General features: G+C 38.3%; 5 protein-coding genes and 1 pseudogene across 5 annotated transcripts in view; 2 read left to right on the forward strand and 4 right to left on the reverse strand.

Annotated features, from left to right (window-relative positions):
* Positions 1–149, forward strand: part of LOC121759078 — a 3,180-nt gene extending 3,031 nt beyond the window's left edge. The window contains exon 1 of the mRNA XM_042154579.1: positions 1–149. This exon is cut by the window's left edge and continues 3,031 nt beyond it. Within this exon, the coding sequence (XP_042010513.1) occupies positions 1–149 (149 nt within the window).
* A 16,408-nt stretch (positions 150–16,557) lies between these two features.
* On the reverse strand, positions 16,558–17,598 carry LOC121757399 ((-)-isopiperitenol/(-)-carveol dehydrogenase, mitochondrial-like). The gene has a single exon (XM_042152953.1). It carries the CDS (start codon positions 17,571–17,573, stop codon positions 16,770–16,772), a length of 804 nt encoding a protein of 267 aa, XP_042008887.1. The 5' UTR covers positions 17,574–17,598; the 3' UTR covers positions 16,558–16,769.
* A 20,794-nt stretch (positions 17,599–38,392) lies between these two features.
* LOC121757945 ((-)-isopiperitenol/(-)-carveol dehydrogenase, mitochondrial-like) lies at positions 38,393–39,433 on the reverse strand. Its single transcript, XM_042153389.1, has one exon. It carries the CDS (start codon positions 39,406–39,408, stop codon positions 38,605–38,607), a length of 804 nt encoding a protein of 267 aa, XP_042009323.1. The 5' UTR covers positions 39,409–39,433; the 3' UTR covers positions 38,393–38,604.
* Positions 39,434–49,527: 10,094 nt separating this feature from the next.
* LOC121758239 lies at positions 49,528–50,401 on the reverse strand (annotated as a pseudogene).
* A 593-nt stretch (positions 50,402–50,994) lies between these two features.
* LOC121758409 (bicyclogermacrene synthase-like) lies at positions 50,995–54,735 on the forward strand. Its single transcript, XM_042153817.1, has 7 exons — positions 50,995–51,152; positions 51,236–51,512; positions 51,896–52,271; positions 52,805–53,020; positions 53,111–53,249; positions 53,900–54,151; positions 54,244–54,735. The coding sequence occupies exons 1-7, from the start codon at positions 51,024–51,026 to the stop codon at positions 54,517–54,519; spliced, it is 1,665 nt and encodes a 554-aa protein (XP_042009751.1). The 5' UTR covers positions 50,995–51,023; the 3' UTR covers positions 54,520–54,735.
* Positions 54,736–55,406: 671 nt separating this feature from the next.
* LOC121756890 (premnaspirodiene oxygenase-like) lies at positions 55,407–58,065 on the reverse strand. The gene is made up of 2 exons (XM_042152314.1): positions 57,103–58,065; positions 55,407–56,110 (listed from the first exon to the last, which is right to left on the reverse strand). Exons 1-2 carry the CDS (start codon positions 58,009–58,011, stop codon positions 55,493–55,495), a joined length of 1,527 nt encoding a protein of 508 aa, XP_042008248.1. The 5' UTR covers positions 58,012–58,065; the 3' UTR covers positions 55,407–55,492.
* Between the last annotated feature and the right edge of the window lie 2,883 nt (positions 58,066–60,948).

Raw genomic sequence — 60,948 nt, forward strand, 5'->3', positions numbered from 1 at the left:
AACTTGGTCCTCGACGTCGGGTGACATCGACCTACCACAAAGAATTATATGCCATCGTGGAGGCGGTGCAGAAATGGAGACAGTATTTGTTGGGGCGCGAATTCGTGATTAGGAGTGACCAAAAGCGTCTGAAAGACTTGTTGCACTAGATAATTCAGACACCGGATCAGCAACTATACGTACGGAACTTGATGGGGTACAAGTTCCGCATTGAATACAAGACGGGCGCCTCGAACAAGGCGGCAGATGCGTTGTCTCGGCGAGATATGGAAACCGAGCAAGCGGCGGGGGACGCAGCGGTGCTGGCGCTGGTATGTCACCCAAGTCCTCATATCATGGAATTATTGCGGGAAGATAATCGGACCAAGGCGGATTTGTTGAATCTCCACGCCGACGTTGCGAGCGGGGTGGCGAAACCGGGCTTCTCGGTTGCTGATGGGCTGATCTACTTTGGCCGAAGGATTGTAGTGACGGAGGACTCTACGGCAAAGGGAGCATTGTTATATGAGCACCATAGCACACCTTTGGCAGGTCACCCCGGGGTGGATAGGACTTTCCGACGCCTAGCGGCACAATTTTTCTGGACTACGATGCGCAGGGACGTCAAGCGCTTCGTGAACTCGTGTTTTGTGTGCCAAACAACCAAGTATTCGACACAAAAGCCTGCGGGTCTTCTGCAGCCTTTGCCTGTCCCGTCGCAGGTCTGGGAGGATGTTTCCATGGACTTCATCACGAGTTTACCGCAGTCGAGGGGTTATACAACTATTTTGGTTGCAGTCGACAGATTATCTAAGTATGCCCATTTTGCCCCACTTCCGTCGAAATTTGATGCGTGGAGAGTGGCAAACCTTTTCATTGACACGGTGGTCAAACATCATGGATTTCCTAAGACACTCGTTTCAGATCGAGATCCTTTGTTTCTCAATGAGGTTTGGGAGCATATGTTGAAGTTGAGTGGGACCAAGCAGCATTTCACGACCGCTTATCATCCCCAATCTGATGGGCAGACTGAGGTTCGGAATCGCGGCCTAGAACAATACTTGAGGGCATTTGTGGCTGATCGTCCTGCGAAGTGGGCAAACTTTCTGCCTTGGGCGGAACTAGCACTAAATTGTTTCTATCACGAGGGGTTGGGGACCTCCCCTTATCACGCATTGTACGGCCGAGAACCTCCGGCTTTGATAGCTTCACCGCCTTCCGCAGCTACTCCGCCGGACGTGGCAAAGGACATTATTCAGAGGGGGGAGTTGATTATGGAGTTACGCCGAAACTTGGAAAAGGCACAGAACAGGATGCGCGCGGCAGCGAACCGCCATCGAAGGCACCTGGAATTTGAGGTGGGCGAGCTAGTACTCCTCAAGTTACAGCCGTACCGACAACACTCGGTTGCGCGGCCGGTGTCGGCAAAGTTGGCTCGCTGATTCTATGGCCCGTTTGAGGTCCTTGAACGTATTGGACAGGTAGCATATCGCCTGAAGTTGCCAGATGGTAGTCGGATCCATAATGTCTTTCATGTGAGCCTGTTGAAACCGTTTGTGGAAGGCTCATCGCAGGTGACGTCGGACTTTCCGATGGTGTTCGCAAGGGGACAATCTATTGCCCAACCGGTGAAGTTGCTGGAGCGTCGTGTGGTGGGGAGGAACAGAGAGGCGCAGGAAGAATGTCGGGTGCAATGGAATGATGATGCGGGAGCTGCGCCGACGTGGGAGCCCCTCACGGTCGTGGTGAAGCATTTTCCGTGCCTCCTTAGGGACAAGGAGTCTCTTATGGAGGGGGGAGTTGATACGGGAACACACCCGACAACAGTCACAGAAGCGCAAAGGGACGAAGTGAGACGGGAGGAAGGCTGCGAGGTACCGAGAGCAGAGGAGAATCAGTTGGTGTTTGAAACTGCAGGGGAAGAAAGGGCGCCAGCGGCAGTGCCGAGCAGGAGCGACCGGCCACGACGGGAGTCGAGACCTCCAGTGAAGTATGGAGACTTCGTGGTCGCACGGAAGAAGCGTTGAAGATTCAGACGTGAAGAGTTATTTTGCTTTCTTTAATATTAGTATTTATTTTGGATGTTGCTATTTCATTATTTGGACCGATTTAATTAAAGTTTAGAGTCGAGCCCAATAAGCTCCCTTCCGGGTTTTCTTGGTGATTCTTTCCCGGATCGCAAAAGAGAGTCGAATCATCTAGGGTCCTTAGATTATAAAAGGGGATTGTGTTATGAATTGTTCATCAAGAAATAATATATTTTCCTACTTCTCGTTGTTTTACTTTCCGTCAACCCAAATATTGGAGCTGATCGCGGGGCAAGCCCGTGACGTCCACGTTATCCATTCCGTCGTCGACTGCTCGTCGCCGACGAATCCGCGTTGAGGGAGTCTTCTCTTAACAGCTTTGCCCAAAGCGGACAATATCATACTAATGTGGAGTTCGGGTGTGCACCACCGGGGACCCAACAGTGGTATCAGAGCCACGGGGGGACTATTCCGGCACACCGAGTCGCTAAAAGGAGGTGGGCAAGTGGAACCCTCCCTCGAGTGGGGGTTTGCTCTGGTAAATTGGCTGAATCTTTCTGGATATTTCTGTTTTCTGTTTAGTGCCAACTATAGGATTGGGATTTTGTTTCTGGTAGACAGTCTTGGCAAGACTTAGGTTTCCTGGTGTGTTTTCTCTGTGGTTCTAGCTTCCGTGGAGTGTTTTTCCTTTCTCTCTTGCGGTCTCTGCTTGAAAATCTCCTATTGCTTGACCACCAAGCATATTGTGCTGCCTAAGTGACCCCCTGCGCCCTCCAGAAGTGAGTGATTGCGAACTGGGATAGCCTTAGCCGGCCTTGCTCGTGACAGTCAAGGATTTGAGGTTCTTTGTGTGAAATCTGGTGAAATCTGTGAATCTGTGTTTGTCTGTTGCATGGGTGTTCTGCCTTTGTGATTGGCTGCCTGCTTGTTGTGTGTTTGTGTTAGTTTTCTTGCTCTTTGTGTTGCTTGAAAATTTTCTTGGTTTTTAAAAATGGCTCAGCCTGTCAGCATGGTCCCTTTCAATGGTAAAAATGATTTTGTGATCTGGAAACAGAAACTAAAGTGTGTTCTTATTCAACAAAAAATCTTCAAATGTGTTGATGGCACTTTGCCCACTGATACCCCTCAAGAAAAACTGGATGAAATGAATGAATTGGCCAAGGCCACCATTATTCTCAATTTGTCTGACTCTGTGATTAGGAAGGTTAATTATATTGAATCTGCTTCTGAAATGTGGAAACACCTTGATACTTTGTACACTGAAACTTCTATGTCTTCAAGGATGTATTTGCTTGAAAAACTCTTTAAATTCAAGCTTGATTTTTCAAAAGATATTGGTGACAATGTGGATAGGTTTCAAAAGCTGGTTCAAGATATTAAAAGGTCAGGGGATAAAACTATTGATGAATATACCAGTATTGCCTTGATGAATGCCATCCCTGACTCTTACAGTGATGTTAAAGCTGCTATTAAATATGGCAGAGATGCTGCTCCTCTTGAATTGATTATTAGCTCTCTTAAGTCTAAGGAAATTGAATTAAGGGAAAGAGCTTCTGATAAGTCTGCTACTAACAAGGTGTTTTATGTTAGAGGTAGACCTAATTCTAGAGGGGGTTCTGAGTCAAATGGAAATTCTGGTTCCAGGTCTAATTCTAAAAAGAAATACAGATCTAGGTCCAACAGTAGAGACTCTAGGTTTGTGAGGAAATGCTATAATTGTGGGGAACCTGGGCATTTTAAGAAAGATTGTAATAAGCCTAAAAAGAACAAGTCTCCTAACAATAGTGGAAACTTTCACATTGAAAATGTAGCCAATCTTGCAAAACTTGATGCTGAAAATGATTCTGTCTTTATGTTGCATGATATGGTGTATATGAATACTTCCCCTGTATGTCAGTTTACCTCTAATGATTGGTTGTGTGACTCTGGCTGCACTTATCATGTTAGTCCCTTCAAGGAATTGTTTTCTGATATTAAGCCTGTGGTTAATACATATGTGTCTATGGCTGATGACAAGAAGTGTGCTATTCTTGGTATAGGCAATGTGTGTTTGCAATTTAAAAATGGCTATGTGTTGAACTTGAAGGGTGTAAGATATGTGCCTGAGTTATGCTACAATTTGTTGTCCTGTACTGCCCTTGAAAGTGATGGCATGAGTGGTAAATGGGGGGAAGGGAGCATGAAAATCTGTAAGGGTTCTATGTGTTTGTTTAAAGCTAACAGAAAATGTGGTCTCTATGTCTGTACTGCTGTGCCTCTGACTTATGAGAAAGCTTATGCAAATGTTGTCAAATCTGATAAATTGATGCTGTGGCATAATAGACTAGGTCACATGAGTGAAAAGGGTTTGCATATTCTGAAAAAGCATGACATCTTATCTGAATCAGATGTTCAAGGTGATTTGCCTTTTTGTGACACATGTGTGCTAGGTAAACAGCACAGGGTCACCTTTCCTACTCCAGTGCCTGCAAATATTAGCTCTAATATCTTGGAATACTTGCATATGGATGTTTGGGCCCTGCCTCTGTGTCTTCCCACTCTGGGTCTGTGTATTTCTTATCTATCATTGATGATTTTTCAAGAAAAGTTTGGTGTTTTCTGATGAGACATAAATCTGATGTGTTTGGAAAATTTACTACTTGGAAAACCTTGATAGAGAATCAGACTGGTAAGAGGATTAAGGCTATCAGAACAGATAATGGTTTAGAATTTTGCAACCATCAGTTTGATGATTTATGTGCTGGGCATGGCATTAAAAGACATAAAACTGTTCCTTATACTCCTCAGCAAAAAGGAGTAGCTGAAAGAATTAATAGGACTTTGCTTGATAAAGTAAGATGCATGTTAGCAAAATCTGGTTTGTCCAAAAAATTTTGGGGTGAAGCTTTAATGACTGCTACTTAACTTGTGAATAGATCTCCTTCTGTGCCTTTGCAAGGACAATGTCCTGAGTTTGTGTTCTCTGGAAAATCCCTTAACCTTTCTAATCTAAGAGTGTTTGGATGCTCTGCTTTTGTTCATACTAGAAATGATAAACTTGAGCCTAGATCCAGAAAAGGTGTGTTTTTGGGATACCCTGAGGGTGTGAAAGGATATAGAGTGTGGCTAAGAGATGAGCCAGGGTTTAAAGTCATTATTAGTAGGGATGTAGTGTTTAATGAAACTGACTTCCCTTGCTTGAATGTGACTCAAACCCCTGCTTCTCAGAATTTGGACAAGGACCCTCTAACTGAGGTGGAGTCCACAGATAACCCCACTGATGTGGAGCATCCTATGGATGTTCCAAGTGAGGTGGAGCAGCCATTCTGGAACATCACACCTGTCTATATTCCTAATGAAACACCTAATGAGGGGGGTCTACAAGATAATGTTGAAATTGTACCCATATGTGACAATGTGAACAATGATGCTAACTTGCCTGATGGTCCTATGTGTGATCCTCCTGTTATGCCTGTCCAGAATGTCTTGAATTCCCCACCTGGTGTCCAAAATGCTATTGATGCTCCTAACCTCAGTGATTATGTGTTAGCTAGAGATAGACTTAGAAGAAAAAATGTTTCTAAACCTGTTAGATATGATGGTAATGTGGGGGTAATTGCTTTGATAAACTTGGCCCTTAATGTCCATGAGTCTGATGGAGATGAGCCTCAATCATTCAAGCATGCTACTAAGTCAAAATCCTGGAATGAATGGCATAAAGCCATGTTAGAGGAAATGAACTCTCTGAAAATTAATCATACTTGGATACTTGTACCACTCCCTCTTGGTGCTTCTGTTGTAGACTGCAGATGGCTTTATAAGCTTAAAAGTGAGGTGGAGGGGCTGAGATACAAGGCCAGATTAATGGCCAAAGGTTTTACTCAACAAGAGGGGGTAGATTATACTGAAATATTTGCTCATGTGGTTAAATTTACAACTGTAAGGCTGATGCTTACTCTATGTGCTCATTTTGATTGGGAACTGAAGCAAATGGATGTTAAAACTGCTTTCTTGCATGGTGATTTGGATAAACCCATTTACATGAAACAGCCTGAAGGCTTTATTGATCCTAAGTTTCCTAATCATGTTTGTTTGCTCAAAAAAGCTTTGTATGGTTTGAAACAATCTCCTAGGCAGTGGAATATAAAGTTTAACACCTGCATGCAGAAATTAGGCTTTGTTAGGAGTACTTTTGATGCTTGCTTGTATGTTAAGAACCTTGACTCTGCTGCTCCTGTTTTCTTGCTGTTATATGTGGATGACATGCTGATTATGGGTCCTTGTTTGAAATCCATAACTGCTGTGCAAACCTCTTTGAGTGAGAATTTTGATATGAAAGACTTAGGGGATGCCAAGAAGATATTAGGAATTAATATTTTCAGAAATAGGAAAGAGTGTGTGCTTGTTTTGCATCAGGAACCCTATGTGCTCAAAATTCTGAAAAAATTTAACATGCTTAATACTAAGCCATCCTCTGTGCCATTAGCTGCACACTTTATGTTGAGTAAAGACTTGTGTCCTAAATCTGAACATGATATCAATGCCATGAAGAAGGTTCCCTATGCTAATGCTATAGGATCTGTTATGTACCTAATGGTTAGTACTAGGCCTGATATTGCCTATGCTGTGTCTTGCTTGAGTAGATACATGTCTAATCCAGGTCCAGTTCATTGGGAAGCCTTAAAGTGGTTGATGAGATATTTGAAAAATACCTCCAAGTATGGTTTATGCTATTCTAGATGTGAAGATGGTGTGAAACTGACTGGTTATGTTGATTCCAATTATGCTAATGACAGAGATAAGAGGAAGTCCACCACTTCCTATGTCTTTACTCTATGCAGATCTTGCATAAGTTGGAAGTCTCAGCTACAACACATTGTTGCTTTGTCTACTACAGAATCTGAGTACATTGCTATCACTGAAGCAATGAAGGAAGCTGTATGGTTAAAGGGAGTACTTCCTGAACTCAAATTTGTGAATTCTCATCCTGTTGTGTTTTCAGATTCTCAGTAAGCAATTCAATTGTGTTAAAATCCTGTCTTCCATGATAGAACTAAGCATATAGTTGTAAGGTTTCATTACATCAGGGATATTGTAGAAAAGAATGAAGTTTCTTTGCTTAAAGTGCACACTGATAAGAACCCAGCTGACATGGGGACTAAATGCTTACCACTTGAAAAACTTCTTTTCTGCATTAAGCATTTGCATTTTGACCTAGGATAGCTGCATGTCCCGGGGTTAAAGACCTCAGCCTCTTAGCTACTATGGTAAGGGTAGCTAGTGGCTGATGGCACTAAGTCCTAAAGGCTAATGGGTGTCAGCCCCTCTGGAGCCTTGTAGGCAAACCTGGTTGTTTCCCTATGCTAGTGAACTTGGTTCTTTGGTGCTGTGGGGACTGCCTTGCAGGCTATGATGAGTTAAATACCTTAGCTAATAGTGCAATTGGTTTCCCAAAAATTAATGTCCAAGGTGGAGTATGTTGACTATTGGGCTGGTTAATTGGTGGACTATTATTTTTTTGCTGGGCCTGGAATTTTGTATAGCCCATCAGGTAACTTGGGGCTGCATTTGCCCTAGCCCATTACTGGTTTGATATACTCCCTCCCTCTACTCACCGCCTCACTTCACTCTCTACTCTCTGGTTTCTCTCACTTCTCTCTCGAGTTCTTGAGTTTCCCTTGGGTTATCCTTCTCTGATGTTTCTCTGGTTGTTCCACTGTGGTTTATCACTGATATTTGTGTGAATAAACGGTGTGTGGGTTTGAGATTAGCAACTACTTCGGTTGCTAGGGTTCCAGAGAAGTTAGGGTTTCTTGTGGAGAGGTTTCTGTGGTTGTGAGCTTTGAGAGCGTCTAGATCCGGTGTAGTGGAGTGGTTTGGGGTTGCAACCGGAGGTTGGTGAAGAGTTTCACCGTTGAACTCAACGTGGCTCCCTTGGATGTGATTTTGGTGAATAGATCTGTACTATTGGCGGGTTTCTGAGCCATAGCTATTTGATCTATGCGATTCCTTTGTTATTTCATTGATTACTGCATGTTTTGTCATGATCCAAGAGGATCTTTCATATTATTCTAACTAGCTTCCTAGTGTGCAGGATCATTGGAGATTACTTGGAGTTTCTTGGAGCTTCTGACCAAGAAGACTCTAATTGAGTCAACAGCTCTTACGGTTTTGATAACTTGTAATAGCTAGCTTAAATTCAGTTGCGTGGTTGATGGTTTGACTGAGCCATCTTCTAAACAAGACCAAAGAGGTCTCGGTTAATAGTGAATCCGGATAGTCTGATATCACTACAGTATACAAACTATGACCAAATACCTCTAAAATTTTGAATTTTCTCTTGTTAAATTTTTTACGCTCGTTTTCTTTTCCTTCTCTACAAAGACATTGACCTAGTTATAAGAATTACAATCGGTTTAGCGAACTTACTCATTTGACAATTATTCTACTAGCAAATTTGACTAATTTAAATTGATGTGTGGAAATTTGGACTTAAGTCATAGTTTAGCTAAATTAGTTCTTTTTGGTCTTTGGCACGTAATGGATGTGTCATAGACATCAAGAACGGTCACCTGATTCATTTTTTTGTCGTATTAGTTTTATTAATTTAAGACAAGAATTTTCAACATACATTATTTTAGCACACCGGTTGGTGTATGTTGAAATTTAATAAAACTAATAGAGCATGTTTATTGAATATACTTTGTGTTAAACATGAATCAAGTGACCATTTATTAATTCTAAACTATGAAGTCCAACTTCCACGCATGAATTCGAAATAAAGTCTGAATTCTAATTTAATTCTAGCAGAATAAAATAAAAATAAGTAAAGCTAAATCGACTATAATTCTTACAAGTAGGTGAATGTCTAAATACGTGCAGTGTCAATTCTACATTCAAAATGCATGCATGTGCTTAATTTCAATATTCTAACACCTAATTAAATGCATTTCTTGAAAATGTTTGGGGGGAATGATTATTAATTTAGCACAACGAATAATCAAACAATCCCAATTTATAAGAATATGTTAGGTGCACAAATATCAGCACCTACTGTGGATGAAAACTAGCGTTGAAAGAATGTATTTTGTTGTTTAATAAGAGAGCATTTAGTGAATAACTTAGAATTATATTATACTCCCCCGTCTCTATGAAGTAGAGGCGTTTCATTTTGAGCACTCGTTTTAAAAAAATAGTACTCCCTCTGTCCCATTAGAAATTAAACGTTTTCTTTTTTTGTTTGTCCCATTAAAAATGAAACGTTTCTAAAAAAGGAAATAACACTCTCTCTACTTTTTCTTCTCTCTTACTTTACTCTCTCTTCTTTAACTCACAAAACAACACTACATAAAATCTTGTGCCGAAAAACAAATGTTGCATATTTAATGGGACGGAGGGAGTAATAAATAGTTAAAGTAGAGAGTGAATAAAGTAAAAAAAAGAATATATATATATATATACATAGGGGTGTGATAAACTACAAACCCTCTAAAATACAAACTATACAAACTTTAATCCTACTCACTTAATACAATTAATCAACGGTTAACATAAGAGATTTTTCTAATGTCAACATTTTGACATCGAAAAATCAGAATTTGGACACCCCCATCGACAGAATTTGTACACTCCGTACATCCCCCGGTGACAGAATTTGTACATTCCGTTGACATTGACCCCCGGTGACATATTGACATCGACCCCTGTTGACATAATTTGTACACTCCGGTGACAGAATTTGTACACTCCGTTGACATAGTTTGTATAGTTTGTATTTTAGAGAGTTTGTATTTGATCACACCTCTATATACATAGGGGAAATATATATAAGAGTTTTCTCTATATACATTATTTATACGGAATTTAGATCATTATATACATTATTTTAGCACACTTGTTGGTGTATGTTGAAATTTAATAAAACTAAGAGAGTGAATCCGACATAAAGAATGAACACCTAATAATAGAAGCAATCCCCAGCTCAGTTGGTCGAGGCTGTGAAAGGCTTGTAACCGTGAGGTTATGAGTTCGAGCCCTGCAAAGGGCAGTCTTTAAGCCTCCTGAGCTGTGAGCTTGTCAGCTATGGGCAACCTAGGCTGGTTTAACCGTTCTGTGTGGTTTGCAGGCTATTGCAAAGGACCGGGGGTTTACCCAGTGCGCCCCCTAAGGGTAGTGGCTGCGGGTTCCCACGTTATCAAAAAAAAGAAAAAAAGAAGCAACATATATTAATAAAGAGTTAAATTAGTCAAATCAAATTGTATGCCGTTGGTGATTTTAGGAGTAGCCGAAAAATAAGAAAATTTAAGGTAAGAATTTTAAATTTAAATAGATTCAATATATTGACAAATTTTTGTATAGTAGAAAAATAGATAAAGAATATATGGAACATTTTAAAATAAGAATATTCCTCAACTACAAAAAATCATGTAAATTATTTAGGAGTAAATACTAAAAAGACTGAATGATTTTAGATTAATACTCTTCCATCCGACATTTATAGTCTTATTTTGACTCAGTATAGGTTTTAAGAAATTGCATGACTATGTGAATAAAAATGGAAAAATGCGTTAATGAAATGTGAACTCCACTTTTATATATGAGTTTTATATTAATATATGTGAGTTTAATAAGGGATCAACTTACCTAAAATGTAAAAAAAAAAAGTATTAAATCACAGAAATTTTGAAATGACAAAATGAGAGAGAAAAAGAATTGAATATTATAATTAAAGAGATGAATTGATTGGGTGTATTACCCGGACATAAAAAGTTATTTTATTATTTTTAGAAAAAAATGTCAAATTATATGGGACAAAGTAAAATGGAAAACGGGTGTTATCTTAGATGCTACGGAGGAAATATATACATTTATAATTAAATTATACACACACTTTTACTGTATTATATATATTGAATTTAGGTTATGCTACACTTGAATCATTATATTACTACATCACTTCGTTATATACAAATTGTTGTAATATGACCATATATTTAAATTTGAACAACATCTTATCTTGAAAAAGGAAAATGTATGCGAACCATTTAGCAAATAATTCCATATTTTGAATTTTCACTTCTACCTTTATTCTCGGCCGCAAAAATTTTCTACGCACGTTTTCTTATCCTTCTCTACAAAGACATTCGCCTACTTATAAGAATTACAAACGGTTTAGCCAACTTACTCATTTGACTACTCATTATTCTACTAGAAAATTGAGTAATTTAATTTGATGTGTGGAAATTTGGAACTTCATAATTTAGCAAAATTAGTTCTTTTTGGCACGTAATGGATGTCATAGACAACAAGAATGGTCACTTGATTCATTTTTTTTGTCGTATTAGTTTTATTAATGTAACACAAGAATATTCAACATACATTATTTTAGCACACCAGCCGAGAGTTGCATTTTAGCTCCTAATTTCTTTACTACTTTACTCAAATATTATTGCAACATTTTAAGTAAAAACAAAAGGATCGATGTAATTATTTTGTTCGGAGAACTTTACCAATATACATTTAAATTTTATTTAAACTAACAAATATATGAACGCCATTTGTAATAAATACTCCATCCATCCACGAATAGGAGTCTCATTTCTTTGTGGCATGGATTTTATGAAACCTTTAGAAAAAGTTGATAGAAGAAAGTTAGTGGAATATACTTCTCACTTGTATATATTTAGTTTTAAATGAATGTGAGGACTGAGTTAGTGGAATGTGGAGTCTATAGACCATTTATAGTCATTATGAACCGGGACTCATATTCACGAACAGACCAAAATGAAAAACGGAACTCCTATTCACGGACGGAGCAAGTGGCTTATGCAAATGGGAACGGGGGTACAACTGTACCCCCAAAACTTTGTGGTTTAATACTATATGTAGTACTACTATAACAAAATCTATTTCTGTCACAGTGGAAAATGTGCTGGTCTTCCATACTAGAGATCCGAGACGACCCTTCTCAACCGCATTCCCTGTTGCTTTTGTTTTATTTTCTCAAAATTAACTTTGTTTTAATCCATATAACCTTTTTATCAATTTAATTTTGTTTTTAATCCATATCCCCTTCACAATTCATGTTTAAGTTTCATTATTTGTTTCGTTTTTAACAAACATTTATTAGTTTAACCACTAACTTGTTCTTTTTTTAATTTTATTTTATATTCTTTCATATTTAATTTTCATTAACTATTTTTAATAGATACTTATATGACTAATATAGAGTAAAATATTTTACAAACAACCCAGGTTTAATTACTAATTTGAAATAAGTATCATAAAGTAATATTTATAAAATTAACCTCCTCATTATATTATATATACTAATATAATTAATATTGCTAAGTAACAAAACATGGATACTTGTATTTCATATGCATAATGGCTCTCTACGTAACACTATAAAATACTCTTTTAATGATTTAAAATGAAGTTTTTGGTAAAAAAATAAAGACATATTTCATTTTAAATATTAGAAAAATTAAGAAAACATAACAAAGAGAACAAAATTGATTAGTCACATTGTGAAATTTTAAGTCGTAATTTTTTCGCACCCCCATATCGAAAATCCTGGATACGCCACGGAGGCAGTACACACATATTTACCGTTTTTACATGTTCATTCTTTACTAAATTATATAAATACTATTAGTCATGTTAGGTTGACAACTATTTTAAATTGACTACTGACAACTATGTGCACAACCTATCTTATAGATGTCAACACGAAGATATTTGTACGTCAACTGAATATAAATGACATACGTATGTCTAATGTTGACATATATGTATTACCGGCTGATCTCGGGTTCTCGGGTGTCGAACGATCCCACACTATCCTTCTCTAACTCCTTCGGCTCCTCTAACTCTGCCGGTATCGTGGATCGCGTATCAGATTGCCATCCCATTCGACCTATCTAACTAATAATGCTTGTCTACAATTCCAATAAAAATGTACGTATCTAAAATTCTAATAAAGATATATATTGTCTTTGTCGTTTCCAATTCGTAAAAAAAACGTATGTATTAATAAATTTGGTATCCTTTTTATATCCATGTGTTCTATGATTTCCACGTATATAATATCCTGTGAGACGCTAATAAGGAGCTAGACGTTTAGTTTATTTCAGAAGTCAACTGATACTCTCTTTATATAATTATTTAGCTTATTTTATAATTTATTGTTTAATTGTTATGTTGATTTGTTTTGGTTATTGTTCCGTTGTTTTGCTAGTTTATAGAAGATCATTTTATATCATAAATATTAGTAGTATAAACATGTATCTGAGTCTTTTATTATTATTAAGAAGAATGAAGAATTAAATGAATTACTCTCATTCTCTCCCATCGATTCTCCCTCCTTGAGAAACCGCCAATCTCCTCAATCCCTCTAAAAACCGTTCTTTTAGTAGATCAACACACGCGCACAACATGTCTACATACTTATTCTGTGATTAGGAGTTCTAATTGGAAAAGTAAAAATCAATATAAATATTACAATTAGTATTGTAATGTAAACTCATTATGTTTATTTACGTGTAAATAGAATATTTTTGCATATTTTATAAATGTGGATAGGATTTGTTTTTTTGTTGATCAAATCATATTTATTATAAAGTGACTTATTACTACAGTATAAAACAAGCTTGGAGCGGCCTAGGTAGTAAAGGGATTGGGCCTCTAGCAAGACTGAGCTTAGAAATGCTTCCAACTGGCCTGTATTATTAACAGGCCACACCGGGCGAGCCCGAACCAGATCAATTAGAATCCCTAGTTGTAGAATTAAAAGACAACGGAAACTAATTGTGTAGGGCCTCAATAATAAGAGAAAAGATAAATGTATATAAATTGTACATGTATATAATATTTTTAAATTTAATTGAATTTACTTAAAAATTAATTATGTTATTTATTGTATTATATGTAGCAATAAGAAAGAAATGATATAGAATTTTCATGTCAAATTGTAATATGATTTCGAGCTTGATTTGAATTAATTATTGTCACGCCTGCATTTTCTAAGGATAGAAAACACGGTTGATCGCGACTAACTAGGGGAGGGTTAAAGAAGCGGGGAAGAAAGGAGAAAACAACACAACTCGACCATACCTCGAAACAAATGAGAATAGCTCGAATAAAATCAGAGTGTATCAACGATCAACAACTCCAAATGAAAATATATCAACAATACACGAACTCAAAAGAAACAATATTTAGCGGAAGCATTTCGAGAGTAGAATACTATTATGTATGAAGACATAATATATTCAGAAAATTTTATTTACTATCTTCTTCACTTTCATGCTCAACACCCAACACGCTCGTCACCGCTCAACCTGCACATAGGGAAAACATATGCATGGCTGAGTACTTGATGCACTCAGTGGACAATTGCCAAAACAATTTTATAAAACAGTTATATCATGCCACCAATGAGTGACCTCGGGGTTTTAACTTGAAAAGGCCCGAGACACTAAAAATATCTTTCAACTCATCCTCAAATCCTTTTTCCTCGTCATTTCAAAACACAACCATTTCTCCTTGACTCATTTAAGAAACTGCCATATCTGTTCTTTAGGGTGCCGTGTAAGGGGGCCACTTTCTACGAGCACGAAAACCGGCCAACCCATTCGATGACACGGTCCTCATCGTGTACACTAGTCCGAGTAGGGACGCACCCTTGCTAGGACCCGAATTCGATTAAACTCATAGTAGGGACTCACTCCCCACTAAATAATCATCATCTGAACAATCTCAACCTCAATCTCAACATCAACAACATCATGTGAAACGAGAATGTGGCCGCAAACTCAATCACTGGACTGGCCGGTCCAAAAGACGGCTCACGATCCCCATTGGTGTACACTAGCCTGAGTAGGAACTCACTCCCTAGTCAAACGCGAATTCGATTTCAATAGGTCTAGTAGGGACAACTCCCTTGCTAAACAAACAGATAGACACTTCTCAAAACAAAACTATGGCATGATATTCCCTTTGCAAACTTTATTTTCCTCAAAACGTATTTGAAACACAAATCACTTTTCAAGGTCGAGCATCAATTCACATCACACCAACAAGGCCAAGCAATTTATAATATCACTCAATAAATCAAACACATAGCACCACATAACATGCGCAACAACACTTTCACTTTGATCACATATCTCGCCTCATCATTGGAATAAATATAATAAATCAATCGCACATAACACGATGCTCAAACCGATATATTAAAACAAAAGCTCTTGAAAACACTTTAGTTCGAAAGCCCACCTCATTCGTTTAAAGCTTTAACTTGTGTTTCATTCTGTCCTCGAAAAGCGTGCGTGAAGTCACCCATTGATTTAAAGTACTCTGGCCCAATCTTCCATTCAATTAATTTGTCTCAACCAAATCAATTCTAACTCCTTATCAAAATAGTAAGCCCAAATATTAAAATTAATTCATTAGGCCCAAATATTAAAATTAAATTCACTTTTGGCAGCCCTTTTAGCTTAGTTAAGTTCTGCACTCCACCTTCCATTTACATCTAATTTAGTTTAGCTTGCTTTAGACAACATTTTGCATATTACTATCCTAGTTTTTTAGATTTCTTTAGTAGTTATCACTTAGTTCATTTTCCTTAGCCTTTAGCTTAGTCTCTTTTGCTTTCTAATCTTAGGAATCTTCATGCATGTAGCTGCTCTGTTTTTATTTCCGAATGGTCTTATTTTCGCTAAGTGTTGTAATTTTCTAGCTACTGCTTTTATTTTTCTACTAAGTTGCCCTGTTTATCAGATTGCCCAGTCTACGTTCCAGTTTAAATGCTTTCTTCTAATTGCATTTTATTTGCACTTTTAGTTCCCACCTTAGCTTAAGTGTTGTTTATATTTCGTAGTTTAGTTCCCACCCCCAATTTAGAGCGTGGCGGCATCGCCAAAACAAATCCTAAGTGTGGAAATACATAGCGGATGCTACCGTTCCTCGTGGGTTCGACTCCCTAACTTTTCATATGCTAATTAATAGTATTTTGGAAAGTGGGAACTTATAAATCTTGTTGAATAGGAAGGAACACGTGCCTACGACACGCGTGCGAAATCCCGTCCGTTCACCAAGCTCCGCACCGTTACCAAGATTATATGTGGGACTTTAAGATTAATTACTTTTGTTTTATTTATTTATCCCTCTATCTCAATATAACTGATTTATTTATAAACCTCTCTCCCAATTTTTTATCTTGGTTCTTTTCGGCAAAAGAGAGTCGAACCAACCCTAGGGTCTATAAGTATAAATAAAAATTTGTCATTATTTTCATTCTCTTGTCTCTGCACGAGAAAGCCCTAAAAATTGCATTAGTTTGCCGACGGAAAGACCCCAGCAGACTTACACTCTATCTGATCACCTAGCCGAAGGCCGCCGATCACCCATGACATGTTAGGGAAATAACCTTAACAATGTGTTAGCTTTTGGTCCATTAATTTAACTCGTTAGACGGGTCAAAATGCGTTTGACCGTTCATTTTTTTACTAAATCATTAATTACGGACTAAAACCCTAATCCTGCCATAGAATAGTAAAGAGAACTTGGATGAAAATATAAATATGATTGTATTTCTTATTGAATTAAAGAGACTCCATATAAAGAGACTCCATATTATAGTACCTAAATGCGGTTCGACTCTTATAATACGGCCCGGGAAAGAACCGACAAAGAAAACCGAAACGGAGCTTGCAGATCGCTCAACTAATTAAATTACAAGACTCGATTCAACATAAATTAAATAAAATTAAGTAGCATGCATTAGTTTGAAAGGTCGAATGGCATGGCAATCATCCCACCATCCACAGCCAAATCAACGCCGGTGACAAACGCCGCCTCATCCGAAGCCAGAAACGCCACCGCATCCGCCACATTCTCGGCAGTGAGCGTCGCCCCTTTCAAACTCGTGTAGCGGCTGATATAATTGTCAACATCCGCCGGCGTCTCAATCCCCTGCTTTGCAGCAAGCGGCGTGAGCACCAGACCCAACGACACGCTGTTCACCCGTATCCCGTGCTTCCCGAGCTGCAAGCTAGCCGACCGCATCAGCCCCAACACCGCCCTCTTCGACATCACATAGTCCGTCGCGTTCACCGTCGCCTTCTCCGCCGTCGCGCTCGCCGTGCAGACGATAGACCCTCTCGTCCCCAATTCCACCATCTTACGCGCCGCCTGCTTCACGCACACCGCCATGCCACGCGCGTTCACGCGCATCACGCGCTCGTATTCCGAAAAATCCAAATCCAGGATGGTCTGAGGGAGGCTGCTGACGGTGCCGGCGTTGCTGAACATTACGTCGAGGCCGCCGTAGGTCGTCGCCGTCCATTCCACCATGGCCGCAACTTGTTCCTCCTCGGCCACGTCGCATTGGACGTAGCTGCAGCGCTGCAGGCCGATGGATTCGGCCACAGCGCGGCCCTTTTCGGGTTGGATATCGGCGATCACCACCGCCCGCGCCCCGTGATCGGCCAGGACTCGGGCGATGGTCTCGCCGATGCCGCTGGCGCCGCCGGTAACGATGACTACTTTGCCTTGAAGCTTTTTCTTTATCGAATTGTTTGCCATATTTAAGAGTTACTTATTTTTTATTTTTAAGTATCGATGATATGTTCATAACCTTTCTCACACTATATATAAGATGGATCAATGACTCAAATGACACATTTGCCCTTCATCGCTTGGTTTTGGGGAAAATAACGCTGTATATGTGGCGCTCTCCCAGCCATGAGATTTTCAAATCGTGCGGTCCAAATCTGTTGGTTGTATGCTGGAATATTATTTGTTAATATAATACTCCCTCCGTCCCACTAGAAATGAAACGTTTAGTACAACACCAGAACGTCATCTTATTTATTTAGTGGATACATAAAAAAAAATGAAGGCATGGAACGCCAAAAATCACCTTGGTATTAAATTAAACAACCAGAGTCTCTAGACTTTCTACACATGTTCTCAATTTAATGATAAATTAGTAAGAAAGAACGCCAAAAAAAACTACCGCTACCCAAGAAAGAAACATGATAAAAATAAGCATCTATCTAAAATGAAAATTAATATAAATAGAAGATTATACAAAAAATTATTATAAATAGAAAACGTTTTTCATATTAATTATAAGAATAATTTTGTTCTTTATTTTTGACAATTTGGTTTCCAAAACACTCCCATTTTGACTCTGTCTCTACTCTCTAGTTTTTGATCAAGTTATGTTGCACACAGATGGAAAGGAATTAAGGTTGAGTGCAAAGACGTTGTGTGTGGAGAAGTCGTAAGCCACCATCAGGCAGCATTTGTTTGTCATAGTCAAAGGCAAACCTACACTGGGACCTAGGGTCCTTGGCCCCCTCCAATCTGAGTTTTTATTTCATATTCCCGCCGTCCACGAAAAATAGTCTCATTTTTCTGTTTTTGGATGTCCACCACTCGTTACAGTCAAGAACGGCAACTGCTAGGATTCCATATAAAATTAAGCAACGTTTAGATTTTAGAATGTAGAAATTAAGCATAATCTCAAAGTTAGGCACAAGCATGCATTTAGAATTTAGAATGTTCAACTTATTGTGTAGAGTTTGGATTGGTCGTGGGCCTCGTGGCGGAGCCAGAAAGTCAATGCGGGGCCCAAGCGGCTGTTAACACGGCTGTGGAGCCGTTCGGAATAATTGGCGGTTGCGGGTTGCGAGCAAGATGGGAAATGATAGAGAGAATTAAAGGATGGGTGATATAAACTAAGAGCATCCACCGTAGGAACGGAAATCCCAATAGTCTAGCACTAGGACATCCCAAAAACACCTCTTACCGCGTCACTAGGACGTCCCACTGCACAATAATAGTCTAGCACTAGGACTAGCCGACGCCCTAACCAATAAAACAAATTGAAAAATAAGATTAATTCATTTTAATTGTTGGTGTTTATCAAATATACAACAAATAAAGTGCAATGAGTAGTTAATATTGAGTATAAATAAAATAAATAAATATAAAATAAATAAAAAAATGGGACGTCTACCTCTTGTCCGCGCAATAGCAGACACGAGCACGGACGTCAGTTAGGACGTCCGGTTTCGGGCGTTGACGAGAGATCGTCCTACTTCGGGACGTCCTACCTGTCGTCCTACCTGACGTCCGCTATTGCTGCGAACACCCCCACGGACATCCCGCCAATCCTACCTGACCTCCTACCTGACATCCGCTATTGTGGATGCTCTAAGGATATATATGGGGACTATCGGTAGAAGTAGCGTCGACATCCAAATAGCCACTTGTGTCACAAAACACCGCGCCAAATAAACTCCATAATACTATCCCAAGGTAGACATCACACTTTCTTTTTAAATTTTTCCCACAAAAGATGTCACATTTCCTTTTTTAGAAAAGATTATCTCAAACATTAATATATAAATATTTATTTCTCTATCCACTTAACACATAAAACTAAATCCCCTAAAATCTTGTTTCATCAACTAAGTGTGACATCTATCTTGATAGAGGGAGTATATTATTCCCAGAAGAAATATGCATTAACTTAGTTGAATCTTAAATTATTTGTCTCATATATAATAACGTACACTTTTTCTCCTGCGCACACACACATTTGATTAGAAAATAGAGTTAGATGCAAATATGTCCACCACTGGTTACAGTCAAGAACGGCAAGTGCTAGGATTCCAAATTAAATTAGGCACATGAATTTAGAATTTAGAATGTGGAAATTAAGAAAACGCATGCGTTTGGACTTCAGAAAGTTGAAGTTAAGCACATGCATGCATTTAGAATTTAGAATGTTCAATTTATTGTGTAGAGTTTGGATGGCCGTTGATGTAAATCAAATAAGGTTAATTTTACTCCAAGATTTCTCCTAATTTTTATATAAATCATATATCAATTAATCATTGAAGTTTAATTATTACTTACCTCCGTCCCTGAAAATTCGTCCCAGTTTACCATTTCGGGCCGTCCCTGAAAATTTTTCCCACTTCAAACTTACTAAAAATGGACATTTATTACACACCTCCACATTCTAAATATTTACAATTTGACCCATTTTCATTTTGCAAATGGGTCATTATTTTTGAGCTATTCTCTCGTCTCCCTCTACAGTCCCCACCGCCTCCTTCAATGCTCTCCAACTCCCCACCGCCTCCTTCAATGCTCTCCATCAACCCATCGCCTCCTTCAATGCATTTCAACCACCCACCTACCTTCCCCATAACACGCATCATATTCCCTCATTGTTTCCCTGATTTAAATGGTGGAAATCTGGGCACCCTCCACCCACCGCCTCCTCAAATCCACCGAAACCCTAATTTCGTCGATCCTTCGCCTCCCCCGATTTGATTTCATCCACCATCCACCTCATATTTCTTCGACCAGAAACCCTAATTTCGTCGCCCCGTCGCCCCCCCCCCCAAATTTCCCACAGAAACCCTAATTTTTTGTGAGATGGCTGGAGATCTCGACTCCTGGTCTTGTTTATCGGTCGAAGATCTGGATGAACTCGTCGTCCCAGACACGCCAGAGCATCTTTGGCATGCATACCCCCCATTGTCACCCCCTATTATGTCGGAACCTATACCGATACCGTTGTCCCTGAAACGGAACCTGAAAATCTACCCCGATCTAAGATGTTTGAGTACTTGGGTCTGAAACCCCATACTACGGCCCCCACCACCCCCAGTGATAAACTCGGATTTTAAACTGTTTTATTGGACATTAAACATGATCATTTGTGTGCTTTCATTGCATTATCTTAGAGTTTATGTCCATATTTCACTTTAAAGGTGCTTTGATGAGTTTATCTAGTGTTTGATGTCAAAATAGGTAAAAAAAAAAAGGTCAAAATGAGCCAAGCCGTGACTGGGGTCTGCTTCAAATGTTAATCTGCCTATCAAGATGGGGTCCAAATCCTATTTTTAGAGTACCATTGTCTTTATCATCGAAAGAGCTTCACGTGGGTACCTCACACGCCCCAATCGGAGTTCGGATGAGAGAGATATGGCCGATCTACGGAAACCGCGCGGACTGCCGGGAGCTACCAGGCCAGGTGAATTTTATGTGCAATAATTCCACCCGGCCGGGTGGCCAATTTTGTTCATAAGAGTCCAGAGACTTCTACCCGACCGGGTGGATTTTATGTGCAATAATTCCACCCGGTCGGGTCCGTCTGACTGACGTTTTTTTAGCCTAGACGCGATTTTTCTGAAGGAAAATAAGAGAGAGCAGCTAGGGCAACGAAAAATCATTATCCACAAGCCGCAAAAACACATTCTCTCTCTCAAGGAAGCACTCTTGGAAGAAGATTGAAGATTCAAGCTTCGATTCCTCCGCCAATTGTAATTCGTATCATGGTTTTCCTTATTTTTCTTAGTTTTCTTTTTGTTATCTACCTTGAACATGAGTAACTAACCTTTTATGTGGGATTCTTGGTGAAGATGCATTGATTAATAGTTTTAATCCAATTGATTTCAATTTTATCTTGCTCTTGTAATTGTTTGAATTATCTTGTGCCTTTTTTCTATCAATTGTTTGATCACCAATTGGGCGTGTAGGGTTTCTTAGAGTAATCGGGAGATGAAATAATTAATCTTGAAAGAAGAATAATTCACACCTTAATTCAATAAAACTCGGGAGAGTTGAGATTATGAGTGGGATCTTTAATCTAATCAAACTTTTGGGAGTTAGGTCTAAGATTTAGAAGGGGACTTCAATTATTACACCTTATCTACAGATTTCTCACCTCGGGAGGGGGTTTAATCTATAATTGTGATGATTCAATAATTCTAGAGACTTTAAATGGTAAATCGGTTTCAATTGGGTTAAGCTATGAGTTGTGCATCGGATCCTTGAATTCTGCATATTTCTCCATCATCTTACACAGCTTCATCGCTCTCTTGTTTAATTGTTTTATTTAATTTCTGCATTTACATGTTTTTAGTAGTTGTTAGTTTCAAAGCCAATTTCCTGATTGTCTGGATAGTAGTTGAAATTTGTTCGTGGTACTTAGGCTCACACATAATTGTCTCGTGGGATACGATATACTCTTGCTTTGCTATTTCCTACGATAACCCCGTACACTTGAGGGTATTATTTGGGTAAAATAAAGTTGAGGTCAAGTTTTTGGCCCAGCCACCCCCAACTATGGTCTCCCACCACCCCCAGCCACCCCCTACTACGGTCCACCACCACCATCGAATTCGCAAGCTCCCCCCATCGTGTATTCGCCTAATGAGATGGCTATGTTTGCGATCTTGCTGCCTAGGTTTCTGGATCTAATCTAAGTATGTTGTCCCTTCAATTCCACTATTTGTGTTTGGATGGTGTGGTTTTTCCGATGGTTTGGAGAATGAGGGTGTTTAATGGGTCTGGAGGCTGGGGGGTTTGTAATGGTTTAGGGTGTGGATGGGTCTGGAGGCTGGAGGTTTGTACTGATTTATGGATGTGGATGGGTCTGGAGGCTGGGGGTTTGAGTGATTTAGGGTTTGTGGTGGTTGATCTATCTGGAGGCCATGGGTGTTGATGGGTTTGGATGATGTGGGATTGTGGGTGTTGATGGTATGGATGATGTGGGATTGTGGGTGTTGTTGAGTTTCCTGTAGTATGTGGGTGTTGTTGGTTTGGATGATGTGGGATTGAATGCATTGGTTGTTGTTTTATGTTCTTTGTGTTGGATGTGATGAATGCTTATGAAGTTTGAATGGCTCCATACTGAGGCATTTGTATTGTTCGTTGTGTCTGATGAGTTCCCTGTGATGATTTTGCATGGCTTGCTGATGATGGTGTGTGCATAGTGGTTTTGTATGGTTTGCTGTGCTGGTGTGTTCCCTGTGATGATTATGTTTGTGTTTCTTGTTGCTGAGTTGTTGTTATTAATAAGCCACCCCTGTACTAAGGTTAGGAGGCTTATGTGTCCATGAGTAAAACATGCTATCTGAGGGATTAAGCTTGGAAAAACCATACAAAATATTATACAAACACATTCACACTACAAGTCACCCTTAGAAGCCACCCCTATACAGGTTTGGAGGCTGCCCTATGATGAAAGCTTTCTGAGGGATTAGGATTTAGAAGCCACCCCTGTGCTTAGGTTTGGAGGCTTTACAAAATGACAAAAACAGTTGAATAGGAGTAAGCCACACCTAATTCTGAGGCTTACTCAACCAACTGACAAAAAGTATGATTCCTACATTCTGAATTAGAAGCCCACAGCTTCTGTGACACCTGAGATGTCATAGTTTGTACTCACATCATTTTCTGGCAGTTGGAGGTATTCCACAACAGCCTTCACAATTCCTTCTTCAACCTCTAATGCCACTGGCAGTGTCCTCATCCTTGTTAACAACCTCTCTTTATTCATGTGTGGAGTTTTGTAGTCATTTTCCCCTTGCACCTTAAGTATCTCACTTAGACAACCTTGTAGAGTGAGGAAAACATTGTGAGTGTGTATGGGCTAAGTTCATCAAAGGAGCTATGCACATTCCCTTAACAAGTCATCCACACCCTTAGCCATGTTAGAGGAAATGAACTCTCTGAAAATTAATCATACTGGATACTTGTACCACTCTCTCTTGGTGCTTCTGTTGTAGACTGCAGATGGCTTTATAAGCTTAAAAGTGAGGTGGAGGGGCTGAGATACAAGGCCAGATTAATGGCCAAAGGTTTTACTCAACAAGAGGGGGTAGATTATACTGAAATATTTGCTCCTGTGGTTAAATTTACAACTGTAAGACTGATGCTTACTCTATGTGCTCATTTTGATTGGGAACTGAAGCAAATGAATGTTAAAACTGCTTTCTTGCATGGTGATTTGGATAAACCCATTTACATGAAACAGCCTGAAGGCTTATTAATCCTAAGTTTCCTAATCATGTTTGTTGCTCAAAAAAGCTTTGGTATGGTTTGAAACAATCTCCTAGGCAGTGGAATATAAAGTTTAACACCTGCATGCAGAAATTAGGCTTCGTTAGGAGTACTTTTGATGCTTGCTTGTATGTTAAGAACCTTGACTCTGCTGATCCTGTTTTCTTGCTGTTATATGTGGATGACATGCTGATTATGGGTCCTTGTTTGAAATCCATAACTGCTGTGCAAACCTCTTTGAGTGAGAATTTTGATATGAAAGACTTAGGGGATGCCAAGAAGATATTAGGAATTAATATTTTCAGAAATAGGAAAGAGTGTGTGCTTGTTTTGCATCAGGAACCCTATGTGCTCAAAATTCTGAAAAAATTTAACATGCTTAATGCTAAGCCATCCTCTGTGCCATTAGCTGCACACTTTATGTTGAGTAAAGACTTGTGTCCTAAATCTGAACATGATATCAATGCCATGAAGAAGGTTCCCTATGCTAATGCTATAGGATCTGTTATGTACCTAATGGTTAGTACTAGGCCTGATATTGCCTATGCTGTGTCTTGCTTGAGTAGATACATGTCTAATCCAGGTCCAGTTCATTGGGAAGCCTTAAAGTGGTTGATGAGATATTTGAAAAATACCTCCAAGTATGGTTTATGCTATTCTAGATGTGAAGATGGTGTGAAACTGACTGGTTATGTTGATTCCAATTATGCTAATGACATAGATAAGAGGAAGTCCACCACTTCCTATGTCTTTACTCTATGCAGATCTTGCATAAGTTGGAAGTCTCAGCTACAACACATTGTTGCTTTGTCTACTACAGAATCTGAGTACATTGCTATCACTGAAGCAATGAAGGAAGCTGTATGGTTAAAGGGAGTACTTTCTGAACTCAAATTTGTGAATTCTCATCCTGTTGTGTTTTCAGATTCTCAGTAAGCAATTCAATTGTGTTAAAATCCTGTCTTCCATGATAGAACTAAGCATATAGATGTAAGGTTTCATTACATCAGGGATATTGTAGAAAAGAATGAAGTTTCTTTGCTTAAAGTGCACACTGATAAGAACCCAGCTGACATGTGGACTAAATGCTTACCACTTGAAAACAACTTATATTTCTGCATGAATGCATTTGCATTTTGATCCTAGTGGATAGCTGCATGTCCCGGGGTCAAAGACCTCAGTCCGCTCTCAGATACTATGGTAGGGTGCTATTGGCTGATGTGGCACCTAAGCCTAAATGGCTAATGGGTGTCAGCCCCTCTGGAGCCTTGTAGGCAAACCTTGCTGTTTCCCTATGCATAGTGAACTTGGTTTCTTTGGTGCTGTGGGGACTGCTCTGCAGGCTATGATGATTTTAAATAAACCTTAGCTATAGTGCAATTGGTTTCCCCCAAATTAATGTCGCAAGGTCGTGGAGTTGTTGACTATATGGTCTGGTTAATTGGTCTGACTATATTTTTTTTGCTGGGCCTGGAATTTTGTGTTAGCCCTAGCAGTTCCCACTTTGGGCTGCATTTGCCCTAGCGCCATTACTGACTTTGATATACCCCTCCCTCTACTCACCGCCTCACTTCACTCTCTACGCTGGGTGCGCGCACTTCTCTCTCGAGTTCTTGAGTGTCCATTGGGGTTATCCGTGTCCAGAGACTTCTACCGACCGGGTGGATTTTATGTGCAATAATTCCACCCGGTCGGGTCCGTCTGACTGACGTTTTTTAGCCTAGACGCGATTTTTTCTGAAGGAAAAATAAGAGAGAGCAGCTAGGGCAACGAAAAATCATTATCCACAAGCCGCAAAAACACATTCTCTCTCTCAAGGAAGCACTCTTGGAAGAAGATTGAAGATTCAAGCTTCGATTCCTCCGCCAATTGTAATTCGTATCATGGTTTTCCTTATTTTTCTTAGTTTCTTTTTGTTATCTACCTTGAACATGAGTAACTAAACCTTTTATGTGGGATTCTTGGTGAAGATGCATTGATTAATAGTTTTAATCCAATTGATTTCAATTTTATCTTGCTCTTGTAATTGTTTGAATTATTCTTGTGCCTTTTTCTATCAATTGTTTGATCACCAATTGGGCGTGTAGGGTTTCTTAGAGTAATCGGGAGATGAAATAATTAATCTTGAAAGAAGAATAATTCACACCTTAATTCAATAAAACTCGGGAGAGTTGAGATTATGAGTGGGATCTTTAATCTAATCAAACTTTTGGGAGTTAGGTCTAAGATTTAGAAGGGGACTTCAATTATTACACCTTATCTACAGATTTCTCACCTCGGGAGGGGGTTTAATCTATAATTGTGATTGATTCAATAATTCTAGAGACTTTAAATGGTAAATCGGTTTCAATTGGGTTAAGCTATGAGTTGTGCATCGGATCCTTGAATTCTGCATATTTCTCCATCATCTTACACAGCTTCATCGCTCTCTTGTTTAATTGTTTTAATTTAATTTCTGCATTTACATGTTTTTAGTAGTTGTTAGTTTCAAAGCCAAATTTCCTGATTGTCTGGATAGTAGTTGAAATTTGTTCGTGGTACTTAGGCTCACACATAATTGTCTCGGTGGGATACGATATACTCTTGCTTGCTATTTCCTACGATAACCCCGTACACTTGCGGGTATTATTTGGGTAAAATAAAGTTGAGTCAAGTTTTTGGCCCAGCCAACCCCAACTATGGTCTCCCACCACCCCCAGCCACCCCCTACTACGGTCCACCACCACCATCGAATTCGCAAGCTCCCCCCATCGTGTATTCGCCTAATGAGATGGCTATGTTTGCGATCTTGCTGCCTAGGTTTCTGGATCTAATCTAAGTATGTTGTCCCTCAAATTCCACTATTTGTGTTTGGATGGTGTGGTTTTCCGATGGTTTGGAGAATGAGGGTGTTAATGGGTCTGGAGGCTGGGGGTTTGTAATGGTTTAGGGTGTGGATGGGTCTGGAGGCTGGAGGTTTGTACTGATTTATGGATGTGGATGGGTCTGGAGGCTGGGGGTTTGAGTTGATTTAGGGTTTGTGGTGGTTGATCTATCTGGAGGCCATGGGTGTTGATGGGTTTGGATGATGTGGGATTGTGGGTGTTGATGGTATGGATGATGTGGGATTGTGGGTGTTGTTGAGTTTCCTGTAGTATGTGGGTGTTGTTGGTTTGGATGATGTGGGATTGAATGCATTGGTTGTTGTTTTATGTTCTTGTGTTGGATGTGATGAATGCTTATGAAGTTTGAATGGCTCCATACTGAGGCATTTGTATTGTTCGTTGTGTCTGATGAGTTCCCTGTGATGATTTTGCATGGCTTGCTGATGATGGTGTGTGCATAGTGGTTTTGTATGGTTTGCTGTGCTGGTGTGTTCCCTGTGATGATTATGTTTGTGTTTCTTGTTGCTGAGTTGTTGTTATTAATAAGCCACCCCTGTACTAAGGTTAGGAGGCTTATGTGTCCATGAGTAAAACATGCTATCTGAGGGATTAAGCTGGGAAAACCATACAAAATCATTATACAAACACATTCACACTACAAGTCACCCTTAGAAGCCACCCCTATACAGGTTTGGAGGCTGCCCTATGATGAAAGCTTTCTGAGGGATTAGGATTTTAGAAGCCACCCCTGTGCTTAGGTTTGGAGGCTTTACAAAATGACAAAAACAGTTGAATAGGAGTAAGCCACACCTAATTCTGAGGCTTACTCAACCAACTGACAAAAAGTATGATTCCTACATTCTGAATTAGAAGCCCACAGCTTCTGTGACACCTGAGATGTCATAGTTTGTACTCACATCATGTTCTGGCTGTTAGAGGTATGCCACAGCAGCCTTCACAACTCCTTCTTCAACTCTAATGCCACTGGCAGTGTCCCAATCCTAGTTAACCTCTCTTTATTCATGTGTGGAGTTTTGTAGTCATTACCCCCTGCACCTTAAGAATCTCAGTTAGACAACCTTGTAGAGTAAGGAAAACATTGTTGAGTGTGTATGGACTAAGTTCATCAAAAGAGCTATGCACATTCCTTAACAAGTCATCCACACCTTAGCCATGTTAGAGGAAATGAACTCTCTGAAAATTAATCATACTTGGATACTTGTACCACTCTCTCTTGGTGCTTCTGTTGTAGACTGCAGATGGCTTTATAAGCTTAAAAGTGAGGTGGAGGGGCTGAGATACAAGGCCAGATTAATGGCCAAAGGTTTTACTCAACAAGAGGGGGTAGATTATACTGAAATATTTGCTCCTGTGGTTAAATTTACAACTGTAAGACTGATGCTTACTCTATGTGCTCATTTTGATTGGGAACTGAAGCAAATGAATGTTAAAACTGCTTTCTTGCATGGTGATTTGGATAAACCCATTTACATGAAACAGCCTGAAGGCTTTATTAATCCTAAGTTTCCTAATCATGTGTGTTTGCTCAAAAAAGCTTTGTATGGTTTGAAACAATCTCCTAGGCAGTAGTGGAATATAAAGTTTAATACCTGCATGCATGATCTAGGCTTTGTTAGAAGCACTTTTGATGCTTGCTTGTATGTTAAGAACCTTGACTCTGCTGATCCTGTTTTCTTGCTGTTATATGTGGATGACATGCTGATTATGGGTCCTTGTTTGAAATCCATAACTGCTGTGCAAACCTCTTTGAGTGAGAATTTTGATATGAAAGACTTAGGGGATGCCAAGAAGATATTAGGAATTAATATTTTCAGAAATAGGAAAGAGTGTGTGCTTGTTTTGCATCAGGAACCCTATGTGCTCAAAATTCTGAAAAAATTTAACATGCTTAATGCTAAGCCATCCTCTGTGCCATTAGCTGCACACTTTATGTTGAGTAAAGACTTGTGTCCTAAATCTGAACATGATATCAATGCCATGAAGAAGGTTCCCTATGCTAATGCTATAGGATCTGTTATGTACCTAATGGTTAGTACTAGGCCTGATATTGCCTATGCTGTGTCTTGCTTGAGTAGATACATGTCTAATCCAGGTCCAGTTCATTGGGAAGCCTTAAAGTGGTTGATGAGATATTTGAAAAATACCTCCAAGTATGGTTTATGCTATTCTAGATGTGAAGATGGTGTGAAACTGACTGGTTATGTTGATTCCAATTATGCTAATGACATAGATAAGAGGAAGTCCACCACTTCCTATGTCTTTACTCTATGCAGATCTTGCATAAGTTGGAAGTCTCAGCTACAACACATTGTTGCTTTGTCTACTACAGAATCTGAGTACATGCTATCACTGAAGCAATGAAGGAAGCTGTATGGTTAAAGGGAGTACTTTCTGAACTCAAATTTGTGAATTCTCATCCTGTTGTGTTTTCAGATTCTCAGTAAGCAATTCAATTGTGTTAAAATCCTGTCTTCCATGATAGAACTAAGCATATAGATGTAAGGTTTCATTACATCAGGGATATTGTAGAAAAGAATGAAGTTTCTTTGCTTAAAGTGCACACTGATAAGAACCCAGCTGACATGTGGACTAAATGCTTACCACTTGAAAAACTTATTTTCTGCATTAAGCATTTGCATTTTGACCTAGGATAGCTGCATGTCCCGGGGTTAAAGACCTCAGCCTCTTAGCTACTATGGTAAGGGTAGCTAGTGGCTGATGGCACTAAGTCCTAAAGGCTAATGGGTGTCAGCCCCTCTGGAGCCTTGTAGGCAAACCTGGTTGTTTCCCTATGCTAGTGAACTTGGTTCTTTGGTGCTGTGGGGACTGCCTTGCAGGCTATGATGAGTTAAATACCTTAGCTAATAGTGCAATTGGTTTCCCAAAAATTAATGTCCAAGGTGGAGTATGTTGACTATTGGGCTGGTTAATTGGTGGGACTATTATTTTTTTGCTGGGCCTGGAATTTTGTATAGCCCATCAGGTAACTTGGGGCTGCATTTGCCCTAGCCCATTACTGGTTTGATATACTCCCTCCCTCTACTCACCGCCTCACTTCACTCTCTACTCTCTGGTTTCTCTCACTTCTCTCTCGAGTTCTTGAGTTTTCCTTGGGTTATCCTTCTCTGATGTTCTCTGGTTGTTCCACTGTGGTTTATCACTGATATTTGTGTGAATAAACGGTGTGTGGGTTGAGATTAGCAAATACTTCGGTTGCTAGGGTTCCAGAGAAGTAGGGTTTCTTGTGGAGAGGTTTCTGTGGTTGTGAGCTTTGAGAGCGGCTAGATCCGGTGTTGTAGTGGAGTGGTTTGGGGTTGAAACCGGGGTTGGTGAAGAGTTTCACCGTTGAACTCAACGTGGCTCCCTGGATGTGATTTTGGTGAATAGATCTGTACTATTGGCGGGTTTCTGAGCCATAGCTATTTGATCTATTGCGATTCCTTTGTTATTTCATTGATTACTGCATGTTTTGTCATGATCCAAGAGGATCTTTCATATTATTCTAACTAGCTTCCTAGTGTGCAGGATCATTGGAGATTACTTGGATTTTCTTGGAGCTTCTGACCAAGAAGACTCTAATTGAGTCAACAGCTCTTACGGTTTTGATAACTTGTAATAGCTAGCTTAAATTCAGTTGCGTGGTTGATGGTTTGACTGAGCCATCTTCTAAACAAGACCAAAGAGGTCTCGGTTAATAGTTGAATCCGGATAGTCTGATATCACTACAGTATACAAACTATGACCCAAATACCTCTAAAATTTTGAATTTCTCTTGTTAAATTTTTTACGCTCGTTTTCTTTTCCTTCTCTACAAAGACATTGACCTAGTTATAAGAATTACAATCGGTTTAGCGAACTTACTCATTGACAATTATTCTACTAGCAAATTTGACTAATTTAAATTGATGTGTGGAAATTTGGACTTAAGTCATAGTTTAGCTAAATTAGTTCTTTTTGGTCTTTGGCACGTAATGGATGTGTCATAGACATCAAGAACGGTCACCTGATTCATTTTTTTGTCGTATTAGTTTTATTAATTTAAGACAAGAATTTTCAACATACATTATTTTAGCACACCGGTTGGTGTATGTTTGAAATTTAATAAAACTAATAGAGCATGTTTATTGAATATACTTTGTGTTAAACATGAATCAAGTGACCATTTATTAATTCTAAACTATGAAGTCCAACTTCCACGCATGAATTCGAAATAAAGTCTGAATTCTAATTTAATTCTAGCAGAATAAAATAAAAATAAGTAAGCTAAATCGACTATAATTCTTACAAGTAGGTGAATGTCTAAATACGTGCAGTGTCAATTCTACATTCAAAATGCATGCATGTGCTTAATTTCAATATTCTAACACCTAATTAAATGCATTTCTTGAAAATGTTTGGGGGGAATGATTATTAATTTAGCACAACGAATAATCAAACAATCCCAATTTATAAGAATATGTTAGGTGCACAAATATCAGCACCTACTGTGGATGAAAACTAGCGTTGAAAGAATGTATTTTGTTGTTTAATAAGAGAGCATTTAGTGAATAACTTAGAATTATATTATACTCCCCCGTCTCTATGAAGTAGAGGCGTTTCATTTTGAGCACTCGTTTTAAAACAATAGTACTCCTCAGTCCCATTAGAAATTAACGTTTTTCTTTTTTTGTTTGTCCCATTAAAAATGAAACGTTTCTAAAAAAGGAAATAACACTCTCTCTACTTTTTCTTCTCTCTTACTTTACTCTCTCTTCTTTAACTCACAAACAACACTATATAAAATCTTGTGCCGAAAAGCAAATGTTGCATATTTAATGGGACGGAGGGAGTAATAAATAGTTAAAGTAGAGAGTGAATAAAGTAAAAAAAAGAATATATATATATATATATATACATATATATATATAAGAGTTTTCTCTATATACATTATTTATACGGAATTTAGATCATTATATACATTATTTTAGCACACTTGTTGGTGTATGTTGAAATTTAATAAAACTAAGAGAGTGAATCCGACATAAAGAATGAACACCTAATAATAGAAGCAATCCCCAGCTCAGTTGGTCGAGGCTGTGAACGGCTTGTAACCATGAGGTTATGAGTTCGAGCCCTGCAAAGGGCAGTCTTTAAGCCTCCTGAGCTGTGAGCTTGTCAGCTATGGGCAACCTAGGCTGGTTTAACCGTTCTGTGTGGTTTGCAGGCTATTGCAAAGGACCGGGGGTTTACCCAGTGCGCCCCCTAAGGGTAGTGGCTGCGGGTTCCCACGTTATCAAAAAAAAGAAAAAAAAGAAGCAACATATATTAATAAAGAGTTAAATTAGTCAAATCAAATTGTATGCCGTTGGTGATTTTAGGAGTAGCCGAAAAATAAGAAAATTTAAGGTAAGAATTTTAAATTTAAATAGATTCAATATATTGACAAATTTTTGTATAGTAGAAAAATAGATAAAGAATATATGGAACATTTTAAAATAAGAATATTCCTCAACTACAAAAAATCATGTAAATTATTTAGGAGTAAATACTAAAAAGACTGAATGATTTTAGATTAATACTCTTCCATCCGACATTTATAGTCTTATTTTGACTCAGTATAGGTTTTAAGAAATTGCATGACTATGTGAATAAAAATGGAAAATGCGTTAATGAAATGTGAACTCCACTTTTATATATGAGTTTTATATTAATATATGTGAGTTTAATAAGGGATCAACTTACCTAAAATGTAAAAAAAAAAGTATTAAATCACAGAAATTTTGAAATGACAAAATGAGAGAGAAAAAGAATTGAATATTATAATTAAAGAGATGAATTGATTGGGTGTATTACCCGGACATAAAAAGTTATTTTATTATTTTTAGAAAAAAATGTCAAATTATATGGGACAAAGTAAAATGGAAAACGGGTGTTATCTTAGATGCTACGGAGGAAATATATACATTTATAATTAATTATACACACACTTTTACTGTATTATATATATTGAATTTAGGTTATGCTACACTTGAATCATTATATTACTACATCACTTCGTTATATACAAATTGTTGTAATATGACCATATATTTAAATTTGAAACAACATCTTATCTTGAAAAAGGAAAATGTATGCGAACCATTTAGCAAATAATTCCATATTTTGAATTTTCACTTCTACCTTTATTCTCGGCCGCAAAAATTTTCTACGCACGTTTTCTTATCCTTCTCTACAAAGACATTCGCCTACTTATAAGAATTACAAACGGTTTAGCCAACTTACTCATTTGACTACTCATTATTCTACTAGAAAATTGAGTAATTTAATTTGATGTGTGGAAATTTGGAACTTCATAATTTAGCAAAATTAGTTCTTTTTGGCACGTAATGGATGTCATAGACAACAAGAATGGTCACTTGATTCATTTTTTTTGTCGTATTAGTTTATTAATGTAACACAAGAATATTCAACATACATTATTTTAGCACACCAGCCGAGAGTTGCATTTTAGCTCCTAATTTCTTTACTACTTTACTCAAATATTATTGCAACATTTTAAGTAAAACAAAAGGATCGATGTAATTATTTTGTTCGGAGAACTTTACCAATATACATTTAAATTTTATTAAACTAACAAATATATGAACGCCATTTGTAATAAATACTCCATCCATCCACGAATAGGAGTCTCATTTCTTTGTGGCATGGATTTTATGAAACCTTTAGAAAAAGTTGATAGAAGAAAGTTAGTGGAATATACTTCTCACTTGTATATATTTAGTTTTAAATGAATGTGAGGACTGAGTTAGTGGAATGTGGAGTCTATAGACCATTTATAGTCATTATGAACCGGGACTCATATTCACGAACAGACCAAAATGAAAAACGGAACTCCTATTCACGGACGGAGCAAGTGGCTTATGCAAATGGGAACGGGGGTACAACTGTACCCCCAAAACTTTGTGGTTTAATACTATATGTAGTACTACTATAACAAAATCTATTTCTGTCACAGTGGAAAATGTGCTGGTCTTCCATACTAGAGATCCGAGACGACCCTTCTCAACCGCATTCCCTGTTGCTTTTGTTTTATTTTCTCAAAATTAACTTTGTTTTAATCCATATAACCTTTTATCAATTTAATTTTGTTTTTAATCCATATCCCCTTCACAATTCATGTTTAAGTTTCATTATTTGTTTCGTTTTTTAACAAACATTTATTAGTTTAACCACTAACTTGTTCTTTTTTTAATTTTATTTTATATTCTTTCATATTTAATTTTCATTAACTATTTTTAATAGATACTTATATGACTAATATAGAGTAAAATATTTTACAAACAACCCAGGTTTAATTACTAATTTGAAATAAGTATCATAAAGTAATATTTATAAAATTAACCTCCTCATTATATTATATATACTAATATAATTAATATTGCTAAGTAACAAAACATGGATACTTGTATTTCATATGCATAATGGCTCTCTACGTAACACTATAAAATACTCTTTTAATGATTTAAAATGAAGTTTTTGGTAAAAAAATAAAGACATATTTCATTTTAAATATTAGAAAAATTAAGAAAACATAACAAAGAGAACAAAATTGATTAGTCACATTGTGAAATTTTAAGTCGTAATTTTTTCGCACCCCCATATCGAAAATCCTGGATACGCCACGGAGGCAGTACACACATATTTACCGTTTTTACATGTTCATTCTTTACTAAATTATATAAATACTATTAGTCATGTTAGGTTGACAACTATTTTAAATTGACTACTGACAACTATGTGCACAACCTATCTTATAGATGTCAACACGAAGATATTTGTACGTCAACTGAATATAAATGACATACGTATGTCTAATGTTGACATATATGTATTACCGGCTGATCTCGGGTTCTCGGGTGTTGAACGATCCCACACTATCCTTCTCTAACTCCTTCGGCTCCTCTAACTCTGCCGGTATCGTGGATCGCGTATCAGATTGCCATCCCATTCGACCTATCTAACTAATAATGCTTGTCTACAATTCCAATAAAAATGTACGTATCTAAAATTCTAATAAAGATATATATTGTCTTTGTCGTTTCCAATTCGTAAAAAAAACGTATGTATTAATAAATTTGGTATCCTTTTTATATCCATGTGTTCTATGATTTCCACGTATATAATATCCTGTGAGACGCTAATAAGGAGCTAGACGTTTAGTTTATTTCAGAAGTCAACTGATACTCTCTTTATATAATTATTTAGCTTATTTTATAATTTATTGTTTAATTGTTATGTTGATTTGTTTGGTTATTGTTCCGTTGTTTTGCTAGTTTATAGAAGATCATTTTATATCATAAATATTAGTAGTATAAACATGTATCTGAGTCTTTTATTATTATTAAGAAGAATGAAGAATTAAATTAATTACTTTCATTCTCTCCCATCGATTCTCCCTCCTTGAGAAACCGCCAATCTCCTCAATCCCTCTAAAAACCGTTCTTTTAGTAGATCAACACACGCGCACAACATGTCTACATACTTATTCTGTGATTAGGAGTTCTAATTGGAAAAGTAAAATCAATATAAATATTACAATTAGTATTGTAATGTAAACTCATTATGTTTATTTACGTGTAAATAGAATATTTTTGCATATTTTATAAATGTGGATAGGATTTGTTTTTTTGTTGATCAAATCATATTTATTATAAAGTGACTTATTACTACAGTATAAAACAAGCTTGGAGCGGCCTAGGTAGTAAAGGGATTGGGCCTCTAGCAAGACTGAGCTTAGAAATGCTTCCAACTGGCCTGTATTATTAACAGGCCACACCGGGCGAGCCCGAACCAGATCAATTAGAATCCCTAGTTGTAGAATTAAAAGACAACGGAAACTAATTGTGTAGGGCCTCAATAATAAGAGAAAAGATAAATGTATATAAATTGTACATGTATATAATATTTTTAAATTTAATTGAATTTACTTAAAAATTAATTATGTTATTTATTGTATTATATGTAGCAATAAGAAAGAAATGATATAGAATTTTCATGTCAAATTGTAATATGATTTCGAGCTTGATTTGAATTAATTATTGTCACGCCTGCATTTTCTAAGGATAGAAAACACGGTTGATCGCGACTAACTAGGGGAGGGTTAAAGAAGCGGGGAAGAAAGGAGAAAACAACACAACTCGACCATACCTCGAAACAAATGAGAATAGCTCGAATAAAATCAGAGTGTATCAACGATCAACAACCCCAAATGAAAATATATCAACAATACACGAACTCAAAAGAAACAATATTTAGCGGAAGCATTTCGAGAGTAGAATACTATTATGTATGAAGACATAATATATTCAGAAAATTTTATTTACTATCTTCTTCACTTTCATGCTCAACACCCAACACGCTCGTCACCGCTCAACCTGCACATTTTTAAAAACAAATGCATGGCTGAGTACTTGATGCACTCAGTGGACAATTGCCAAAACAATTTTATAAAAACAGTTATATCATGCCACCATTGAGTGACCTCGGGGTTTTAACTTGAAAAGGCCCGAGACACTAAAATATCTTTCAACTCATCCTCAAATCCTTTTTCCTCGTCATTTCAAAACACAACCATTTCTCCTTGACTCATTTAAGAAACTGCCATATCTGTTCTTTAGGGTGCCGTGTAAGGGGGCCACTTTCTACGAGCACGAAAACCGGCCAACCCATTCGATGACACGGTCCTCATCGTGTACACTAGTCCGAGTAGGGACGCACCCTTGCTAGGACCCGAATTCGATTAAACTCATAGTAGGGACTCACTCCCCACTAAATAATCATCATCTGAACAATCTCAACCTCAATCTCAACATCAACAACATCATGTGAAACGAGAATGTGGCCGCAAACTCAATCACTGGACTGGCCGGTCCAAAAGACGGCTCACGATCCCCATTGGTGTACACTAGCCTGAGTAGGAACTCACTCCCTAGTCAAACGCGAATTCGATTTCAATAGGTCTAGTAGGGACAACTCCCTTGCTAAACAAACAGATAGACACTTCTCAAAACAAAACTATGGCATGATATTCCCTTTGCAAACTTTATTTTCCTCAAAACGTATTTGAAACACAAATCACTTTTCAAGGTCGAGCATCAATTCACATCACACCAACAAAGCCAAGCAATTTATAATATCACTCAATAAATCAAACACATAGCACCACATAACATGCGCAACAACACTTTCACTTTGATCACATATCTCGCCTCATCATTGGAATAAATATAATAAATCAATCGCACATAACACGATGCTCAAACCGATATATTAAAACAAAAGCTCTTGAAAACACTTTAGTTCGAAAGCCCACCTCATTCGTTTAAAGCTTTAACTTGTGTTTCATTCTGTCCTCGAAAAGCGTGCGTGAAGTCACCCATTGATTTAAAGTACTCTGGCCCAATCTTCCATTCAATTAATTTGTCTCAACCAAATCAATTCTAACTCCTTATCAAAATAGTAAGCCCAAATATTAAAATTAATTCATTAGGCCCAAATATTAAAATTAAATTCACTTTTGGCAGCCCTTTTAGCTTAGTTAAGTTCTGCACTCCACCTTCCATTTACATCTAATTTAGTTTAGCTTGCTTTAGACAACATTTTGCATATTACTATCCTAGTTTTTTAGATTTCTTTAGTAGTTATCACTTAGTTCATTTTCCTTAGCCTTTTAGCTTAGTCTCTTTTGCTTTCTAATCTTAGGAATCTTCATGCATGTAGCTGCTCTGTTTTTATTTCCGAATGGTCTTATTTTCGCTAAGTGTTGTAATTTTCTAGCTACTGCTTTTATTTTTCTACTAAGTTGCCCTGTTTATCAGATTGCCCAGTCTACGTTCCAGTTTAAATGCTTTCTTCTAATTGCATTTTATTTGCACTTTTAGTTCCCACCTTAGCTTAAGTGTTGTTTATATTTCGTAGTTTAGTTCCCACCCCCAATTTAGAGCGTGGCGGCATCGCCAAAACAAATCCTAAGTGTGGAAATACATAGCGGATGCTACCGTTCCTCGTGGGTTCGACTCCCTAACTTTTCATATGCTAATTAATAGTATTTTGGAAAGTGGGAACTTATAAATCTTGTTGAATAGGAAGGAACACGTGCCTACGACACGCGTGCGAAATCCCGTCCGTTCACCAAGCTCCGCACCGTTACCAAGATTATATGTGGGACTTTAAGATTAATTACTTTTGTTTTATTTATTTATCCCTCTATCTCAATATAACTGATTTATTTATAAACCTCTCTCCCAATTTTTTATCTTGGTTCTTTTCGGCAAAAGAGAGTCGAACCAACCCTAGGGTCTATAAGTATAAATAAAAATTTGTCATTATTTTCATTCTCTTGTCTCTGCACGAGAAAGCCCTAAAAATTGCATTAGTTTGCCGACGGAAAGACCCCAGCAGACTTACACTCTATCTGATCACCTAGCCGAAGGCCGCCGATCACCCATGACATGTTAGGGAAATAACCTTAACAATGTGTTAGCTTTTGGTCCATTAATTTAACTCGTTAGACGGGTCAAAATGCGTTTGACCGTTCATTTTTTTACTAAATCATTAATTACGGACTAAAACCCTAATCCTGCCATAGAATAGTAAAGAGAACTTGGATGAAAATATAAATATGATTGTATTTCTTATTGAATTAAAGAGACTCCATATAAAGAGACTCCATATTATAGTACCTAAATGCGGTTCGACTCTTATAATACGGCCCGGGAAAGAACCGACAAAGAAAACCGAAACGGAGCTTGCAGATCGCTCAACTAATTAAATTACAAGACTCGATTCAACATAAATTAAATAAAATTAAGTAGCATGCATTAGTTTGAAAGGTCGAATGGCATGGCAATCATCCCACCATCCACAGCCAAATCAACGCCGGTGACAAACGCCGCCTCATCCGAAGCCAGAAACGCCACCGCATCCGCCACATTCTCGGCAGTGAGCGTCGCCCCTTTCAAACTCGTGTAGCGGCTGATATAATTGTCAACATCCGCCGGCGTCTCAATCCCCTGCTTTGCAGCAAGCGGCGTGAGCACCACACCCAACGACACGCTGTTCACCCGTATCCCGTGCTTCCCGAGCTGCAAGCTAGCCGACCGCATCAGCCCCAACACCGCCCTCTTCGACATCACATAGTCCGTCGCGTTCACCGTCGCCTTCTCCGCCGTCGCGCTCGCCGTGCAGACGATAGACCCTCTCGTCCCCAATTCCACCATCTTACGCGCCGCCTGCTTCACGCACACCGCCATGCCACGCGCGTTCACGCGCATCACGCGCTCGTATTCCGAAAAATCCAAATCCAGGATGGTCTGAGGGAGGCTGCTGACGGTGCCGGCGTTGCTGAACATTACGTCGAGGCCGCCGTAGGTCGTCGCCGTCCATTCCACCATGGCCGCAACTTGTTCCTCCTCGGCCACGTCGCATTGGACGTAGCTGCAGCGCTGCAGGCCGATGGATTCGGCCACAGCGCGGCCCTTTTCGGGTTGGATATCGGCGATCACCACCGCCCGCGCCCCGTGATCGGCCAGGACTCGGGCGATGGTCTCGCCGATGCCGCTGGCGCCGCCGGTAACGATGACTACTTTGCCTTGAAGCTTTTTCTTTATCGAATTGTTTGCCATATTTAAGAGTTACTTATTTTTTATTTTTAAGTATCGATGATATGTTCATAACCTTTCTCACACTATATATAAGATGGATCAATGACTCAAATGACACATTTGCCCTTCATCGCTTGGTTTTGGGGAAAATAACGCTGTATATGTGGCGCTCTCCCAGCCGTGAGATTTTCAAATCGTGCGGTCCAAATCTGTTGGTTGTATGCTGGAATATTATTTGTTAATATAATACTCCCTCCGTCCCACTAGAAATGAAACGTTTAGTACAACACCAGAACGTCATCTTATTTATTTAGTGGATACATAAAAAAAAATGAAGGCATGGAACGCCAAAAATCACCTTGGTATTAAATTAAACAACCAGAGTCTCTAGACTTTCTACACATGTTCTCAATTTAATGATAAATTAGTAAGAAAGAACGCCAAAAAAAACTACCGCTACCCAAGAAAGAAACATGATAAAAATAAGCATCTATCTAAAATGAAAATTAATATAAATAGAAGATTATACAAAAAATTATTATAAATAGAAAACGTTTTTCATATTAATTATAAGAATAATTTTGTTCTTTATTTTTGACAATTTGGTTTCCAAAACACTCCCATTTTGACTCTGTCTCTACTCTCTAGTTTTTGATCAAGTTATGTTGCACACAGATGGAAAGGAATTAAGGTTGAGTGCAAAGACGTTGTGTGTGGAGAAGTCGTAAGCCACCATCAGGCAGCATTTGTTTGTCATAGTCAAAGGCAAACCTACACTGGGACCTAGGGTCCTTGGCCCCCTCCAATCTGAGTTTTTATTTCATATTCCCGCCGTCCACGAAAAATAGTCTCATTTTTCTGTTTTTGGATGTCCACCACTCGTTACAGTCAAGAACGGCAACTGCTAGGATTCCATATAAAATTAAGCAACGTTTAGATTTTAGAATGTAGAAATTAAGCATAATCTCAAAGTTAGGCACAAGCATGCATTTAGAATTTAGAATGTTCAACTTATTGTGTAGAGTTTGGATTGGTCGTGGGCCTCGTGGCGGAGCCAGAAAGTCAATGCGGGGCCCAAGCGGCTGTTAACACGGCTGTGGAGCCGTTCGGAATAATTGGCGGTTGCGGGTTGCGAGCAAGATGGGAAATGATAGAGAGAATTAAAGGATGGGTGATATAAACTAAGAGCATCCACCGTAGGAACGGAAATCCCAATAGTCTAGCACTAGGACATCCCAAAAACACCTCTTACCGCGTCACTAGGACGTCCCACTGCACAATAATAGTCTAGCACTAGGACTAGCCGACGCCCTAACCAATAAAACAAATTGAAAAATAAGATTAATTCATTTTAATTGTTGGTGTTTATCAAATATACAAAAAATAAAGTGCAATGAGTAGTTAATATTGAGTATAAATAAAATAAATAAATATAAAAATAAATAAAAAAATGGGACGTCCTACCTCTTGTCCGCGCAATAGCAGACACGAGCACGGACGTCAGTTAGGACGTCCGGTTTCGGGCGTTGACGAGAGATCGTCCTACTTCGGGACGTCCTACCTGACGTCCGCTATTGCTGCGAACACCCCCACGGACATCCCGCTAATCCTACCTGACCTCCTACCTGACATCCGCTATTGTGGATGCTCTAAGGATATATATGGGGACTATCGGTAGAAGTAGCGTCGACATCCAAATAGCCACTTGTGTCACAAAACACCGCGCCAAATAAACTCCATAATACTATCCCAAGGTAGACATCACACTTTCTTTTAAATTTTTCCCACAAAAGATGTCACATTTCCTTTTTTAGAAAAGATTATCTCAAACATTAATATATAAATATTTATTTTCTCTATCCACTTAACACATAAAACTAAATCCCCTAAAATCTTGTTTCATCAACTAAGTGTGACATCTATCTTGATAGAGGGAGTATATTATTCCCAGAAGAAATATGCATTAACTTAGTTGAATCTTAAATTATTTGTCTCATATATAATAACGTACACTTTTTCTCCTGCGCACACACACATTTGATTAGAAAATAGAGTTAGATGCAAATATGTCCACCACTGGTTACAGTCAAGAACGGCAAGTGCTAGGATTCCAAATTAAATTAGGCACATGAATTTAGAATTTAGAATGTGGAAATTAAGAAAACGCATGCGTTTGGACTTCAGAAAGTTGAAGTTAAGCACATGCATGCATTTAGAATTTAGAATGTTCAATTTATTGTGTAGAGTTTGGATTGGCCGTTGATGTAAATCAAATAAGGTTAATTTTACTCCAAGATTTCTCCTAATTTTTATATTAAATCATATATCAATTAATCATTGAAGTTTAATTATTACTACCTCCGTCCCTGAAAATTCGTCCCAGTTTACCATTTCGGGCCGTCCCTGAAAATTTTTCCCACTTCAAACTTACTAAAAATGGACATTTATTTACACACCTCCACATTCTAAATATTTACAATTTGACCCATTTTCATTTTGCAAATGGGTCATTATTTTTGAGCTATTCTCTCGTCTCCCTCTACAGTCCCCACCGCCTCCTTCAATGCTCTCCAACTCCCCACCGCCTCCTTCAATGCTCTCCATCAACCCATCGCCTCCTTCAATGCATTTCAACCACCCACCTACCTTCCCCATAACACGCATCATATTCCCTCATTGTTTCCCTGATTTAAATGGTGGAAATCTGGGCACCCTCCACCCACCGCCTCCTCAAATCCACCGAAACCCTAATTTCGTCGATCCTTCGCCTCCCCCGATTTGATTTCATCCACCATCCACCTCATATTTCTTCGACCAGAAACCCTAATTTCGTCGCCCCGTCGCCCCCCCCCCAAATTTCCCACAGAAACCCTAATTTTTTGTGAGATGGCTGGAGATCTCGACTCCTGGTCTTGTTTATCGGTCGAAGATCTGGATGAACTCGTCGTCCCAGACACGCCAGAGCATCTTTGGCATGCATACCCCCCATTGTCACCCCCTATTATGTCGGAACCTATACCGATACCGTTGTCCCTGAAACGGAACCTGAAAATCTACCCCGATCTAAGATGTTTGAGTACTTTGGGTCTGAAACCCCATACTACGGCCCCCACCACCCCCAGTGATAAACTCGGATTTTAACTGTTTTATTGGACATTAAACATGATCATTTGTGTGCTTTCATTGCATTATCTTAGAGTTTATGTCCATATTTCACTTTAAAGGTGCTTTGATGAGTTTATCTAGTGTTTGAAGTCAAAATAGGTAAAAAAAAATGTCAAAATGAGCCAAGTCGTGACTGGGGTCTGCTTCAAATGTTAATCTCCCTATCAAGATGGGGTCCAAATCCTATTTTTAGAGTACCATTGTCTTTATCATCGAAAGAGCTTCACGTGGGTACCTCACACGCCCCAATCGGAGTTCGGATGAGAGAGATATGGCCGATCTACGGAAACCGCGCGGACTGCCGGGAGATACCCGGCCGGGTGAATTTTATGTGCAATAATTCCACCCGGCCGGGTGGCCAATTTTGTTCATAAAGAGTCCAGAGACTTCTACCCGACCGGGTCCGTCTGACTGACGTTTTTTAGCCTAGACGCGATTTTTCTGAAGGAAAAATAAGAGAGAGAAGCTAGGGCAACGAAAAATCATTATCCACAAGCCGCAAAAACACATTCTCTCTCTCAATGAAGCACTCTTGGAAGAAGATTGAAGATTCAAGCTTCGATTCCTCCGCCAATTGTAATTCGTATCATGGTTTTCCTTATTTTTCTTAGTTTCTTTTTGTTATCTACCTTGAACATGAGTAACTAAACCTTTTATGTGGGATTCTTGGTGAAGATGCATTGATTAATAGTTTTAATCCAATTGATTTCAATTTTATCTTGCTCTTGTAATTGTTTGAATTATTCTTGTGCCTTTTTTCTATCAATTGTTTGATCACCAATTGGGCGTGTAGGGTTTCTTAGAGTAATCGGGAGATGAAATAATTAATCTTGAAAGAAGAATAATTCACACCTTAATTCAATAAAACTCGGGAGAGTTGAGATTATGAGTGGGATCTTTAATCTAATCAAACTTTTGGGAGTTAGGTCTAAGATTTAGAAGGGGACTTCAATTATTACACCTTATCTATAGATTTCTCACCTCGGGAGGGGGTTTAATCTATAATTGTGATTGATTCAATAATTCTAGAGACTTTAAATGGTAAATCGGTTTCAATTGGGTTAAGCTATGAGTTGTGCATCGGATCCTTGAATTCTGCATATTTCTCCATCATCTTACACAGCTTCATCGCTCTCTTGTTTAATTGTGTTAATTTAATTTCTGCATTTACATGTTTTTAGTAGTTGTTAGTTTCAAAGCCAAATTTCCTGATTGTCTGGATAGTAGTTGAAATTTGTTCGTGGTACTTAGGCTCACACATAATTGTCTCGGTGGGATACGATATACTCTTGCTTGCTATTTGCTACGATAACCCCGTACACTTGCGGATATTATTTGGGTAAAATAAAGTTGAGTCAAGTTTTTGGCCCAGCCACCCCCAACTATGGTCTCCCACCACCCCCAGCCACCCCCTACTACGGTCCACCACCACCATCGAATTCGAAAGCTCCCCCCATCGTGTATTCGCCTAATGAGATGGCTATGTTTGCGATCTTGCTGCCTAGGTTTCTGGATCTAATCTAAGTATGTTGTCCCTCAAATTCCACTATTTGTGTTTGGATGGTGTGGTTTTCCGATGGTTTGGAGAATGAGGGTGTTAATGGGTCTGGAGGCTGGGGGTTTGTAATGGTTTAGGGTGTGGATGGGTCTGGAGGCTGGAGGTTTGTACTGATTTATGGATGTGGATGGGTCTGGAGGCTGGGGGTTTGAGTTGATTTAGGGTTTGTGGTGGTTGATCTATCTGGAGGCCATGGGTGTTGATGGGTTTGGATGATGTGGGATTGTGGGTGTTGATGGTTTGGATGATGTGGGATTGTGGGTGTTGTTGAGTTCCCTGTAGTATGTGGGTGTTGTTGGTTTGGATGATGTGGGATTGAATGCATTGGTTGTTGTTTTATGTTCTTGTGTTGGATGTGATGAATGCTTATGAAGTTTGAATGGCTCCATACTGAGGCATTTGTATTGTTTGTTGTGTCTGATGAGTTCCCTGTGATGATTTTGCATGGCTTGCTGATGATGGTGTGTGCATAGTGGTTTTGTATGGTTTGCTGTGCTGGTGTGTTCCCTGTGATGATTATGTTTGTGTTTCTTGTTGCTGAGTTGTTGTTATTAATAAGCCACCCCTGTACTAAGGTTAGGAGGCTTATGTGTCCATGATTAAAACATGCTATCTGAGGGATTAAGCTGAGAAAACCATACAAAATCATTATACAAACACATTCACACTACAAGTCACCCTTAGAAGCCACCCCTATACAGGTTTGGAGGCTGCCCTATGATGAAAGCTTTCTGAGGGATTAGGATTTTAGAAGCCACCCCTGTGCTTAGGTTTGGAGGCTTTACAAAATGACAAAAACAGTTGAATAGGAGTAAGCCACACCTAATTCTGAGGCTTACTCAACCAACTGACAAAAAGTATGATTCCTACATTCTGAATTAGAAGCCCACAGCTTCTGTGACACCTGAGATGTCATAGTTTGTACTCACATCATGTTCTGGCTGTTAGAGGTATGCCACAGCAGCCTTCACAACTCCTTCTTCAACCTCTAATGCCACTGGCAGTGTCCCAATCCTAGTTAACCTCTCTTTATTCATGTGTGGAGTTTTGTAGTCATTACCCCCTTGCACCTTAAGAATCTCAGTTAGACAACCTTGTAGAGTGAGGAAAACATTGTTGAGTGTGTATGGGCTAAGTTCATCAAAGGAGCTATGCACATTCCTTAACAAGTCATCCACACCCTTAGCTACCTTATCATCTCGTAGAGATTGGATTGCTCTAAAATAACCCAAATCCAACACATTGCAATCTGGAGATTGTGGTGGTTGGCACCTTATATGGAACTGGAACCCATCTGTGGATGCAACTGACAGAAAGTCAGCATCGTTGTGGTGTATATGAGACTTGGCATTGTCTTGTTGAATGAAAATCTCCTTACGTATATTTTCTGGCCACTTTGCCTTGATTGCTGGTATGATCTATACATATATGATCTGTTAATATGTGTTTGTATACATAAGGGAAAAAATAAAGTGTACCTTCTGAATTATGCACTCTCTCATCACTTCCTTGTTCACTGATTGAATGGGTTTTGTCTCCAGAGTCCCTCTTGGTCTGTTCTTAGATCTTCTCTTTGCTGGCTCCATAGTTGTGAATGGAAAAATGCCTATCTTTCCATCAAAAATGACTTCCCCATTTTCTGCAAAATGAGGTCTACACACAGCACACATAAACATCACCTTTGTGATGAACCGCTTTGATTTACATGATCTGTATGGCTCATTTTCATCTGGCAGCAGGTAGTATCTATCTGAGGTTTTAGTCATGTAAACCATTTTTCATCTATATGCACAACATTGTGCATTGGGTGATATTTTAGCATACCATTTACTATGAGTGGTTGAATATGGCTTAAACCCCATCTCATTCTTGCAACTTTGTTTGAAGCAGTAAGTAGAGGCTTCATGGCATTTGTGTGTGGCCTTAGATGGTTTTGTTTCACAAACCTACCAACTGTGCTCTTACTTACATCAAGTTTTGAAGCAAGCTTACGGATGTTAGATCTCTCAAGAACTGACAACTCTCTTACCTTGCCAGCATCAAGATGGAATTTGTCTTTGTGCTCGTAGCCCTTAACTCTGCCCTTTATGTTGACAGGTACTCCACTATGAATTTGGACTTTTGCTTCTGCCCATATTCTCTGGGATGTCTTCCTGCTAACTCCAAACTCTGTTGCTGCCTTTTGAATAGCTCCATATGGTACTTCTCCTGCCTGGCTCCATTGCAGCAGCCTTTGAGCTAGCAGATTTTTTTTGAGGCTTGGTATTATGCGATTTCCTCTATCTGACAGCTCCTCCTCCATAGCCCAGTGATGATATTTTTCTGAGTGCACTTAGTGATAAAAATCTCAAGTTGTGGTTAGATCTAGTCCTTATATAGCTATGTGTAGGTTGATGTTCCCTCCATCTCTGTGTGTATAAAATGTTCCCTCCATGGATTTGAATTATTTTCCCTCCATTTTGGAGTTGGTAGTTGGGTTTATTCCCTCTCAAATTGTATGGAATAGGGTAGTAGCCCCTAATGTATTCAAAGGCAGAGGCATGGTTAAATGTATGAGCTTCATCTCTCAAATTTTTGTTGATCATTTTTTTATAGACACTATAGTTTGTTGAATTTGCTGGGTGACTTACTGAAATTTTTGTTTAATGGTTGAATCACAAAATTTATTCATCACATTAATTAGCAGTAACTTTTTAATCACATTAATTAAGTAATCACAAACAATATTTAGTCACATTAATTTCGCATTAAATAATTCACATTAATTTCGCATTAAATAATTACTCATCTGCACGAATTAATTATTCTAACTATGTAAACACAATAAATTCACATTAAATTTTTATTCACAGAATTTATAATCACATCAATTAATTAATCACATTATTTTTTTATGTCAAAATTAATGGAGTACAAAACTTGCATAAAACCATTTATACCTTATTTGTACAACAATAAAACAAAAGCATTCATGTGGGACCCAAACTCCACTACACTCCTTCATTTAATATAAAGTCAAACTACTTCTTAAAATCCGTGCCCGGTCAAACCGGGATGAATTTTGGGGGACGGAGGTAGTATTTATCAGTTGATACATGTACATGTAAATTGGAGATAATTTGAGTTTTATTTATTTTGCATGTACAAACTATACACGTGGGCCTAGCAATTAATTAAAGAATAAAGTAGTTGAGGGTTTTGAAGAAAGGAGGCGTGACTTTTACTTGGGCAAGAAAGAAAAAAAAAAGATATAAAAAGGGATTGAGAAAAGGAGCAGCCGCCATTTTTTTTACCATACGACACAAAGAGAAACAGAGCATTAAGCAATTGAGGAGGAGAGCTATTCTAGAGGAATTCAGCGTGAGGAAATTAAGTGAGAAGAGAAAGGAGAAAATTCCAGCCATCATTTACTCTAAATTTACTCCATGGTTTCTAGGGTTTTATCTCCATTTATCATTGTTCTTGATTTAATTATGTTAGGCTAAGAATCCTGTGTTACTCCAAACACGCAGTATGACATTTTGATTTCGTGATTTATTCTATGCTCGTTTTTATCTCATGTTCGTTATTACTACTTATTTAATTGAATGAATTTATTACTTTAGGTGCATCTTTAGTAATAATTCTATAGTCTTGATTTAATGTCTCTTTAGCTTGAATTGTGATGGATTGTGGTGGTAATGAATTATCTATTGGAATTGTTTAGATAACAACTTGATAATGGATTTTGATCTTAATTGCAATTGTACTTTGAATCTCGCGCTTCCGTAGGGTTCTTAGGATTATTGAATTTGGTTTAGAGAGTAAGTGTTTAGCTATTCTTTGACTAGTTGATGCTTAGCATGTTTAGTGCTTGTAGGTTGAATAATTTTAAATTGTATCGAACGTATGAGATAGAATTGAATGCATAGGATAAATCCGTGTCTTGTTTACAAGTGTTTGGAGTAACAATTGTCTCACTTGTGTTAATTTGAATTCAACTTTATTTTTCATTATTTTCAGAAAACAAACTTCAAACAAAAGCCTTCATCTTTACTGTTATTTTTATTTATTTGGAGTTAAACGAACTTACCTTCCCTGTGGATCGACACCTTAAATTACTACACACGAAGCTGTACTCTTGCAGTAAAGTGGTAATATTAGGGATAATTTTGTGAACTTGAGTGCATATCTATTCTGATTTAAAAAGACCTAAAATTACACATCAGCTGTGGCGCAGCAAGGATTTTAATGCGGGCCCAAGCGACAGCGACTACTAACACAGTTATGGAGTCGTCGGAAGCAGTTGCAGCATTGGCAGTAGTGGGTTGCGAGCGAGATGGGAAACGATAGAGATAGCTAAATTAAGGATGGACGAAAAAAACTAGGGATATATGTTGTGATTATCAGTAGAAGTAGCGGCAACGTCCAAATAACCACTTGTCTAGGAAAACACCGCGCCAAATAAACTCTACTCTTGGCAAATTTTCTTATCGCTTACAAGGTGAGCCTCATTCTCTTCTAATATTATTCTAAGTGAGCCTCATTCTTTACTAACATTACTCCAATCACTTTTTCTTTCTATCTCTTTTATGCTTTATCAATTTCGCATTTCCCTAAAGTCTATATGTTGAGTTCTAAGTTAAATTTTGGTATGAGTATAAGATATATTTATACGTACTAGTGCTAAGGGAGATGATTAAATTATAACTAATTTTAAATGCATAATTAGAGAACTCAAATTTAAATCACGATAGGAGCAATTTTAATCCACTATAATGGCGTTTTGCTTCACTATGTGTTTTTAACTTCCTGTTGTGAACTAAAACGTCTTTATAGTGACTAAATCTCTATTATTGTGAACTAAATTCATATTCTCGAATTAAGTAGTGCTTGCCCATAACACCACTCTAAATGCTAATATATATCATCATTTTAAATGCTAGTTATTGAAAACAATTTAAGTTTGACACGAGTTTTAATAAATGTTATGTTAGTGTGTTTTGTGAGTAGAAAATTACTACATCCGGTTTCCTAAGAATATAATCTCTTTCTATTTTTGGTCTATTTCCTAAAAATAAAAATATTCTCTTTCAACTTTATATTCATATTACTCCTGCCGTCCCACAAGAATATGCGCTCTTTCCTTTTTAGTCTGTCCCACAATAATATGCATTTTCCAATTTTGGAAACTCTCTTCTCTAATAAGGTAGGACCCATTCCCCATTAACAATACTTTAATTATTTTTTATCTCTACATCTCTCTTACTTTACCAATTTTGCATTAAAACACATGTCGAACCCAAAGTATATGTTCTTTAGGGATGGAGAAAGTATATTTTAAGACCAATAAATAAAATAGAACCCACACCATTAATTTTTTTTCTAAATAAAGAAACAATTTCTTTAAACAATTTATTAAAATAAGGAAGGGTACTTTATATCATGCATCATCTAATGCATACATTTTTTGAAACAATTTATTAAAATATGTTTACAAAAACACATTGATTAACTAGTTTGATAGGTCGAATGGCTCCGCAATCATCCCACCATCCACCGCCAAATCAACTCCGGTGACAAACGCCGCCTCATCCGAAGCCAGAAACGCCACCGCATCCGCCACATTCTCCGCCGTGAGCGTCTCCCCTTTCAAGCTCGTGTAGGGTCCGATATACGTGTCCACATCCGCCGCCGTCAGGATTCCGTATTTTGCAAGAAAAGGCGTGAGCACCACCGCCGGCGACACGCTGTTCACCCGAATCCCGTGCTTCCCGAGCTGCAAACTCGCCGACCGCATCAGTCCCAGCACCGCCCACTTCGACATCCCGTAGTCCGTCCAGTTCTGCGACGCCTTCCCCGCCGACGCGCTGGCGTTGCAGATGATAGAACCTCTCGTCCCCAATTCCACCATCTTACGCGCCACCTGCTTCACGCACACCGCCACGCCACGCGCGTTCACGCGCATCACGCGCTAGTATTCTGAAAAATCCAGCTCTAGGAAGGTCTGAGGGGAGTCGCTGATGACGCCGGCGTTGCTGAACATTATGTCGAGGCCGCCGTACGTCGTCGTTGTCCATTCGACCATGGCCGCAACTTGTTCCCGTCCGCCACGTCGCATTGGACGTAGCTGCAGCGCTACAGGCCGATGGATTCGGCCACAGCCCGGCCTTTTTCGGATTGGATATTGGCGATCACCACCGCACGCGCCCCGTGATCGGCCAGGACGCGGGCGGTGGTCTCGCTGGCGCCACCTGTCACAATGGCTACTTTGCCTTGAAGCTTCTTATTGATCAAATTGTTTGCCATGTTTAGGAGTTACTAGATTTTAGGGTTTGATGATGTGAGATATGCCTATTTATAGATGGATTGTTTTCCATATAAAGGACTTGAAATTTAAGGTTGGTGAAATTTAGGTGTCGATTGTGGAAAAACTACACTTGTTTTGGAATTTTGGATAAGTCTTTATCAAGTTGTTTTCCATATAAAGGACTTGAAATTCAAGGTTGTTGAAATTTAGGTGTCTATTGTGACTTGTTTTGGAATTTTGGCTTAAGTTTTTATCACTAGTAAAAGTTGATTCAATTGCGTTTCTTGAAATGTACTAACACAGCCCAGAATACCTTCCACGTACATTTCTCCATATGAAACACCAACCATCTTCACACACATGCTTGATTAGAAACATAAATATGGTGGGCGGAAATATGTGCAAAAAAAAAGATTAGGCACATGAATTTGGACTTTAGAATGTGGAAACTAAGCACATTCATGCGTTTAGATTTAAGATTGTAGAAATTAAGCACTGCACGCATTTAGAATATTCAATTTTTTTAGTAAGGTTTGTAACTATAAATATATGGACATAAACCATAAAAATTACCAACATCTATCACTCTCTTATACATACACTTGCTTCCAAGCATATTGTAACATGGAAAATTATTCGCTGCCCGTTTCTGCAATCACGAATGGCAAGAGCTTAGACGAAATTCGTAAATCCGCAAAATATCATCCTTCCATTTGGGGAGACTTCTTTCTCAAATATAATTCAGATAACACGGTTTGTATACATATATATTTTTAACAAACAAATTTCATTTGTTATATTCTTAATTCTCATGTTTTTTGCGTTGCAATGTATAGAAAATTAGTGATGTTGAACAAGAGGAACTCGCAAAACAGAAAGAAATGGTCAGAAAAATGCTCTTTCAAACACCGGACGATTCAACATGTAAATTAGAACTCATCGATGCGATTCAGCGTCTGGGAGTGGAATATCACTTCGAAAAAGAAATCGGGGAATCCTTGAAATATATTCATGACAATTACAAGCTGCAAATTAGCAAAGACAATGATGATTTAAGCATTGTGGCTCTTCGTTTTCGTCTGCTTAGACAACAAGGTTACAACGTCCCATGTGGTAAGATCATGTCCTACTCTTTCAATATTATTTTTTAGCTATTAAATAGAGGATTGAGATGTGTATATACCCTCGTATATAGTTCAACTTGGTTAAGATTATTACTCCATTTGCTCCATATTAATTGTTCCATGGTTTGACCGGTGTAGATTTTGAGAAATTATTTGACTTTATTAAGAACAGTGGGATGAAAAAATTAGAGAAAATGTAAGTCGTATATTTATGGTAAAAATGTATTAGTGGAATATGAGGTCTAGTTACGAAATATAGTGAAATTGAAAGGTAAAATTTATTGGGGACCTGACGAAAATGGTAAAATGAAACAATTAATGACGAGGAGAGAGTAGTTAATTGTGATAAACTAACACCTTTACTTGAAACAGACGTGTTCTGTAAATTCACTGACGATAACGGAGATTATGTGGCGTCGTTGAGAAACAACATCGAAGGTTTGTTGAACTTATACGAGGCGGCCCATCTTCTGAAACACGACGAGGAAATTCTGGACAAAGCGATAGAGTTTTGTTCGTCACATCTTCAAACAGAACTCCACAAGGTGACTGATGTTTCTCTCTCGAAACGTGTTAAAGAAGCTCTGAAGATGCCCAATCGCAAGGCACTCACAAGATTGAGTGCTAGAAAGTTCATGGACGTGTATGAAGAAGACGAATGGCATAATGAAACCCTGCTGAAATTTGTAAAATTGGATTTCAACATAGTGCAAAAGATGCACCAGATAGAGCTGAGTGATGCTACAAGGTCATATATTATTGCACTCTATTTATTTAAATTTCTATATATATCTAGGGTTTCACTGCACTTGTAAGTGAGGCTGACAATTTTCGACATGAATATGCATGATAATTTGGTTTCAATTCGGATAGCCCATTAAAAAATAATATTATTATTTTAATTATTTATACTTTTTTTAAAAAAAATTATGCTTTAATTTTATTCTCTAGGTTCTTGTAAATCAGGTTTAAATCGTGTAAATGTTGTTTAAAAATGAGGTTTAATCGCGCAATACAGATTTTTATCGTGTAATGTCAGGTTGAGATCGTTATCGTGTCGTGTCAACCCATTTATATCATGTAGTTAACGAGTTTGTGTTGGGTGGGGTCATGTTCGGGTTTGAAGGTAACTCTTCAAGTTTGTGTTCGGATTGACAGTTTTTTAAAGTCAAGTTTGGGTTATGCCTTATTGGGTTGGATCGTTATCAAGTTGATCCAATAACGATCCAACCCTCCCAATTTTTGTGTGAACCTAATTTATGCTCTGAAATATGATTCAAGGTGGTGGAAGAAATTCGACGTGGAGAATAAAATGCCGTATGCAAGAGATAGAATTGCGGAATGCTTCCTTTGGTCTGTGGGAGTTCTTTTTGAGCCATGCTATGCTAGAGCAAGAAAAATATTGGTGAAAGCCCTAAGCATAGCTTCCATTGTTGATGACACATATGAATATGCAACCCTAGATGAACTACAGATCCTCACAGACACTGTTGAACGGTTCGATATCATTTTTCGATTAATTTTTCATCCTTTTAAAAAAAATTGACCTAATAATATTTTTGTTCTCATTTTTTTTTCGTGTGTCAGATGGGATGTGAATGAGACTTTGAAGGATTTGCCACCATGCATCCAAATGTGCTACAGAAGCCTTATTGACACTTATGTTGATTTTGAAAATGAACTTGAGAAGGATGAATCCTACCGAATTCAATATGCAATTCAAGACGTATTCAATCTTGTCCCTAGCTATATATTACTCCATCCGTCCCACCTCAAGTGATTCGTATTCTTTTTCGGACCGTGCCAACTAAAGTGATGCATTTTTTTTTCGCAAAAACCCACATTTTTTTATTTCTCTACCTTTTCGTCTCTCCTACATTATTATCTCTTTATTTAAGCACTAAACAACACTTCCTATAGTCTCGTGTCCAAAAGGATCGCCTCACCTGAGGCGGGACGAAGGGAGTATCAAATAATGTGTTATAAAGATGGGCGAATTAAGAAAAAACCATGAAATATGGTCAATTTTAAAAATCACTGATTAAAAACAAGAAACCTTTTTGGTGAACTTGTATTCGATATGACAACTGAGAAATCATAAAGAAAATGACGTTTGGTTGAAAAAAAATTCAATAATATATTATACGTAGTTGACTAGATTCTTTTCGCCATGGGTGATTTTTCTAGCTGATTATGTTGTTGATTTTTAAAGTTGCTGACACATACAAAATTTCTTGGTTTTTATGACCGATTTCTAGGTTTTTCTTGCTGATTTCAAAGTTGCGTGACATATCAAAATTGACCAAATTTCATAATTTTAGGATATTAAGTTTACACTCGAAATGTTAATTTTATCTTATTGGAATTATTTTACAGATGCAAAAACTAGGGAGGGCGTATTTTGACGAAACAAAATGGTTGTATAACAATTTTTATGTTCCAACACTAGACGAGTATTTGAAGGTGGCTCTCATAACTTCCGGTTACATGATGGCATCAACAACTTCTTTGGTGGGCATGAGTGACCAAGTTAGCAAAAAAGATTTCGATTGGATCGTAACCGAACCTCTAATTGTTCGAGCCGCATCAGTAATTTGTCGATTAACGGATGACTTAGTTGGAGATCAGGTATGTGGTATACATTAGTATTAGAGTCTGTGATGGTCTAGTGGCAGAGTGGTTAATGTTCGTTAGCAAATCCTGACACCAAATTATTGTAGTTCCAGCAGAAACCCTCGTCTCAAATTTGTTACATGAAACAATATGGAGTGCCACACGAGGAAGCTCGTGCTCAAGTTAAGAAACGGGTGAGGAACGCATGGAAGGATATAAATCAAGAATGCCTTGAGCCAAGACCCGCGTCTGTGTCGATTCTTATGCGTGTTGTCAATCTTGCTCGCGTCATAAACCTACTCTATTCAGATGCCGATTGCTATACTGATCCCAACAAATCCAAAGCATGGGTAAAGATGGTGCTCATTGAGCCCGTGGTGTGATATGAAACGGTCCATGCATGAACCGAGCAACGGGAAGCCATCAACAATGAATCACAGTTCAATTGAGACACAATGTTGGCGCCAAAAAGTGCTTCATAGGTCATGTATGAGTCTTTGAGTCCTCTACTTTAATTTTATTTTGTTATTTAATAAATGTTCTGGGTTTTCTTTGTCGGTTCTTTCCCAGATCGAATAAGTGAGTCAAACCGCATAGGGTCTTTAAACAATAAATATGTAATCCTTATAAGATTAAGATATGAAATATATAAATTTATCTAATCTCTCTCTCTCTTTGGTTTAAAACCCGAACCCTCCGATAATGAGTACCGCATTCGTGTTCATCCTCCCCTCTCAATGGTGACCATCCATCGAGTTGATTTTCCGAATTCAAGCTTATTTTGATTATTTATAAACTCGTATTTCTGTCGGTTTGATTGGCTTGTTGATAAGCTCTGTATTTTCTATCTTCTCAAATTTTATCAAACCAATGAAGTGTATGAGTTGATGAATATTTAATTTATTCTTCTCAAATTTTATCAAACCAATGAAGTGTATGAGTTGATGAATATTTAATTTATTCTTCAATGCGAAATAAATTCACATCGACTAATGATGTCAAGACGGCTCGAACTCGGCACCTTATGCAATATTGTCTAAGCTCCCTGCCGCTAGGACAAAGGCTCTCGACTGAATGGAAACTTGGATGTTCTAATTTTGTAGTATGATAAAATCGATTTTTTTTTTCAATATAAAATGACTTGTTATAGAACAAGCTTGGAGCGGGCATAGATAGTGCTGGTCTTGGGCCTCTAGTCGAGACTGGGCATACATGGAGTGGGATACATGGAGCTGGGTGAGTATATAAACAGACATAAAAAACCTGACTATTTCCACCGAACAGTTGGTGTGCAATATTGGAGATAGAGAGGTCCCTTGGTAATAGCAAGTTTTACATTAACAGTCCATTAACATGCTAATAAGCTAATTTATACGGAGTGGCGACCACAAATAACTTCTGTTTTCTCGGAGCTGATAGCCCTACAGTTTCAATCATGTCCAAATCCTCAGCCCTGACACCTTCCGGAAGCTTCCAATCGAAGTGGTAGAGCATCTGGGCTAGAGCCGACTCCACAGTAGCCAAGCCGAACGTCATCCCGGGGCACATTCTTTTTCCAGTTCCAAACGGCAAATACTCAAAATCACCACCAGTAAAATCCACAGCATTATCCTCGAATCTCTCGGGCTCAAACTTCTCTGGATCTTTCCAATTCCTCGGGTCCCTCTGCATGGCCCATACATTTACCAACACCATCGCTCCAGCGGGTACGGTGTATCCATTGATCAAATGTTCCTCGTTGCTAGATCTAGGTATCATCGGACCTGGAGGGTGCAGCCTCAGAATCTCTTTGATCACCAGTTTTAGATATTTCATATTAGAAACGACGTTGTTTTGTTCAAAACTAGAGTTTCCTTTCATGGCTTGTCGTACTTCAGCTTGTACCTTGGCCATCGTGCGAGGGTGCCTCAATAGCTCTACCATGGCCCAGTCAACAGTTTCTGCTGAAGTATCAGTTCCACCTGTAAGTAAATCCTGCACATTGTAAAAGTCCAATTTTTGTTAAAGAAGACGTCAATCAAAGCTAGAATCAACAAAATCAAAGACAAATATAATTAAACAAATTTTGGAAGATTTCTTTGCTTACACCAAAAGAAAACAGCTATGGACATTTTTTTAGAGCAAAGGTTAATTTTGGTCCTAAACATTCACTTTTTGAAAAACAAGTCCATAACAAATGAAATTTTTGTCAAAGTGGTCCTTTTTACGGTTCCTTCAAAAAAATAACGGTCATACCACTGTGCAATTAGCGTTGACCATTAGTTTTTTAATGGAACCGTAAAAAAAATGACTACTTTGTCGACATTTTCATTTGTTATGAACCTTTTTTTTTTCCAAAAGTGAATATTTTTTACCAAATTTGTATTTAGGTCATATGTTTAGGACAAAAATTAACCTTTACTCTTTTTTTAAGACACTAATATGTGTTTCTAAATATACCACCGGCACACCCTCATTCTTATTGTGCAAACTACAATTAGATGACGTAAATGGAGATGTTCTAAAAAGCTAATTTTACAAATTGTACACTACAAAAAAATCGCAAGTTAGTGATGGATAATTCCGTCACTAATCAGCAAAATTTAGGCATGCTTAGTGACAGACTGAATATTGACATATCCGTCATTAAAAAGTTTGTAACTAAAAAATACTCCCTCCGTCCCCGAATAAGAGTTGCTAATTTCCATTTTGGGCCGTCCCCCATTAAGAGTCACTCTTCATATTTACCATAAATGGTAGTAGGCCTCACATTCCACTAACTCACTCCACTCACATTTTATTATAAAACCAATATAAAAATGTGGGCCCACATTTCACTAAATTTTTCAACCAACTTTTTTCTATATTTCATAAAATTCATGCCCGGTCAAAGAGCGACTCCTAGTAGGGGACGGATGGAGTATTAGTTTTAGAATCTCTTATTTTGACCGGACAGAAGGAGCAAAAAAATAGAGATGTCTACTTACAAACAGCACAGCCTTGATGTTGTGATTATCAATTGGAAACTTGAGCTCCTCTTCTTCCTTAACCCTAAGAAACACATCAACCAAATCCTCACCCCCAAACTCCGAATTCCCGAATCTCCGGCCATCCCCAGATGCAATTTTCGCCCGATTCCTCCTATGCCGGTCGATGATATCATCCAAAATCACATCAAGCTTGCGCCGCATCTTCTTCATATACCTCACCTTCCCCCAGCTCACCGCGGCCGCGATCCTCGACGACGGGAACAGATCCGTGATCTCAAATCCCGCCGCCATATGCAGCGTATCCGCGATCATCTTCATCAGCGTGTTACTATCCTCGCAGGCGCGGCCAAAGGCCGCCCGGCAAGTGATGGAGCTCGACAAGGAGAAGATCTTCTCTGTGAAATCGACAGAGCTTCCGGAAGATTCGCGCAGGGAATCGATCAGCCGAGCGGTCTCGTCTCGCCGGATTGATTCGAAAAGGCGCACCATTTTCGGGCTGAGAAGCTCGTTGATGCAGAGCTTCCGCATCTGGCGCCAGTAGTCGTTGAAGGGGCAGAAAACGACGTCGCTGCTGTTGTACCACATGATTTCTGTGGCAATGTTCTGAGGCCGGTTGGCGAAGCCGGGGTCGAGATCTTTCAGCATTTCTTTCGCGAGCTGTGGAGATGAGACGATGATGGCGTTGCGCTCGCCGAGCTTGAGGTGCATCAAGGGGCCGTGGTGGTTGGAGAGATCTCTGAAGCGGCGGAAGGGAGGGTTTCTCATCTGGTGAAGGTTTCCGATTATAGGAAGTTTTCGGGGGCCGGGTGGCAGCTGTTTCGTCGATTTGCTATTTTTGGATTTCTTCCATTTATTGAAGAAAAGGAAGATTGCAGCAAGAATGAGAGCTGTGATTAGGTAAAACATTTTTTTGATGGAATAATTGAAGAGGATAGATAGAATGGGTGCTATATACACCAAAAAAAAAATACTTAATCCACTAAACATTTTGAATAATTAGCATGAATTATTAATAAAATTTATTTTAGTAAATAACATTAAAATAGTATGGATGAAGGATGCCAGACGGTTGGCCTTTCACTTTCGTTTAATTTTATACTCTCTCGTCCCACTCTAACTGACGTTTTTTGAATGTCTCATCTAAATGACACATTTTTAAAAAATATAAATATCACTCTATCTAATTTTTTTGTCTTTATCCTCTCTCTATTTAATTTATAAAATAACACTACATAACAAAAGAAATACTTCACTTAGAAGTATGATATACGGTTTAGATTGCTTTTCAATCTGGTAGTAGTATTATTTTATTTTGAATGTACTGTACTCAATTCTTTTATTTTATTAATCGACTATTGAGTAATACACGACATATGCGCATGCAATGTTTCTTTCAAGCTTCTAGATGATATATTTTAATGTAAAAACGATACGTATTCCTAGCACTCAATAATTGCTTCCAACTGTTTGGCCGATGTAACTTATTACTCCCTCCCATCTCTATTAAATGTTTAATTTTATAATAAATATAAGTATATTAATGAATTAGTAGAATTTAAGGTCTACTTATTAAAAATAGTAAAAATAAAACATTTATTGAAAACTGTTCAAATAAGACAAATATGAGACTTATAAGATGAACGGAAGGAGTAACATTTTTTACCAACGACGGCTGGATTAATTTATTTTGTAGTTGAGGCAGTTGAAACTTTAATAAACAAATTTGAAAAGAAAATAAGGTGGGGTTGGCCTGGATCGGTATCATATTCCATATCCAACTCATAATTTATTATAATAGTCTCATATTCAATTCCTAGTTTGCCTTCATTTTACATATGTGGTCCAATCCTTCATCCACAATATACTATAGCAACATAGCATGCATGTTTATCAGCTAAATTATACGGCGTCGCAACTACAAATAAATTGTGTATTCTTGAAAATACTAGACCAAAATTTTCAGTACACTTCTAGTTAAACCAAAAATAAAATAAAATAAAATTCAAGCACTTTTTTATTTAATTGTAAACATCTTTCGTGAGTTGTGATCAATGTCGAACCAATTTTAAAGACCGAACTAGAGACCAAATATGGGCCATTAGATCTAGTTTTTTTGATAAGATGTGCTGCTGTGTAAATTTTTCGGTCTTCATTACAAGCACATTTTACTTCATTGTATAGGTTTATTACTTCATTCCGTACGTAATACCTTGAAACTACAACATGTTTTTACTTTCTTCCAGTAGGTTTTGAAATGATTCAACATATGTTTCATTTGAATTCATTGATCTGAGTTTTTACTTTATTTACATTAAAAAATGTAATTTATTCAAGTGCGTTGATTACTTCATTCAGAAACGTTATTACTTCATTGGATAAAGTTTTTACTTCATTCCAGTAGGACTTTCAATGCTTCTACACATACTTCATTTCAATAATTTATTACATCATCCCATGTGTTTATTACACCATATCAGCGTTGTGGCGGTGGTGATAGAAATTGTAGAGAGAAAGAATGGTACGCGACGGAGAAACCGCATTTACGTACTAGAATGAAGTAATAATCCTACTGGAATGAAGTAAAAACCTACTGGAATGAAGTAAAAATCTACTGGAATGAAGTTAAATCTTCGTAACATGTTAGTATGACTTATTTACCTTCGGATGAATTAAAATAGGCTCGTGATGAATGCGAAAATAATTGATAAATTTGTCTCTCTCATCCATAAAAAACTAGATCTAAAAACCCTAATTTGGTATGGTTCGGTGGTTCGGTCTTTAAGAGTGGATTTGTGAATAATGGGACTCCATCTTTCGTTGTCTATACATAGACATCGATTCTTTGGTAAGTAACACATCCTAATATCTAAATCCCAAATATGTCAAACAATTTGACGAAGAAAAAGCTTCAAGACAAAGTAGCTATTGTAACCGTTGATTAAATGGGCGTTGGTGGACTATTATTTGGGCTTGAGATTAATTCTGGCCAAAATTGTTTGGGATTCTGCTTTGCCCTAGCCCGTGTACTTGGCTGATACACACCCCTCACTCCACTCCACCGCCCAATCTTCTGTCTCTCACTTCTCTCTCTCTATATTCTCTGGCGATTGTGTTTTCCCTTTGAGTGTTATTCTTCTCCGATGGTTCTCCGGTTGACTCATTACTGTTTTTCACGGATATTTGACTCATTCTCTGGAGAAGCTAGGGTTTTCTGTTGAGAGGTTCTTTGTGAAGTGTGGTTCTGAGAGTGAATAGATCAAGTGTAGTGGAGTGGTTTGGGGTTGGAATCTGTGGTTTGTGAAGTGTTTTCACGGTTTGATTCAACGTTGCTCCCTTGGATCGTGGTTTTGGTGAATAGATCTGTACTCTTAGCGGGTGGCTGAGCCATAGCTACTAGATCTATGTGATTCCTTTGATTTCTCTCTATATTTTGTATTACTTGTATAGATCCAAGAGGACCTGGTTTCTTGTGTTACTAACGGTTTGATCTCAAGTGTGCAGACTCTTAGTGGCTTTAAGGCGCGCTCGGGTGATGATTGCATGGTCGAGTTCTTTAGCTTGTCACTGATTGTAATAGCTTGTATTTGTTTGTAATATCAGTCGATTGGTTGATAGTTTGATTGAGCTATCTTGTACAAGACCAAAGAGGTCTCGATAAATAGTGAATCCAAAGTAGTCTGATCCCTACAGTGGTATCAGAGCCACGGGGGGGACTTGCTTTGGCATGCCGAGTCGCTTAAGGAGGTGGCAAGTGGAACCCTCCCTCGAGTGGGGGTTTGCTCTGGTAAATTGGCTTAATCTCTCTGATTTTCAGTTTCTTGAATAGTGCCAAATATAGGATTG

The sequence above is a fragment of the Salvia splendens genome, chromosome 12 (genome assembly GCF_004379255.2).
Source record: "Salvia splendens isolate huo1 chromosome 12, SspV2, whole genome shotgun sequence".
Taxonomy (NCBI): domain Eukaryota; kingdom Viridiplantae; phylum Streptophyta; class Magnoliopsida; order Lamiales; family Lamiaceae; genus Salvia; species Salvia splendens.

Bases quoted from the DNA above. Each gene is read 5' to 3' on its own strand.
- LOC121758409 (XM_042153817.1), top strand. From the start codon at position 51,024: ATGGAAAATTATTCGCTGCCCGTTTCTGCAATCACGAATGGCAAGAGC. The intron at 51,153-51,235 runs GTTTGTATACAT...TGCAATGTATAG, and splicing joins AATATAATTCAGATAACACG to AAAATTAGTGATGTTGAACA. The intron at 53,250-53,899 runs GTATTCAATCTT...ATTATTTTACAG, and splicing joins TTCAATATGCAATTCAAGAC to ATGCAAAAACTAGGGAGGGC.
- LOC121756890 (XM_042152314.1), bottom strand. From the start codon at position 58,011: ATGTTTTACCTAATCACAGCTCTCATTCTTGCTGCAATCTTCCTTTTC. The intron at 56,111-57,102 runs GTAAGTAGACAT...TACAATGTGCAG, and splicing joins ACATCAAGGCTGTGCTGTTT to GATTTACTTACAGGTGGAAC.
- LOC121757945 (XM_042153389.1), bottom strand. From the start codon at position 39,408: ATGGCAAACAATTCGATAAAGAAAAAGCTTCAAGGCAAAGTAGTCATC.
- LOC121757399 (XM_042152953.1), bottom strand. From the start codon at position 17,573: ATGGCAAACAATTCGATAAAGAAAAAGCTTCAAGGCAAAGTAGTCATC.